Source organism: Clytia hemisphaerica, unplaced genomic scaffold (genome assembly GCF_902728285.1).
Source record: "Clytia hemisphaerica strain Z4C2 unplaced genomic scaffold, Clytia hemisphaerica genome assembly, whole genome shotgun sequence".
Taxonomy (NCBI): Eukaryota; Metazoa; Cnidaria; class Hydrozoa; order Leptothecata; family Clytiidae; genus Clytia; species Clytia hemisphaerica.
Genome location: NW_027103378.1, coordinates 436,688 through 508,776, shown reverse-complemented (window position 1 = coordinate 508,776; position 72,089 = coordinate 436,688). Strand labels below are relative to the sequence as shown.

At 34.7% G+C, this 72,089-nt stretch overlaps 3 protein-coding genes and 1 long non-coding RNA gene across 4 annotated transcripts; 1 reads left to right on the top strand and 3 right to left on the bottom strand.

Moving 5' to 3' along the window:
* The first annotated feature begins 28,061 nt into the window (after positions 1 to 28,061).
* LOC136824738 (uncharacterized) lies at positions 28,062 to 30,545 on the top strand. Its single transcript, XM_067080710.1, has 6 exons — positions 28,062 to 28,142; positions 28,316 to 28,515; positions 28,687 to 28,962; positions 29,087 to 29,288; positions 29,522 to 29,612; positions 29,780 to 30,545. Exons 1-6 carry the CDS (start codon positions 28,109 to 28,111, stop codon positions 30,456 to 30,458), a joined length of 1,482 nt encoding a protein of 493 aa, XP_066936811.1. The 5' UTR covers positions 28,062 to 28,108; the 3' UTR covers positions 30,459 to 30,545.
* Positions 30,546 to 31,024: 479 nt separating this feature from the next.
* On the bottom strand, positions 31,025 to 31,867 carry LOC136824735 (uncharacterized). Its single transcript, XM_067080707.1, has one exon. It carries the CDS (start codon positions 31,865 to 31,867, stop codon positions 31,025 to 31,027), a length of 843 nt encoding a protein of 280 aa, XP_066936808.1.
* A 439-nt stretch (positions 31,868 to 32,306) lies between these two features.
* LOC136824734 (ATP-dependent DNA helicase Q4-like) lies at positions 32,307 to 32,738 on the bottom strand. The gene has a single exon (XM_067080706.1). The coding sequence runs from the start codon at positions 32,736 to 32,738 to the stop codon at positions 32,307 to 32,309; it is 432 nt and encodes a 143-aa protein (XP_066936807.1).
* Positions 32,739 to 33,685: 947 nt separating this feature from the next.
* On the bottom strand, positions 33,686 to 34,584 carry LOC136824737 (uncharacterized). Its single transcript, XR_010849162.1, has 3 exons — positions 34,490 to 34,584; positions 34,138 to 34,257; positions 33,686 to 33,782 (listed from the first exon to the last, which is right to left on the bottom strand). It is a non-coding gene; the product is annotated as an uncharacterized lncRNA (long non-coding RNA).
* Between the last annotated feature and the right edge of the window lie 37,505 nt (positions 34,585 to 72,089).

The window sequence follows — 72,089 nt, the reverse complement described above, 5'->3', positions numbered from 1 at the left end:
TAAAAGATACGTCACCCAGGAGGGATAGAGTCAAACTTTGAAGAGAATTCTTTCCTTAAATTTTGATTTCATCGTGTGTTTGTTTAGCTGTTTTTTTATATATTCTTTAGAATGGTATATGATATGTAATATAAAGATATGACTAGCTGCATGCAAGAGTATCAATCAAAATTTGATGTAGTTGATTCCTCTCAATTCACGCCTCAAACAGGGGTTTGACCTATTCTACAGACCGAAATTAAAAATTGTAGCCAAGCCTCTTTTCAAATCGGCCCAGGCCTGGATTTGCTATGGACCAATCAGATGCGTTTAATTTTCGCGCTACATTCTTGCAAATTTTCTGACGAAGGTAGAGCGGGAATATAATTATTTATCAAACAAACCAAGCAGAAGAGAGCAGAGGTTGGTAGCTATTAACAGATTAATTAAGCCTGTTTAATCTGAATAAGAAGCTATATTTTTTATTTTGAGTGTAATGTATCTTCTGCGGTATGTATTTTCATTGGATTTATATCACTTGATAATATTATACTTTTTCCAATTTGTTTGGCTAGATACGGGATATGATAAGAAAGGAGAACTTTGTTAGGTGGTAAACAAAGAGGGATCCCAAACAAGGAACACAATAGTATTTTTATGATTCAAATAATAAGTCGTATGCCTTACATTCCCAAGAATTTCAACTTAAATGTTATAACTTTAATTTAGTTCAGCAGTGTATATAAGTAAAACTCATTTTTATTCTTCTCTGGCATCTGACTGAGACTAGGGATAGTACTTGCTTGAGCAATATATTCCCCAGTCAGGTTCCCTTAATGGAAAAAAAGTGTGATGTTTGAGATCCAGCAATTCAGGAATAAAGTTTATGACTCTCCGAACGTAGTTATTAAGACTACACGCTATTACGCGTAGGATTATTGGAACCAGCTCGGGAATCGGATGTAACGCTTTATTGTAAATTCTCGATCGACTAAGCGGCCTAGGCATTCTCAGATGTCGAGTCGGCCTGGATCATAATAAGCCACTTGGAACTCAGTCTCTCGAAAAATTAGACTTGGCCATTCTCGATTTCGTATTATCAAATATAAACAAAAACAAAAGTTTTAGAAAAACGATCTTACACGTTCATTTATAAAAAAACGTAGTATCGTTTAGTATGTTACGCATTGAATTTCTGAAAAAAATTGTCTGTAATGTCTCCTCTCCATCGTTGGTGATAAACAAAAACGAAAGTCTCTTCTCTCCTTGGATTTTATTAACGAAGAAAAGCTACTCCGACCGAGAGTCAATAAAACGGGGTTGGTAAAAAGAAAATAATACTGTAAGTTATGAATTATTTATCACTTTCCATTAAAAAGAAAACGAAAGTATTTGTTATCATTACATGTTTTTTTAAAGCATAACGCTTATAAGCAAATGAAGGCTCAGATTTTCAGAATTCCTAAACATAACATAAGCATATATGTCAGCCTGAAATATTTTTCCAGTTGTCATTTTTATCTGTTTAAAAAGGTTTGGTAGAGGTCAAGTAAAAAAAAAAGACTTTCCACGGTTTCCTTTCCACTGCTCCCAAAATCTGAACAAATTTTTACAAAATATAACTGAAAACTTGGTTCGAGGTGAATCATAAGCATATAATAAGCATAACCTATGTCTGGATGCTTTGAACACTTAAGCATACACGAGCCAGACCAAGGGGCATACACTTGCTTATAAAAAAACAACATTTACTATTCACTACATATTTTTTTATAAGCAACCAGTAGCAGCCTTAGGCAAGGCAAGGAGCAGCTGCCGAGAGATGCTAATGAAAAATATTGGTTACAGGAGAGTTTTGTCTTAACTTTGGTGAGTGAAGTGTCAAGTAAGTAATATATCACCTTATTGGCAATGATTATACGGTCAACCTGTACTGTTAGCCCAGAGCGCACTAGGGTTGCGATCTGACAGGGATGTGCCGCCCGACTTTATTAGTACATTTTGTGAATTTTGGGACTAATTTGACCACATTTCAATCTTTCTGGAGGCATCTTTCTATTTTTCCGAACCTTAGTGGGACTGAAATTAAATTTTCTGATTTTTCCAACCTTTAGTGTGTAGTAAGTACCCTTAAGGGCGGCACACTCCATTTACCTAAATACCCCCCATTGGACTTTTACCTTACCTTTTTATTACCTCGACCCATACTGCCCTATTTTTGACCCATCCTAAATAGTAATTATTTCTTAGTCAGGGTGTAAGCGGATACATGTTTTTTTTTATAAGCAAGTGTCTGTCCCTATGTCAGGCTCGCATTATGCTTGTTCTCAAACAATAGAGCCATTGTTTAGGTACCAAAAACTGAGCCTGCATATGCTTATAAACGTTATGCTTATAAAAGAAAAAACATGTATATTCAAAATTATTGAAAACTTAAAATTACGAGGTGACGTTTTTTAATTGCTTAATCTTTAAAATTATTTAATTAAAATACCTCAAAACTTCAATCAGCCCGAAACGCGAACTCTTGGCTACCTCTCTGGTCATCTAAATTCAATGGGTAGCTTGCGCAAATCCGAGCAGCGCGTGGTTTCAAAGCCGTCAGGCTTTCTTGTTTCAGTAGAAATCAGTGTTGGTTGGGTGGTAGACGGAAAACTTACCAAAGACCTCCAGTCTCGAAGTCCACAAAAACCAGTCAAATGTTCAAACTGATGTGGAGAATTTGGTTTACTTTTATTGAGTCTGTTCGATCGAAGTCGAAGAGATATTTACAGGCGTTTTAAAGAGAGAAAAAAATGGGAAGATCTAAACAAGGAGTCGCCACTGAAAACATCAAAATCAAAGACCCAAGTGAAAAAATAGAAAGTTAAAATAATGAAACAAAAGATGAAAATGTGAAAATCAAGGGTGAGATCGTGAAGATCAAAGATGAAAATATAAAAATAACAAAATCTTTAAAGATCACTCAAAAAGAACTTCAAGATGTCAAGAAAAGACTTTTTCATCATTCCAATTATTTGACCTCTGTTTCCAAAAAAACATGCTACTGCTGAAAAAGATGAATCTTTCAATACCAAGCAAAACGAACTTTCTGAAAATGTTGTTCAGGTTTCTGAAAATAAACTTGGTGAAACATTTTTATGCATATCGCGAAGCTACTTTCCTTCAAAGACTGCAAGGGTCAAGGTTTTTCACTTATTTATTCGGAATTTTCAATGACATGTTTGTTATGGAGTACATTTGTTTTTCTGATGGTGCGCTAACTATTTATAAAGCCAAAATTGATAATTTGTTTAACCAAGAATCATGGACAAAGATTTTCTACCAAATGTTTAAGGCACTTGTCTACATTGACTGTAAAGGATTCTTACACAATGACATTAAAAGCAATAATATATTATTACGATCAGATTCTACTCCAGTTATAATAGATTTTGGAAAATCCACCTGCGCTCTCAACCTCAAGAGTATAAACTTACAAGTGAACAGAAAGAGCGTTACGGTGTGAGGTTTTTTTTTCAAAATGTTATTGTAAAAAGTTATTGCAAGGCTTTCCTTATTTTAATTTAATAGCTTTCAAGGTTTCTCTTAGCCTGGATCTCCATGCTAAAATTCCATTTAGGTTACTAAAATTGTTATTAAAAATTGTTTTTTTTAGGAACAGAAAGAGAAGCGCTGCAATATCAAACCTCCATTCTCCCGGACACAGCCCACACCACAATAACTAAACAAGCTCGAAAACATGCCAAACGCAAAATAGACTCAGGCATATACATTTTTGCTAGTAAGGATGAAGGATGTCGGTCTATGAGTCTTGGTCTGCCTTTCACTCTATTATTTTGCTTTCTTTTTTGTGGTCCTTACTTTCAGAATTCGGAACAGACATCGATAACATTGTTTGCGAGAAGTCCAAGAAAAAGGTTGATAAACCAAAATCTAAAAAAGAAGGAAGATATTCTTTTTCTTTCATAGATCATGATCAAGTTTATTATTATGTCTAGGTTTTGATTATGAACAATTCCAATTTTTAAAGAGTGTAATTGATTATTTCAGATTTCTATAATAAGACAAACATTTAAAACAGTTTTTCAATCACTTTCAGTTACAGGCCAAAGCAGCCCAGGAAAAGCTATTGAACGATATTTTAACTGTTGACTCAACAGCTATTTCAGAATTGTAAGAACCAGTGTAATAGCTTATAATTATTTTTAGATCGATTGTAATTCTCTTATCCATACTTTGATATTTTTATAGCTCATTATAGAGCAGATCATTTAGTTATCTAAATAAGTAAAAGTCTGGCAGTATTTTTTAAATTCTTTTTGCTTATTAATTTGTGATGATGTAGCCAGGAAACGCTGTCTAACCTTTTTCTTATTTCCTGCAACATCCAAAAGAGAAAATGGATAACCAGATCCAATTGAGCATTTCAAATTTTTCAACTGTCACTTTCATTTATCACTTCACTGATTTCGAAAATATAATTAGGAGATAATTTGCATTAATTTACATAATCAAAATGGTAGAAATTATAGTGCTTTAACCCCTTATTATAGAAATTTATGGCAAAACACTACTAATGCATTGTAAAAATAGTAAAAATGAAGTGCAAAATATGCGCTTCAATCGTTTTTATAGTCAAAAATATCAATACAACCAACAAAGAATGAAAACCCGACCATGATAACACACCACAAAAAACGACCATAACACAACACTAGCCATTTTCCTTTCCTTTCAGTCTATAGCTTTCGTTTTCCGAAATCAATTTTACATATCCTTGCCCTACTAAACTACATATTGTTGTTTTGAAATTATCAAAACAAAATACTAGAAAGTTTGACCAAGGTTTGATAGATTGAAGCTATGGTAAATAAGCAGGTAAAATCAAATACGATTCTTAATAAAAAGAACTGAGCTTTTTTCAATTAAAATTGAACATATAACTGCAAAAACCCACTAAAAAGTACATAATCTGAATGAATATAATTAAAACTTTATATTTTACAAAGAATAACCTCTTGATAACTTGTGAAATTCTAAATATACTGATAAAAATCAGAAATGAATTGATTACATCACCTTCGCGCTAATCACTTTTCACTTTCGATTTCAAAACCACAACAAAAACCACGTGAAGAGATTATGAGATTATCATCGCGTGTGTAATGGCTTCAAATTACAACGAATTACAAATTGAACGACCAAACAAATTAAAAAATTACTGTAGCTTGTGTTTCCAAGAATACAAAGTGAATAAGAATTCTAAAGAATGTAGGTTCAATTTATTTAAAACAAAACAAAACGGCAACGCTTCTCTCAGTGACAGATTACGTGTAGTTGGCATCATCGTCGAAGATAACCCTGACCTGTCGGAATCGATCTGTAAACCATGCGAATCAAAAGTGAAAAAGATAGAAGAAGTTGAGAGGATAAAGCAAAGTTGGATTGGGATTAAAAGGAAAGCAGAAGAAGTTGACGGTGAGCTGATTATTGGGACGAAGAAACGGTAAATACTAAGTTTACTATCAATATATTAAAATAATACTCGCTTCGTATGGGGAACAAAATACATATTGAGTTAATTTGCTATTTTAGAGACACGTAATTGAGCTTGCTGACCTTGACGACATCTCGAAAGCATGCTACGGCGAAGTACCAAATGCACTTGGCGAGCTTCAAGCAGTGGATATGGATAGCCTTGTAAATTTTAGTGACACTCAATCGTGTAAGAAAGTTGATGCGTTATGTCCTGTATTGTCAAATGTGTCGCTGCAAGCGATTTAGAGCACAATATTTTTCTTCGTATTTCATACACAGCTAATAAAGTAACACCAAAACCGAAAGGAACAATTGGTTGTTTCGACCTTTTAACTAACGACTGCTTAATCTCTCAAAAAGAAACTGTTACTCGCCTTTTCCTTTGCTGATATTCCGATAGTACAGTTATCTTGATAATTTATAATCTTAATTTTTAGCTCATGAAAAATTATTCTCGAACGGTTTTCACTCTACAATCAGTTCTGTAATATTTGGCAGTAAACAGTGATTTTCATGTTTTTTGAAGTCAAACCCCTCCCCCCCAACTTCAATGGTTGGATTGGGCTCTCTGGCGCTTATCAACCATTGAAGTTGGGGGGAGGGGGGCTTAGAGAATTAAAAACATAGCTGAGGGGTTGTTTTTGAGGATTACTGCCAAAATATTACAGACCTGATTGTCTGTATTTTTTAGGACTTAGAATATTTTGACTGTGCTTTTGTTTACTATTTTCAACTCAGTTTTAAGCTAAGTTTTGTAATTTATGACAAGCCTAAGTGTCTTTTGTTGAAAATATATTAGTTTAGAAAACTGGTTTGGGGGGAGCGGTGAATCGGTGAATTTTTTTTGGGTCAAAGGCGTGGCCGAAGCCCATCAAAGCATTAACGTGTTTTTCAGCTGAAACTGGCTGAAAGCTTTATAATGATTAATCGTTTTATCGGAATGCGGTTCTATGTGTGTCAAAGTTATGTGGAAAAGGTTAACGGAGTAAATCAAACCTTAACTTAGGGTTGTCATGGATACCAAATATCCTTTTTTATAAGAAACTTTTTAGAAATTTGGAGCGGCGCAATATCAAAACACGGCCTAAAATTATAATGTTTCTTGTCAGATACTTTTCCACGACATAATGTGAAATGTAACTTTTGCGTAGGTACAGTTCTATTTTGATACAAATGGAGTATTGGTAACCATGAAAACATGTTATTTATAAGAAACAATGATTATAGAGACATTTTTTGTTTGTTTACATAACTCATACTTCTTTTTTATTTTCTTCAGATAAAGAAAGATATACTAAGAAATAATATAACAGAATACAAAATGAATAACGCAAACAATCAGAAGAAGAAAGTCTACAAGAGGTTATCACACCGGGACTCGATTAAACTTGCCGTCTTACACCAAGAACAAGGAATAAGTTGTTATAAACTTGTACATCGTTTTGGAAAAAGCATGCCTGCAAGAACTATTTACCGGCATGCGAAGTGACCGCTGGACCAGCGAATAGAATTAATCGATCGTCGTACAAGAAACCCGGGGAGACCAAAAAAGCTCATCGGAAGGATGGAGCGAGCAATCATCAGGACGCTGAAGAGACTCCGGGAAGATGGTGCCGCCTTTACCGCAGGACGTATCTTGGAAGAGAGCGGCCTCGCCCGATATGGGATAAACACAAAACATGTTCGCGGTTGCCTCAGGAAAAACAAATACCGGTATTTGCAGTCGCGCAAGAAAGGCCTCCTGAATGAAAAAGACAAGAAGCTCAGGGTTGCTTGGGCCAGAGAGTATTTGAAGAAACCATTGTCCTACTGGCAGTCATATGTGGGATTTTATTTAGACGGTGTCGGTTTCGCCCACAAACCCAACCCTGCTGGAGAGGCGAGAGCAGTGACGTCCATGACTTGGCGCAGGCCAGACGAAGGTCTGCAAATAACGACCAAGGGCAGGAAGGAAGGAAGCGGGGGGAAAGTGGCCAGCTTCTTTGTCGCTGTGTCTTACGAGAAAGGCATAGTGATGTGTCATCGCCATGAATGGCGGATAAACGGTGAGAACTTTTCAAATTTGATTCCACGAGAATTCCCAAAAGCATTTCAGAAGTCTAACGCCTCGAAGGATAAACGTACCTTCTTAATGGATGGTTGCCCGAAACAAAATGCAGCTCTTTGCAGAAACACGTGGGAGAGTAAAAACTATGAGCTGCTCAAAATTCCTGTTCGCTCCCCAGACTTAAACATAATAGAAAATCTATTCCATCTTATTCGGAAAAGACTTTGCCGAGACGGAAAAGAACAGAACCTAACGCAAGAAACGTACGATGAGTTTGTGGCACGAATCGAGAAAACCTATGCTGATTTTCCGGTGGCAACGATCAATAATTTGATCAACTCCATCCCGAAACGCTTGAAGATGGTTATCAAAAAGCAAGTCCTTCGTACCAAATATTGAACTCAAAAACAATACGGTATATATTTTATTTACATCTACAAAACATAGGTTTATGAACGTTTCCATGGAAAGCAGGTTTTTCAGGCAAAATATTGTGCGTCACCATGCGTCACCACCTTTTTTTCAAAAGTAATATTATATAATATTACTTTAAAAAAAAAGTGGTGACGCATGGTGACGCACAATATTTGGCTCAAAAAGCCTGTTTATAAGTTGGTGACGCAGTGGTGAAGCATTGGTGACACACTTTAAAAAACACAACTGCAACCAGGTGGCAAGATACTTCCATCAAAAACAAATATTAACGTATGGAGGCTTTGAGTTTTTATGTTCAGTCATTCATGCCACGGGTAACGAGCACACTGCAGCAATGCGGGCACTCCTTTATTTTTCTAAGGGTTTCCTGGGGCATTTCATGGGTGAATTTTATTTGTCGCCAACGCGCATCCATCATCAGGGTGTCCTTATTCTTGTCTTTCTCCTCTTAAGGTTCTTCCCTTGAGAATCCACCCCTGCTGTAGACTAAGGGTAACTTGGTGGTTGCGAAAAATGGGATGGTGTTTGATTTGGGGATGGTCATGTCAGTGGGGTAAACATTTCTGGGACGTGCAAGGTGAACAGTTAGACCTTCGAGTAAGACGAGAAAGTCACTCCACTTTATCAGCTCGGGGCTCCATCTGAGATCTTGTAAAAGGGCCACCTCACAGTCGTCAAGGCCCACCCAGCAGTACTTATCTTCTGTCGGGTTAATAAAAGTTTTATACATGTCCTCGAGGGGGTTTAGGAGGAAGGACTTCCCGCAGTTTCGTGGCCCATGCAATAAGATGTTTGTATATTTAGAGCAACCTACGGTTAGGCACTTGCGTATATGGTCTGTGAATACGGAAACATTAATGTCATTGTTGTGGAGAATTTCTATCGCAGCGTCTATGTGGAATTGCAGCCTTCCACGCAAGGCTTGTGGAGAAAACTAAGAACAACCTCCATACGTGACATCTTTTGGCGCTGTACCAAGGCTTTGAAGTTTGACGGCCTATATAATTATAAACATCCGATAAACCTTCCACTTCCCTGTTTTTTGTGGCGGCTAATAGTTCAAGTTCAGTTCTCAGGTTGTTCCTCCTAATAAATTTCATCACGTGCTCGGGCTTAAGCCTTGGGGAAAATTGGTCATTGTGGTGTACAGCAGCGTTGACAGGGGCAGGAACAGGGGCAGGAACAGGAACGGGAACAGGACGAGGTGGAGGAGGAGGAGGCGCATTATTGGCGCGTTTCTGTTTTGCGTTCTGCGAAGATTTGATGAAGCCCTTTTTAGATTTTGGGGATTTCGCGCTGGTAAGATCAGGGTGGCCGGGGCTGTGAACGACCATCTCAGAAGGTTTGTCTTTGATTACGTATCGATACCCCCGTAGATATCCCTTTTTGGTGTTAGAGAAATTAACATTCATCGCCCAAGTGTCCCGGATACTATTGAATATGGGCCTCCACTTCCGCGTCCCATTGAGTTTTACAAGCATGTGGTAATGTTTTCCACCATCAGCATGCGGCTCCTGACATGCTGCCCACTGTGTGATCTCAACTTTACTGGTGCCCTCATTAAACGCTTCAAGTACAATGTCTGCGAATAGTCTGGTGGAGTTCACTTCCTCTAAGTCTGCTTGACTATAAGTTAATAAATATGTTCTGGCAGTCTTCCTTTCATCACAATCCTCAAAATCCGAATCACTTTCACTGTCTTCACTTCTACGGTCAGCCATTTTGAATCTACTTTTAAAATTCCCGCCAAAAAGTTTGTTTACATTTGCACTAGGTTCAGAAATCGAAAATTCCCGCCAAAAAGTTTGTTTACGTTTTCACTGGATTCGAAAATCGGAAATTCTCATTTCACTGGATGTGTAATTTAGCATTCAAAATGGTAACCGAAAAACGTGGTCGGAAAAAGCCCCTTGCTTCCTGGTTGCAGTATAGAGCATTATAGAGCTTATTTTTCACCTTTTTGTTACTTTATTTGTAGGAAATTCTTTATTAGAAGCTTGTACATTCCCTTTTCAATTTTTTTTCTCAAATACAGCAATCAGTTCTGTAATATTTGGCAGTAAACAGTGATTTTCATGTTTTTTGAAGTCAAACCCCTCCCCCCCAACTTCAATGGTTGGATTGGGCTCTCTGGCGCTTATCAACCATTGAAGTTGGGGGAGGGGGGCTTGGAGAATTAAAAACATAGCTGAGGGGTTGTTTTTGAGGCTTACTGCCAAAATATTACGGACCTGATTGTAGTGAAAATATAAAAATAAAAATACCTTCCTTCTTTTGTGGTACTTTTCCTTTTGCTTTTGTTTTGATTTTAGAGTCAGAGACTTTTCAAAACATTTGAACGTTCTCTGGAGTTCATTCGAACACTTAACAAAAAGATTCGAAAGTTTTTAGGCACTGGAAATTGTAAACAAAAAATACCGTCATACGAAAAAGATTTGCTTGCTTGTTTTCAGACCGGACTTGGCCGAGTTTGGCCGATTTGGACCGGTCTAGATCGGCTTTTGTTTAGAGAAAAGATTAGGAAACATGGTTCAGCCAAGATCGGCCTAGATTGGCCCAGATCGGTCAACATCGGCCAAATTCGGCCAGGAACAGTCCAGACCGGTCCATATCGGCCAAAAGTTCGGCTTTTTAAGGATCGGCCTATTTTCAATGTGCTCTAAATCACTTGCAGGGACACAAATGCGTTGAAAGGGGCTATGGGTGGGAGAGACAGGCAACCTAACGGAGAAACCTCCGCCGATCACGCAACTCGCTCGCTATAGTCAGGCAGCTGAGGTCACATAAAAAAGTGCAGTAGCTACAAAGTTTGCGAGCAAACTTTAAACAGTTGTTTTCAATAGATACGACCTTTCTGAACACAGAATCATCAACCGGACAGTTTGAAAATAATTACCGGACGCGTCCGAAAATATTTTCGTATTTGATGACGTCACAAGCAAAATGAAAATTTTTATGAAAAAAAGCATAGTCATATTATATACCAATCGACGCGTTTTTTGACGTAGATTAAGAAAAAGGTTAGTAACTATGTCTGAAAATTTGATGATAAAAAGTTAAAAGCTTCCGAAGTTTTGATGACGTCATATTTACACTTTCTTTAGGATCGATTTTCTCGAGTTAGGTTGAGAAATCATATATATCCACTTAAAAGTCTTCTATATCGATTTTTGAGAGCTTTCGAATGGCGGTCTTAGATTTCAATTTTGATAAGTTTGAATTTTTGATTTTTTTTTCGTCTCGGACAGGTAAAATTGACGTTACGGACATATGGGAAAAGCGTTCTAACTTTTTATAGAAAAATTTTCAGATATGGTTACTGACCATTTTCTTAATCTACGTTAAAAAACGCTTCGATCGGTATATAATATCTCTATGTTGGTTCTCAAAATTTTTTCAGTTAGCCTAGGGGCACGCATGACGTCATCAGGTACTAAAATATTACCGGACATATTACCGGACACGTCCGGTAAGTAATTTCAACAACTCCGGTTGATGGTTTCTAGATATTTAGGTTGTATATTTTCAATTAAAAGTGGTTTGGGATTGTTCGCACCCCGTCCAATTTTTTTGTGACCTCAGCTGCCTGTCTACTATGTTACGGTGCTATTTTTAAAGCAAGGTAAGTTTTGTTTGTATTTTGAGGGAGGCTAGTTCGTAATTTTTTATCGGTTCTAATGAAAAAATGTTTTAGATAAGTAAGTTTTATTGAAGTATGCGAGTTTTTGTTTTATTTTATTTCTCTCTGTGTCTATTATTAAGATACCCTAAGACTACGACAAACGTCGTTGCCACACGGAATGACCAACTACTGATTTCAGCTGGTGCGAGCAAACGTTCGTTTAGTTGGTTCAACAAAATGGGTCTGTCAAATGGATACAATACTGCTTTGAAACGAAACGGGGATTTTGATGCTGAAGTATTGGGATGGAAAAAGAATATCGAAGACGACCATAAACATATTTTGAAAATACAAAAAGACGGGGGTATCACATTCGAGGAGGCATCGAGGATACGGCGCTTAACGAAACCTCTCCCAGATATATTTAAGGTACTTTGTTTATAATATTATAATATCCTTGTATATTATGTCTCTGAGGAATCGAATTGTAATCTTTTCTACTCTTTGATGGGCTTTTTTTAACGTTCCCAGATTGTCGGAGGTAACTTAGACTTTGAGAAGAGGACACGTCATCAGGGTAAGAACAAACGAAACGTGAGCATCCTCTGGTTTCATTGCATGGCTATTCTTCACTGAGTTCATCCCTCCAAAGGTAATTTTTTTTATATGATAAAGCCTGTCAAACCTTTAATTTGATTTGATTTGACTTGAATTTGTTTTGTATTTTAAGTATGCTTTTTACCCTACTCTTCTGTGCGTAATTGGGGGGGGTCGAATAAGCAGGGGAAGGTGGATGTTCTGAAAAAAATCTAAAAAATGGGGGGAACACCCCCTACAATTTCGCACAGAAGAGTAATATTCATGAAAGACTTTCATTGAAATTCAGCAAACAGAACACTGGAAGAGTACCGGAACATGCCAATTTTTCCTGGTATAAACACACAAGAGGTGCCGTCCAAAACGTATAAGGTGTTAATCGCAAGAAGTATCCTCACGTTTTTGCCTGCCTTCAAATTATTTCGAAAGAACGTCTGCTGGCACATTGCCCACCCATTCACGAAAGAAATGTCTGAAAAATCCCAAGTGGTAGGTATTAAAAAGATCTTTTAGAGCTACTCAGATTAACCTGGCTGTTATGGACAAATAGTTACGAAAAATATATTTGTCTAAGCTTCAATGTATATTTACAGGAAATATGTCACTTAAAAATTGTGTAAATTTTCTAAAAAGACATGTTTTTTTATAAGCATATAATTTACTATATAACATATATATATATAGAATGAAAATATAAATGTTTTCTCCTGTCAGACCTTCAAACAACAAAGAGTGGCCGAATTCTTTTTCCTCTTAGAGAGACGATGTTACAATGAGAAGGTAGCAAATCTTCTCTGGGTCCCTCTGTCTTTATCCTGGCTTGGGACAGGCTGACTGTCATTTAAGACAGTCAGGCGACATTACCCCAGCGGCCTGTACAAGATGACAACAAACTCCAGGTAGACTGACAGGAGAAGAAAACAAAAAATGAATCAACAAAGGTGTAAACACCTTAGACTCCTTTGGAGCCGACTGCACTAGACACCAGGCAGGGGACATCCTCGCACATCCTGATGTACTAGGCAAATATATATAGTATGAAAATATAAATGTTTTCTCCTGTCAGACCTACAAACAACAAAAAGTGGCCGAATTCTTTTTCCTCTTAGAGAGACGATGTTACAATGAGAAGGTAGCAAATCTTCTCTGGGTCCCTCTGTCTTTATCCTGGCTTGGGACAGGCTGACCTTCAACTATTCAAAAAATGTAATAAACAAAAAGAGACAAAACAATACCAACAAGAGGACACAACAACACAACATGCTCAGGATGAATATTCATAAAATGAAACCAGGTATGTGATATCAAATGATGACAAAAGATCTAAACTATTTGTACGTAATTCTGATGGAGCAGAAAAACAGAAATGGGACATTGGTGTATTCTTCGGAAGTGTCTCAAAAGCAAAAATGCACATCATGATCTAAATCGACCAAAAGGAAAGAAGCAACTCAATGTGAAAAAAAGTAAAAGTGACTCAAAGAAAACACAAACTATGTTCTTCAGTTTTCAACCTACATAGGATTTCGGCCATTTTCGAAAATATCCTCCCAAATGATATAAACAGGGTAATGTAGGTTAGCAATGTTGATCAGGCATCACCACAGATGAGGTCGTAAAAATAAATGTATTTCTTTGAATTATTAAAACGCGCGCAAAAGTACAAAAACAAACTCAAACATAAAACCTACGGACCTGCCGATGATACCAAAAACTAGCCAGAGAAGTACTACCCACTGGACAAAGTTGCCACATCTTTGACCCGTTCTGCCACTAACGTTGCAGATAATACATTCGAAGATAAAGAAAAAACAGTTGAAAAAGACTGCCACTATCTATGACAAGGGAGAAGAAGATTGAAAGGATGGAAAAAAACATAAGAATTTTTTGAAAAGTTGGGTGATAGCCCGGTTCGATGCCTCGTATCCCCGTGGCCGCTCACCGCAAAAGCTGGTGAACGACTGCATTTAAACTGAGTTGAAACCTTGAAAATTCAGAACTGTGACGTGTAATGACTCTACGCAGACTAATATTGTGTTTACCAACTGTAGCGCCTTGGGCACGCATTCTTTGAATAAATATGTGAGATTTGTCTCTCAAGTCTTCAAATAAAAGAGTGGATCGAGCTTTTCTCAAAAACTCACCAACAAACGAAGAATAAAAATGGATTCTGGCATATTACTGTCAATGTGATGCATACGAACAATAGAAAAAGGGAAGGCATCGCTATTGTCAAACAACTTGTAAACAAAAACCCCGTCTTTGATGGAAATGTCAAGGTTAAGGAACGAAGCATGAGATCCTGAGTGCTCAACTTTGAGCTCAAGTTCATCTGGATAGATTTCTCTATATACTGATTCGAACATGTTCCCATCGTTTACAGCACAGAGATCATCAATGAATCGTTTGGTTGAATGAAAATGACGAGCCTTCACTTTATCTTGTTCAATCAACTGGGTCATATATCTATGTTCGTATTGATATAAAAATAAGTTAGCCCAAAATGGCACTGGATCGATGCCCATTGGGATACCTATGACCTGACACATGACAACATTGCCAGCTTTGAAAAAACAATTTTTAATCAGATGTTTGACAGCGGTTTTCAAAGAACTTTTTGAAAAGGAAATACTTTAATGGGATAAATTTTCGCGGGGATTAATTTTCGCGGATTTCGCGGATTTGGGTGTCATCCGCGAAAATAAGTTCCATTGGAAATTTGAAAAAGGCCCATCCGCGAAAATTAGTTTCCGCGAAATATTGGAATTTTTTTTGCAATTTGCGAAATTTCTATTTTTATCGTTTTTTATTTTTTTTCTACATGAGGGCACGCAACCCTCGAAAAAGGTCAAATCCTCGATATGCTTGTTAGCAAAAAATCGTTTTCCTCAAAATTTTCTTCACAAATTTACAAACTTGGAAGAGGTATTGGAAAAATTTTATCTAAAGTGATCGCTTATTGTTAAAAGCTTTTCAATGCAAGAGGGTAATCCAACTGGCTTGAAATTAAACATTTAAAAAGGTATGTAAGAAAAGGAGGCATGTCTCCTCGCCCTATTCCAAAACACCCTCTTATTACTTGAAAAAAAAATTCTTAATTTTCCTGGAAAAATTTTATTTCAATGTTTTGACCCTTTTCGAAAATTGTAATTTGTACCCCAATCCGCGAAATTAAATCCCCGCGAAAAATCAGGAAATCCCTCATCCGCAAAAATTAATCCCCGCGAAATGTTAAAATTTCGCGGATGAGCTCAACCGCGAAATTTAATCCCCGCGAAAATTTATCCCATTAAAGTAGACGACCAGTAAGCTTTGTCGTTCTGGGAGATGGCAATATATTTCGAACTACCTGCATCAAAAACAAAGTCAATAACCTCTGCCAATTCTTTAATAATAAGTTTGTCATGAGGGATCTTTGTGTAAAGAGTACTGAAGTCAAAGGTGGAAATAGACTTAGCATTCTTCTTTTTATTGATACGGTTTAAGGACTCCAAAACAGGATTGCAATTTTGAAGCACCCAAAACTTATTGTAATTACTCAAGAATTTTGACTTTGTGAAAATTATATATATTCCTTTTTCGATTCAGGTTCCTCTAGGTTTGTCTTTCCACGCCGAAAACTCTACAACTGAAATAATTCAGATCATTAAAGAGATCCAGGAAAGCTATATTCCAATGACGGAGGATAAAACAAGTGATGGGGAAGTTATAAAAGAAGTCATCAAACCTTTACTGTTCGGAAAGAAAGACTGAAGAAAGGGTGATCAACGCACAACAGGGGTTTGTCGATTGCAGGAACGCATACGAAATGCTTCAAGGTTTAAAACCAGCATACGAGGATTGGCATTTAAAACGCACGCTATACGAGGTAACCTATATCGAGTGCATTACTTACAATAACAAAGTCCAAAACATAAATTCTTCTATATAAATAGAAAACTCTAAAACATAATATAATGTTTAAAGTTCCCAAAAACGTTTTAAAAAATCTGGAAAATAATAATCGAATACAATCAGTAATATTCATTTGAATAGGTTAAAGAGACAATATTTCGCCGACGAGATTCAGGTGCACAGCACGGCACGACAGAATGGTCCATGAATGTAACTCATAACACCAATGCCAAAAAGGGAGTAACAGAAGACTTTAACGCCTTTAAAGAATTCAGTGACATCGAAACCGACACATTAATTGTTATTGCTGCGATGACCCATTTCAAGACAAATAAAATTGATGGATGATTCATGTTATGTTATTAAAACACTCGAGGACTTAAGATTTCAATAGTTTTTTGAAATTGTTCTTTCCTTCTTTAGACGACATCATTCCAGATGACATCAAAAATGGTTCGAACAAAATAAAATATCACTGGTTACAAAGGAACGTGGAAGAAATTTTCAAAAGGTTAGTAAAAAAATATTACACATGTTAGATAAATGTTTCAAACCAAACTTTAGGATAACTATATATTGCATGATTTCCTTTTTTGAGAGTACAGTGAAGACTAGTCCCCGTTTCCATAATTACTAATATTATTTTAATTTTGATTACCAAATCAGATTCACAGTCATGTACGAGATGGAGCTCAAAGCAGACAGAAATGAAAAAGAGGACAACGTAATTATGAAATTAAAATTTTATTTATGTTCAATGTGTGATCGCATTGACTTCAAGAAACTCTAACTTTACAAAACCAAAACTGGCAGAGACAAGCATGAAATTAACAAACACGGTTTCGAGAGGTAAACATTTACCTTATGTATGTCAGAAATTACCTTGGGGAAACAAATATTGAGGTTAGAAATTTTGGTGGATTTGGCCAAAAATCCACCAAGTTAAGTTCCGGCCAAATTTCTCCCCACTTACATTTGTTAGCGTATGTAGAAAAGGGCACCATGACTTTTTATCATAAGATCGATAAGATATATATGGTGAAGATCAGAGATCTGACCTCAAGGAGAGAAAGTGTTGAAAATACTAAATAAAATAAAGATGAAACATAAAAAGGCACTAATATTTTTATAATTATACGTTTTTTTCCATTTTTTTGAATTTTTCTAAATATATAAATCAAACCAATCAAACATCCTGTCAAGAAATGAGAATTTTATGCGAAAAAGAACCAACAAACCAATAGACATAAAGTTTAAAAAGCCAAGCAGAAAAACACAAACACCAAAACCCACTCAAAAACCCAACTAATGCAATCTGGAGTCCCTGACTTGCGACCGGCGCAGCGGCTTTAAACATGTTTGATGGACGTCCAACACTCAGCCTCCCCCAGATTGCATAACCCTGAACCGACCCGCAGTCCAAACAAACTAACAAACATAGAAAAATAAACAAAAACTCCCACACAAATACAAAGAAATAAAAAAGGGTAAACAACAGACAAGAACAAGAACAAGACAAACGACAAAATACAAGTATAAAAAAACACAAATTTTTTAAAAAGTAGGCCCAGAACCCGGTTCGACACCTAAAGTCCGTGCAGCCGTCTGTACGGGAAAGAACGAAAAAGAAAATGACTGAGAAAACTAACATACAATACATAATATTAAAAAAAAAAAATAAAAAATAAAAAATAAAATAAAAAATGTTTCAATTTTTCAAAAATGCAGTTGCGCTAAAAAACCATTTAAAGATTCTCCGAATTTCATAAAAGTCTCTGGAAATCTATCAAAACAAGAAAGATCTTTCAGCTCCCTGATTGAGCATGCGCTTGAAAAGTTCTGAAATTCTGGGCAGAACATCTTCAAAAAGAAGAGTGCATCTAGCAATGCATAGGACCTCAGAATATATAGAACTGTAAAAGATGATTGATGGTAAATTACTATCTTTATGTGGCATTCTCACAATGAAAAAGGGAAAGGCGTCTCTCTTGTCAAACAATTTGTAGCGAAAGATGTTATTTTCCAAATCCAAAAACGTTGCATGTGTTCCATGATGTTCAACTTTCAACTGTTGCTCTTCCGGATATATATCATTATAACTTGAGAAAAAATCATCTCTATCATTAATAGCGCAAAGGTCATCAATAAATGTACCAACTGAATGAAAGCTCTAGGAGAACTAGTAGATATCAAATTTTGTACATATTTAGATTCGTAATAATAATGAAAAAGGTTAGCCCAAAATGGAGCTGGATCTATTCCCATCGGGATACTGTTGTCTGAGTATATGATTACCAACTTTGAAATAGCAATTCTTGATTAAAAATTCAACACACTCTGATAAGGAAATGTTGGTAAAAAATCTGTTATCTTTTCCTTTTGCTGTCCAATAGACTGAATTTGCAGAAAATCCAAGTTTATTGCGACAGGCCCCATCGAACCGAAATTAATGATATCTGTCGAAGTTTTTACAAGTAATTCATGAGGAAGAGTAGACAGGAGAACCGTCGTGTGTTTTTTTATAATTTGATGTACACAAGACGGGTTCGAGCTGTGAGTCCAATATTGGACTCACATTTTTTACAGTCGGAAATTCGAATTTAGCGCTGTCCTCACTTACTAAAATAAAAACCAAATTTCGAAAGTTGCGCTTTCTCTAAGAAAGTGTGACCAGTAAAAGAATAACAAAATTTGATTGGCTATGTTTTCAACCGTTATTAGGATCTGTGAAATTCAAACTCTCAACCCATACCATGCTATACATTTCGACATCAGTTTATCAAAGAAGAAATCATAGCATGGATTCCCAGGCTAGAGGAAGAGTGGTATAAAGTGTAGCAAAATCGAAGGTAGAAATTCTTTGTGCTTTTTTCTTAGCATTTATCCGATTTAGATGTTCAATAACCAGTGAAGAATTTTGAACCACCCAAAATTTGCTAAACCCAGAAAAGAATCTTGATTTTCTGTGAAAACTTTCAACATGTTTGTAAAGAACTTGAAAAACATTTGAAACAACTGCGGTCAACGGTTTGGTGCTACAAGTTTTAGAGGCTACAATAAATCTGAAACCAATAGGATTTTTATGCATTTTTGGCATCCAATACATGATGGGAAGAGTTTTCATTTTTTCTATCAATCCTAAACCAAAGCGCTTACACATTTCCTCATTCGTATTGATGATGGTATTGAAGTCTATGTCACTAGGCAAGTATGTATTATTGCCTGAAACCTCAGCAATGAGTTTGGCGACATAGAACTTCTTACAAATAAAGGCAAAGTTTTTGGAAGCTTTATCTATCGTCACTATGACGTATTTACGATGGAAGGATTCAAGATATTGCTGTACATTTTGATCTTTAAGCACAGAACTAGTTTTGAAAACTTTAGTTTTAGGTTTCCAAATGTTGATTGTATCTCTTACTTTAGACATAATTGCTTCTTTCCATAGTATGAAAATAAAATGTTTTATATATATAGTCAAGAAGTATAAAACCTTCAACTACTTAAAATGGAAACAATAAAGACAAAACTCACAAAACAAAAAGACAATATAAATACAACAAAAATCTAGAATGAACATTCACAGAAAATCAATCAGGTTGGAATTGAAAAGGAAAAAATGATGACATAGACATCCATCAATGCAAAACTAGTGATCTAAAGTGACTACAAGGAAGAAAGCGACTCAATATGAGTTAAGATGGAAAGAATTAACTCAATATGAGTCAAAAAATATTTCAAGAAAACACATTATCTGTTCCTCAGTTTTCGACCTACCGTCTGGAATCTCATAGGTGCAATCTGGAATCGGGCAAGTGATGGCTGGCATCTTTCCGAAATGATCCACAATAAACGTCCAAATTAGTGATGTGCCAAGTTAAAACATGAGCAAAGTGCGATTTCATCAATTTTGAATCAATAAAATGTTTTAACTGAAAGAACAAAGGAAGAACAAAATATAGTAATATATACAAGGTTAACATAAAGTATAGATATCATCACTGAACAAAATCCATAATGGCGGTCAGAGTACTTTTTTCCCTTGATAGCTGATTTTTAATGATTTTCAAATGTCAAAAATAACTAGACAGGGAGATTCCTCTCGATCAGTAGATAAGAAAAATAGGGTCACTTTTGGGTCAACTTAAGATTTACAATCAAGAATTTAGCTCTGATTTTTTTGTTAGAAAGTGTGAAAACCTTGTCTAAGCAGTAGAGGAAAAATTACGATAGAAATATTTTTACCAGAATAATCAGGTGATCTGTTATCTTTATTTTCTTCCCGGCTCCGTTTTTCTTCGAGTTTATCTAAAACAAAAAGAATTGACCTTACGTTATTAACTGCTTGTTTTTTTTTGAAGACGGCTACATCATTTTTTTTCATTGGTCTCAGGCTCTAGACAAGGGGCTTAAGGGCTACTTAGACTAAACAATATATTGGTGAATAATATCCGGCAATATGGTTTGCGAACGTAATATCAGGAGAAAATAACGGATACTCTATTATATACAAGAACTTTCTTGTTGTAATGGCTTAAGGACAAGAGAAATTTTTTTCGCGTTGGTGTAATGCAAAAATTAAGTCGACACTACTCGATGTACACAGGATTTTTGTACTTTTTAACAAGAAAGTTGTTTGAGAAGAGGAGTTCAATTACTGCCTACCTCAAGGGAACTAATTTTCGCGGGAACTAATTTTCGCTTTATTCACAGTTTTTGCCAAAACTGCGAAAATTTGAACCCGCGAAAATATTTGCGAACTCTAAACCGCGAAAATTAATTCCCGTGAAATGTGATTTTTCTGAAAACCCCTAGGAAAATGAAAAAAATTGGTCCAAAAAAAAATCAAAACCGCGAAAAATTCAAAATAGTGCATTTTTTGATATTTTTTTTCGACTGCGAAAATTAGTTCCCTTAAGGTACAAACTATGCAGCTGACGTATCTAGTTCGAATTTCTATTATTCGATAAGCTCCCGTTTTCAATCAAAGTGAAAGTCGCTGTCAAATTCGTCTAAGAAAGCCTTTTAAACAACGCTCTACTATTACTTAAATGCAAATTGAAAACCTCTCTATTTCGATGAATATTTCAAATCCCTCTCTTATTAGATTCTTGGTGTGGAGAAAGGTGTTTAGGATGGAATTATTCAAAATGAAGATTTTTTATTTTTTGTGTTTGAATTACTTTGGGCGTAAAAACTTTCGCGAGTAGAAACCTTCGCAATTTTTGCAAATTTTAGCCTTTTTCGCAGAAGTAAATGTAAATCTGTAATCAATTAGGAAATCAAAATAAAAACTACTGATAAGACCATTTTAAACCCAAAAAGACTCATTAGAGTCAAAGAACATTGGTTTCAATCGAATTCAAGAAGAATTTGTCACCTATTTTGCCTTTCGTACTTTCTAGCTTGATAAAGCTCCACGACACTCACTAAATGTTTTTACCTTTCTTAGCATTCCATCTTCTCGTGGTTTCAAGTAACCAGTCACAATCTGAGTCGGAGTCAGAGTTCGAATCAATAGCAGCGAGTCTCTTTCTTTCGCAAAAATATTCTTGAAGGCCACATAATCGGACTCCTCCTCTGGCCCCGATTCATCCTCATTTTCAACTTCACTGTCTTCGAAATTTTCCGCAAGTTCACTCTTTTTCATGAGGCGGTCAAATAATTCTTTCTTCTTTATTTTGTGAGTCTGTCTCAAGTGATTGTTTAATCTTCTAGGTGTTTTCGAGCCACCTAGTATAGGGCAGGTTCTTCGTTTGTGAATTCGCCTCTTCGATTTACGATCAGCGTCGCTCTTTATGATGCGTTCTTTGTAGAGGTTATATTGGCTTTTCAATGCCAGAGCGTTCTCCTCTGTTAAGCCATGTTTTCTCGTGGCATGACTTTGTTTGTTCCTTGCCACAGAACGTACATTCAGTTGTTAGACACTTCCGCTGAAATTAACATTTTAACTTAATAATGAAGTTATAATAATGAAAAATGAAATTTTTCTTTCTACCGGGACGATTTTTGGCCTATTTTTCAGTGTACAGGGGTCCTACCGGGTCTGTGAGAAAGGCATGTATTTTGCTTTAGGGGAAGGGCACAACAACTACAGGCCAGTTCTCAAACTTTGGTTTTGAAAAGTTCGAGACGACCCCAGGATTTGAAGCCTTTTTTGATCCAAAAGTCATGAAAACCCAAGACTGTAGTTTAACATTTCGTCAAAGGAAATCCTACCCTCTAAAATTGCCATTTCCAAAATGCCTTTTTTTCCAGGAAACTCCACATGGTTCAATTTTCTCTAAGGATTTCCCTGTTTATGAACGAAAAGCTATTATTCGAAAATTACTTACAGTTTTTTTCTTCTTAGCAATTTGCCCATGTTTTTCATTGTCATCAAATTTGTTGTCATTGTCTTCAGTCTATAGAAAAGACGAATAGGATAATGTAAAACATTTTTGGCCCAGCGCGTGCAAAAGAGATGGGCCTTTAAAAAGCCATTGGCCGACAAAAAAATTATCTTTGTCAGGGGCTATGCGCGCAATAAATTAACGAATCCAGTTTGATTCTGAAAATTGTTAATGGGCACTAAAATGCAGCTCTTGTGTAAATTAGGAACAATTTTCATGATGCTACGTGTGAAATTGGTCATTTCTGGACCTGTCATATTTAACCCTATCAATCCTAGGCTTTTAGGGGCGGTTCAGAACTAGGGGGGATGTTCCTGTACACGCTTTTTTTATAAAAGAATATTTTCTATAAGAATATCAGGGTGAAAATTGGAAAAATTGTAAGTATACCCTAAGAATACCCTCTAAGGTGAGGTCACAGAATTTGATAAGAATACAGTCATTTTGTGAAATTAACCTTTGATCTAGTGGGTCTTTTTGGATGAAATTTGGTACACAAAATCCTTGTCATGTAAGGTAACTTTTGACAAAAATATTTTTGATGACGTCACTCATCATGCTCGAAGTGAGCAAAAACCGAAAATCGCCTTTGTTCTTATAAAAAGCTATGATATGCTAAAAAAAGCTTTAGAAAAAAGTTGCCTGAGTTTAAAATGCTTATTTTATCTTTTATATTTTATTTATATTTTATAAATATTCAATAAATTACAGTTTAAACGATATATTTGACATAAAAAATAAATTTGTATTGGAAATGTGGCAATTTTGAAGCTAAAAAAAAAGTTAGGAATTTACAGAAAAATTCATGCCAAAGAAAAACAGAAAAAAGAAACAGACACAGTCCCGCCCCTAGGACGAATATGGTTAACAGCTGGTGGCTTGATTTTTAGAGCTCGACAATTTTTCCAAGTAAACTGATTCTTAAAAAATTGTTAATGGACACTAAAATGCAGCTCATGTGTAAATTTGAATAAGATTGAAACATTTTTCATGATATTATGCGTGAAAATGGTCATTTCTGGATCTGTCACATTTAACGGTCAATCTTGCACTTATTTCTACCATATGTGTAAATATGTAAAAATCGTAAATCTACCATATGTGTAGATATTAGAATCCGTAAATCTACTATATTTATAGTACATAGTAGTTACGGTATAAATACCATCTCAGACAATCTAAAAAGAATGACAAATAACTATCAAAAAGCGGCAAAAAGAACGACAAACCTTAACCGTAACTATCAAAGAACGACATATTTCAAACCCTAAATCTAACTATCAAAGAACGAAATGACATATTTGAAAGCGAAACTAAATTCAAAGAAATGTTTAATTTTTAAGGTCTGAAACGCGTAGTTAAAGGCCGCGAGCAGAATTTCATCCCACGAAATTTTTTCCCTAAAGGTATCAAGCTCAAAAGAATAATCTCTGCAAGAAACATTAAAGATAAAACCTAGTGTAATACTTATAAATTTTCAATCAATTTTCAATACTAAGCTCAAAAGATAAATCTAAATAAAATAAAAAGTTAAATCTAGGCTGACTACTCGTTAATTTCTAATCTATCGTCAATACAATACGAGGCTCGAAAAATAAATTAAAAATGATCCGCAAAAAAACTTTATTGACGCCCTAGTGTGACCACTATTTAAAGTCTGTCTCATTGTGAAAAACAAAGTATTCATTCAGTCAAAAGATATGGAAAAATTTTTTAGTTTATTTTTAAAAAGGCTACTTTTTGCTGTTTTTGATACTTTTTAGCGTCAACCAGCAATAAACTTTGCATTATTATTTGATAATACTCCTCTCACGAATATCTTTTCCACGAGCACAAAAGCACAAAATGTAATTTAAATTCTTTCAAAGGTGACAGCGTCTTTTGTTTCCACTGTCAATTATAACGAGACAGACTTTAATTTCCAATCACATATCAATATGAAGGTCAAAAGAAAGATCTAGATTACCTACAAAATAAATAAGAAGTAAAGCTAAGTTTAGAAGGGAGGGGGTGTAATAACGGTTTTTCTTGGACGAGTGGGGTTGATTCTAAACTTTTTGCGGGTGCTGATTCCGAAAATCATTGTTTTTTTTCAAAAGCCTTGTTTTTTCTGAGAATTAATGTAATATTAAGCCTTAAAATAGACATTTCTACATTGTACTCAGAAATGACTTTTCACGATTCAGGTAATTTTGGAGTCTGGTACTAGTGTGCACCGGGCTGGTCAAAATAGTAAAATTTGATAAAATCAAAATGCACCGTTAATTGCAATTTCTGCTTGATTTTTTAAACCCTTCTCACCCTTCTAATGAAATTGTATCCCTCTTATCTCTCTTAAAGATCACTTCCTGCTTAAAATAAACATATAGGTTAGAGGTGTGCTTTCCTTATATACATCCTCGTTGCATTTTCCAAGCCAACATTGCATTGCAATCTGCAACCATGCATTCCCGAAGTTTTAAAGACTAAAATGATACCAACAAAAGATATTTCATATTGCAAAAAGAAAAAAAATAGCAAAAATAGTGCTAATTTCTATTTTTCTAATTTTAGCAATTATGGCCGACCTGGTTCATATTGGTTCCATTCCTCTATAATTAATCCAATGCCCTTAGTGTCTAGAAGTGTCTTTTTGACATTCAAATTTTATAAACTCGCCTAAAAATCTTTTTAGGGAATCCATCTAAATTTCTAACAAGAATTACACAAAAATCACACTAACTGGACTTACAGTGGTATGAAAGACAGCTCGGTTCGAACTATTTGGTATCTTAGTGCTAGAAGAAAAACAAACTCCATTGATTGATTTGATATTAAGGCTTTAAATAAACCAGCTGCGCTGGAAGGTCAGCCCATAAGGTAGCCAGGAAACCCTCAGCCCTCGCGAGCCAGCGAAGCTGGCGAGGGCCGGGTATCACCCAAATGGACCGAGAATCGTCGAGAGTCTTGAAACGTTTTTTTTCACTTCTCGTGTTTTGAAAATTCGCGGTTGGCTGCATAATTTAACATATTTAGTTGAATAATTAATGTAAATAAAAATGGTAGGCATAGCTATAGAACTAAATGGGCTCAATCATATACAAACTTTTTACAACAGTTCACAAAACATAAATTGAGTTTTTAAATATCAATATATAGCATAAAAATGAACACATTGTATTCCATTCAAAGATATAACTTTCACCTATAAGCAGTGTTGAACTAAATTTTATCTAAATCGAAAATTTCACATGTAAAGCACCAATAAATAACCGAAAAGTAATCTTCATAACAAAATGTTCGTGCTCCCTCTAACAGAAAAGTTCTCTCTATCCCCGCTGCAAGCTCTACCATCTTTCTTGTCTGTGTTTACAACTGCTTGTTCATATCAACGAAGGCAGATCTAAAGACACTCATTGGTTTATTACCCTTTCTTAAGCAAAAATCTCTTGCTTAAGTTTGACCATTGATAGAAATAAGGCTTGCTTTTCACATAGCGAAATATCTGAACTAAACATCCTGCCTTTCTTGAAGAAATCACCAGACATATCTAATATGGCCGTGTGTTTGGGACATAAAAAGAGAGAGTTCTAAAAAGGAATGAAGATAAGTTATTCAAGCATGAAAAAATAACGAAGAGCTAACTCTTTTTATAAGCATTAATGGGTGTTGGCTTTTACCTACTAAACCTTTAAGTGGCTTTGTAAGCAGTTGTCTCATTCTAGACCAAAAAAATGGTGTTGATGATACCCTTTTGATTCCTGATAAGTGCAGGCTGATTATTCTCCTGAAGTTCTGAAGAAAAAAGTCGAAACAAAATAAAACAAAATGACGACGGATGCCTCAGAATGTTCTTAAATATAAAATGATGTTTAAAGAGAAGGCGTCTATTTAAGCTATTTAAGACAAATATTGGCTAATTAGATAAAAAACAAAATGATATATGGCACGCGTACGAAGATTCTAAATTCTTCTTTTGAGATGGCCTGTCGTTTGTGCAAGGAGCCATACAAGGCTCGATCCGACAATCGATGTAATTTGTTTAGCTACCAGAAAAAGCTAGACGGGATTCCTCAACTGTTGTTAAAAGACATTGGTGTTGAAATCACAAAAGAAGGCGGTAAATCAGACAGTATCTGCAGGAACTGTGGTTCTGGGATAAAAAGAATTAAAGCCGCTTTTGAAATTTTGGACAAATGGGACCTGAGTGTTGAGTTGATAAATAAAACTGTACAGCGAAAGCGACAATTAGAAAACGACACTGCCCGAGGAAGTAATAAAAGAGGTGAAGAAATAGAGGAAAAAAGAAAAAGTGGAAGAGTCCAGTGAAGACACTAACAGTATGATACCAAATAAACATGTTGATCCTGATAATACAGTATGTATTTTTACAATTTTTTGTAATACTCGAATTAGTTTGAATCAAAGGTAAGGGCTGAAAAAAAAATTACTTCGAAGTTCAGCAAAAATATCCTTTTTATTCTGAGAAAAAGGGGTATCACACCCCTGTCTCTCAGACCCAATGAAAATTAAATTTACGTAGCAGTAAAATTTTCTTTTTACACAGAGTGCAAAGAGTGCAGGAGACTACAAATACATATCAGATTTTTGCGAAGCAGAAGTCGGATCATTGGAATCAAAATCAAGTATCAATAATACAGATGTGAAATCATTGATTAATTTAGATGACAAGAAGCTATTTCGTGAAATCGAGAAGTGCTGTCCTGTTCTGGTTGCGGCTTTAAAGGGAGCAGTTGGAGAAAAAAAAGCACATTTAATTGGAGCTCTCTTAACAGTAGTTGGAATTTTATACAAGTCAAGATATTCTGGGAGTCGTGCTTGCGTTATAACTCATAGAATGGACCAGCTCCTAGTCGCTGCAGGTATTTCAGTTTTAAAGGTGATAGTAGGAACTAAAGGAATTTTTTGTTGGCACCCTGCTGAGTATACTTTAAACTTTAATATCCTATATCAATGCTACTCATGCCTAAAATTTTACTTAAGAATAAAGTCGGATGGCTACCTTTTCAAATTGCTTATATTTTATGGTGTTCTCGAGGCTCACTCATCATACAAAATTGTTCGAATAAAAATTCATATGCAGTGCAGGACGATTTTTCGGAAACTTTAGTAACATAGGGACCGTTTGTTTGTTCATTCGCAGGTGCAAAAAAGAAAGTTTTCAAATGGCTTAACTGTTTCGCAGTGACAAATTCGTACTCAACAGCAAATCGAAAGCACAAACAAATGGCTAAAAATCATGACGAAAAGGTTTTAAAATGGAAAAAGGAGATCGAAGACGCATGTAAGCAAATAATACAAGAGAAACCTGGCATTACCAAAGAAGAGCTTTTAGCAGAACTTAAGACTCGGAAGGTGCTAGAATTTCAGGTTCGAAATATTTTTTAACGTGTATAAAGATTAGTTGATTTAATGGAAATATTTGAATCCTTTAAAATGTTTATTTATGACTGTGAGTTATTTCGATTATTAAAAATGTTTTCTCTGAATTTAAAAAGGATTATCTTTTTGCAGCTCGTTGGGGACAACTTGGACATTTCACAACATTCAAGACACCAAGACAAGGAAAACAAAAATGACAGTAAACATTGGTTTCATACAATGGCAGTTTTGGAAAGAGTTCACTCTTCTCAAGGTAAAGAAACTATAGTAATTATACTATTTTTACCAATATAAAATATGCCAGGTATTGGCGTGTTACAAACGTTAAATAAAGATGGTAGACATATTAGGATGATTTTCTGAAATAAATTGTGGCTATATTGATATAAATACCCAAAATAATAGGAATTGTTTTACGTATTTTAGATCTTCGTACGGCAGATTACTACAAGCAAATGGACGTGCTCCCAGGTCCAAAAACACAAAAGGCCTTGTTCGATGATTACACGATTCTCTTTGGAAGAATAATCGTGAAATACCTTCCTGCATTTGATATTTTCAAAAAGTGTTTCCAAAAGCACATAGAACACGCTTTTACGAAGGAGATGTCAAAGAAATCTGAAGTTGTAAGTAATACTTGATACTTTAAATTAAGAATACATTTCTTTATCCCCGATTGAAATCTAGACAAGCAAATTAAAAATAAATCTATTAATTACATCTCCTGAAATTAGTTCTACTTGGTCTAAAATGCCGTTTTTTTAAATGTAATCTAATATAATCAACTTTAATTTTAGGAATCACTTGGATTGCTATTCAAATGCGAAACGAAGACATCCGAAATGATCCAGATATTAGAAAATCTGCAAGAAAATTATGTCCCCAAAAGTGAAAAAGACGAGAAAGGCTTATGTGACACGTTTGTTGACATCCCATTTGGAGGCGACCAGTTAACAGAGGAGAGAGCAGTCAACTCTCAGAAAGCACGCCTAGATGGAGAAAATGATTTGGAAAAATTGAAAGGATTGTCCCCTAAGTTTGAAGATTGGCATGCTAAAAAATGTCTTTACGAGGTAAAAAAACTACTCTCTAACATACATACTATCTAAAAAAAATTCTAAAAACAGAAATATTTTAATCAGACATATGATAAATAAGTATTTAAAAATGTCAGAAATTTGTATCTTGTATTACTAGGTGAAGGATGGTGTGTTTCGTGATAAAGGCTCTGGAAATGAAGCTGGTACGACGGCGTGGGCTTTAAACTTTTTACACAAAACGAACGCAAAACCTGGCCCAGACAAAGCATTCAATCACTATAAAGATTTTACTGATGTTGAGTTAGATGCACAAGTGACATCGTGTGCAATGAAATACTTCAATATGACCAAAATTGAAGGTAAACCTTATAAAAATCAAAATTAGTTTCTTTTTAATTGGTCTAGGTTAAATAAAATGAGATACACATCCATTCAGAGTACATGATTAATTTCAAATACTGGTACAAAATGAAAATAATTTCAAACATATTCTCAGGTTTCATAAATAAAAAGACTGTAATTTAAAATATTCCCAGGTTTTATAAATAGAAAGACTAAATTTAAAGTTATAAAAATCATTTTATATTTCTAGATAACCCTATACCTGCTGATATTTCGATTAGTAGCAGCGGTGACGTCAAATCAGAGTGGATTTATGACCAAGTGAGATGCATAATAAGGAGGTTCGATTTATTCAGTTATTTGTGGAAAGAAATTTAATAATCTTTCTTATTTTGTCAATAACATGTAAAGATATAAATAAACATTTATGTGTTCAAGATTCTTTTCCATTCCACCTTAAAAAGTTTTAGTTAAACGAAGAACTGAACAGATATCAATTTTTTTTCAGATTTACTGTAACCTACACTTCACAATATAATGGAAACAAAGACTGCATTCAAAGTTATCATAAAGCACTCCTGACGTACAACATAATGCTACGAAACATAAACGACAGCATAAGAGAGGGCGATGGAGAAAGGTTGCTGAATTGTTACAAATATGCACTTCTATTCTATAAATGTTTTGGGAGAAACAAATATTCCTACTCAATCTTGAAAATGATCTATAGAATGAAATTACAACCAAGCCATGCTTTTAGGTTGATTTGGGGCAGATTTATCAATACAACCGGTATCAAAGGAAGAAATATATCCCTCGATCTTCATCTCGAGCACCTGAATCATTTTCTAAAAGAACTTCTTGGGTCATTAAGAGGAAATCTGAGTGAGAAAAATGCTGATAGGAAATCAAAAGCAGTAAACAATACCAAGTACTTAATCGAAAACCTAGAAAAGAACTATGGGATCGCCTCAATTTACAGATCTGCTCGAAGAGGAGATTTTAGCAAGGATGTTATCAGATTAGCTGTTGAGTATGATAATATCAACATTTGGGGCAATATACCCAAGAGAAGTTATGAATCTTACCCTGAATTTCAGGAAAATTTACTGAACAAAATGGACAAAGGAAACTTTGTATCATGGCTAGCAAAAAAGAAAAGAGAATTTGAGGTTTTATATAATTAATTTCCATAAATGCATAATGTTTAACTGCATCTATCTTACTGTATACAACTTTTATTTTATTTTATTATTTTATTTTCTTGACCTTTTTTATTTGACCTTTTTTAATTTTTATTTCATATTTTGAGGAATTTTTGGAGAATATTAGCTAATAGCAAAATACATCTATTTTAAAGTATAACATGTACCAAAAATTCAGTCTGTTACATAATTTCCGACACCCTTTATTAGAGATGGGAAGAGTAGAAATGTTAGAATCACTGATTGAAAAAACATGTTTTCCTCTCTGACCACTAAAAAAAGAAAAGTTTCAAACATCAATTTATAGCTAAATCTACAGAAACTGTTCAATTCAATTCTTGCAAAATTTTATCTAGTAAATTAAGTACTTAAAGACTGAGTCAAGCTTTATAAAAAAGAACTTCTGGTCTTATTCCCAAACATTAAGAAAATGTACATATTTTGATGAAAATAAAAAAATCTAAGAGGCTATAAAGCAAAAACAAATTAAAAAATGTTAAAAATCTGTAAATACATAGTTAATTGGTAGTGCAAAATTATTAGGACCATTAGTCAGAGTCTGGCTCAATATCACTATTATCAGAGAGCTCATGCTCTGAGTCAGAAAAAGCCATGTTATATTCTAATTCTTCCGACGAATATAAGGCATCTAAAAATTCAAAGTCTTTGAAGAACTCACACAGAAGAGAAATAACTTTTACGCTTAATGAAAAATCGACAACTGTTGTGAGTGATTGGAGAGTATCGATTGAATTGATAAATGCTAGGTTGTCAATAATTTCATCAACTGTTTGATCAGTTAAACCAGAAACAAGTTTAGCTGGTGAAAATGATACAAAATTATCAACAATGCTTTCGTGAAGTAATGAAAGTTTTTCTCTCATATTAACCTCTTGAATTTCCGAGACCTCGCGCACAGCAATCTTCTCTGCTGAAGTACCATTTTCATGACTTTCCTCATACAGGAACAACTCACATGACTTGCACTGGCACAATTTGGCACAATATGAACAACACAAATGCAATTTTGAATGAGGTTTTACTTCAACAGCACTAAAATCACTGTAAAGTCTCACTCTTAGACAAGATGTGCTTTTTAAATATTCTTTCATATCTTCACCTATGTCTGGACGTTGACCACTGTAGTCATACAAAATTGCATGTGCTTGAGGTGGAGGAACTTGATGACTTCTACCAGCTCTTCCTACCTGCTGACAGTAGTCAACAAGACTGTATGCTGGTCCGAAATGAATAACATTTGTCACGTCCTTAGCATCTACACCACATCCCAATGCGCTAGTTGCAACTGTGATTCGAACAGCATCATGGGGATCGATCAGCGAATCCAGAACTCTCTTCTTTTTGTGCGGAAGGGTTTCACTATGGTACATCCCTATTAAGTTTTGCCAATTTGGTACATGTAGTTTTAAAATATTTTTCATTCTTTCGTACATCCAACCTGCTAGCTCAATGGTGCGACAAAAAATTATTGTTTTGGGACAGTTTGACTTTTGATCAATAAGGAGTTGAATCAACCATCGTAAGGGTTCAATTGTTTTGCCTTTAATTTTTATCACAGACTGTTTTAGGTGGCTGACATTATTTTCATCACAGATGAATTTGCGAAATTGCGAGAAAGATTGCAACTTTCTTTGATCATTTCCGTCAAATCAACGTTAACTGTCGCGCTTAGAGCTAACATAGGTGTCCCTGGACGGCAACATGAACGTATCACAGAAATCTCTCCAAAGGCTTTCCTAAAAGGTACTTTGGACTTCTTGTCAGCCCTACCCCATGTGACATTGTGAGCTTCATCCAGAACAAAACAAACTAAATTTTTCCGAAATACTTTGTAGACAAAAGCTCTCTCCACTGTTTCTTCAACCATAACTCTGGACAGCCAAATATCAAATTGTACTTGCTAGATGCAATGTCATTGTAATTTTCATTGCTTAAACAAGTAGCTTTGATTCCAAGCAACGCAAATTTTAAGGCTGATTTAAGATGACTTTCTATGAGGGACTTCAGAGGAACAGCAATGATAACTAAGGGATTTGAGCGATGTCCAAGTTCAGTAAGAAGTGCAGGCAGAATTTGAAAAATTAAACTTTTTCCATAACCACAAGGTAAAACACATAAAGTATCTTTTTCTGCAACAATATTTCGAACAGCTCTTGATTGTTGAAGCTTTAAACAAATATCAATCTTTCCCAAGATTTTCTTAATACTCTTTCCAATGACATCTTCACGTTCATCAGCCATATTTGTTTTGATCTGAATCTGCATATATTAGTACTTGTAATTCTAGACGATGATATAAGGCCGCACTTACTTTAAAAATAAAACTGAACGGTAAAGAGTTAAAAACTTTAGAGAAAAAGAACACGGCTTCGCTCTTTCGTGAAATCCCGATTGTAAAGTGTGTTTTGGTTTGTTATTGTTTCAGTCAAAACTCGGTCTCTATTTCGGCCAATCAGTTTGTGCAGCACTTTTTTGCCTGCAACCGACTTTGGGTGATACCCGGCCCTCGCCAGCTTCGCTGGCTCGCGAGGGCTGAGGGTTTCCTGGCTACCCATAAGGTAAAGACATAAGAAAGAGTAGCTAAAGAGAATGCAATGAAAATATTAACGTCATTAAACGAGGCGGGGGTAGGCAAAATGGGTGGTTATGTAGACCGTCGAAATGATCTCAAAGGGTTACGAAAACAATTGAAATTTCGCAAAAGTAGTCTCTCTGGGATGTTAAGGATCGTAAGAACGTGAAAATTGATTTCAAAATTTTGTAACACAAGGGTCGATTAACGAGCTTTAAAGGGAGATTAATGTGAAACAATTTCAATTCTTAACAAAAGTTCGATCAATGTTATTTTAGACAATGGTCATCTTTAGTAAATAGTAATAAAATTCCCAATAGATGTATAATGAATTTTTGCAAGAAATTAATAATTTAGATCTAGCTGAAATATAAATTTAGTTAATTATTTAATATTTAATTAAATTTAGTCTATCTTTCTTGGCTACTACCAATCTCATTTTAATCCCAACAGCAAAATTTAGAATAGCGAGACAAATTACATTAGTTTAAACATGATAGGTTGGATGGTCGGCAAAACAATATGAGAATAATATGACCTTTCTCCACTAACGAACACGACGAAGCTTCGAAAGATACATCGGTCAATTTAATTGTAAAACGTCTACGATAAAGAATACTTTGCATAACTTTAACGTGGGTAGTACAGTCGACAGCATACTAACGAAACAGCAGCGCCAAAATTTTCCAAATATATTGTCCTGGATAGAATTTCTGTAGAAAAAAAGAGGAAACCACCAGTTTATGGTATTTTTTTTCTCTAATGTATGAAAGAGTTGAATTTATTGCAGTAGACTTTCGACATCGCATTAATCATCAATCAAAAGTTAAATTAATCATTATTTAAACTTTTAATATACACGTTCTTTTAAAAATTTTTGTGAGCCTCATTATGTTTAGCAAAATGCATTTCATGAGCCTCAAATATGCTTAATTTTGCATATTATGCATGCTTTTTTGTAAAATGAGGCTCAACATTAGGCAATGCTTAAGTTTTTCCAAGATTTGAATCTGGATATGCTTATAAATAAAAAAACGTGTAGGTCATTTATATTGAGACTTAAAATACCTTGTTTTGAATTTTGTAGGGTCGACTTTCAAATTATTGACGGTGTTATGTTAGAGGGAAGCAATCTTCGTCGTGTATGGAGAATTCCGATGCTTGGTTACTGATGGATGTGTAGGATATCTGCAACAAAAACAATGTAGAAATTAAAGTCGTTGGTATACAGGTACAGTATATAATAATATGCACAAGATCATTTCGAGTTCTTTGAAACTCATCATCCACACAGTGATTGATGGCAAAGTTTGTAAAAAGATTTCTCTGTAAAAAACTCTATGAATTTAAAATCTGAAAGTTTGAACAACTGTTTTTCATCCTATCTTAATTAATGGATCAAAAATGAACTTTTACTTACCAATTACTCATTGTATTTTCTTTATTGAATGCAGGTGTCCAGAAACGAACCAATGATTTATACGACCAATCCATGATAAATGAAATGAATGAGTATATTTTACTAAAGGAAATTACCAAACAAGAACATGACGGTATACCAAGATCAAACGATACAAAGCCAGAACTTTTCGATATAACAAACACCAACCACTAAAACAACAACCACTAAAACAACAATGAACAATCAATGGGTTACCAACATTAAAAACACCAAATTTATTCGCATATATACATTTTTGTCCATTATTTTTGTTACTAGACATTACATTAGATTTAAATGCTCATTTTTTGAAAAGTTATATAAACTTTCTAAAATTCAATTATTTATAAACAATGCAAAAATATAATAGTAAAAAATAATTCAAATTTCTGTGTCAGGAAATATAAAAATAATTACAAAAAGCTAAATTAATTTCAAAATATAAAAATGTAAAAAAAGGCAATTGAAATTTCTGTGTCAAAAATATAACAAAATAATTACAAAAAAGCTAAATTGCAAAATATAAAAATGTATAAATGATAATTCAAATTTCTGTTAGACAATCGTATTTTGATGACTGACATTCGGAATATTTGCACTCAAAAAATCAAAGAATACCATAAGGGGATTAATTTTGGTGTGGATTTACTTTGACGAATAACCAGAGTACGATTTTTGGCAGAGATTTAATTTGGCGAACTTTGCTTAAAATCGCCAAATTTAGACCCTGCCAAAATTAATCCACTTACGTTAAAGTGATACCTAATGATACTTGACTCAAGTTTTCTAGAAAAAAAGAGTGCCTTGATTTTTCTCAAAACAACTTCTCGCATCAAAAAAACACATTTCTAATAGTCATTTGTAATTGCCCCCCCCCCCTAATGCAACCATGTGTGTGTAACTTTTCAGCATTGAAATAGATTTAATTCTGCAGATTGAAGCTTTCTCTACACATATATTTACATGCACATGGTTGTGTAAGACGGAGGTTCAAATTTCAAAAGCAAGGTACATGCTTAAATATCAGATGATGAATAACAAACAATCAATTAAATTGCTTTAGAGTTTTGAACCCCCTTCTCACCTCTAACCCTCCCATATTCCCATAGAATTGATATTGGTTAAGTAGGCTAAACGAGGTCAAACTAGGTTGATCAAGTAAAATTTTTGAAAAATTAAGAGTCGTTTGATATGGTGAAACAAACTCCATCGTGGTCAGAAAAATATATGTCCTTTACAAAGCATTTGACTTCTTTTTGATATATGAAGCTATTTTTCAAATAAACATGATCAAGAAGACCACCTGCTAGATGAGTTGGTTCTTTTACTAGCATTTCGTATGAAGAAAGTACTTCACCTAGATAGGCATTTGCAGGGTCTAACGCATCAATGTTGAAATCTCCAACAATAATATCTATATCATCATATGTTATAAGCTCAAGCAACTCTTCACGAAAAGTATTTCTTGAATAATCAGGTGGTTTGTACAATAGTAGAAGCTTGACAGGTTTGCTACTAAATGTTTCCTTTACAAACTCAATACATGTGTAGCCTGCTGCTCTAAGACATTCTAAAATTTGAATTGAAGAATTATAACAGCATGCAGTGTTTTGGAAACGATTAATGGAATCATTATTGTATTCAATATTGAAATTGTCCAATGTTTGATCAATATAATTTGTCTCACTTGAAGGTGACAATTGTGTTTCAGTAAGGCATATTAAGTCACTGTTCATTAGAGTTTCACACTTCATCAGATCAGTTACATGTTTCTTCAAGGAGCGGATATTAAGAAGTGAAATATGTAATTGTTTACCCGAATTCAAAGCAGATGGAAATCTTTCAGCTTTATGCAAAGGATTATCTTTTCGTAATCGTTCATATTCGATTCCTGCCTCATTGTTAGCACGGATAGCTTTTTTATCGTATTCACCTATCAAAAATAATCCATTTATGTTCGTCACTCTAGACAAACTTACATACATTTGACCTTCATTGAAATACCTCTGTTTAAACAAATCAAAGCTTACTACTGCTGATTGTAGTGTTAGTCCTTGGACTTTATGGCTTGTGCATGCATAGGATAACACCAGTGGAAATTGAGTCCTTCGAACCATTAAAGGTTTTTCCTTTTTCTTTTTTTCTTTTTTTTTTGTGTTAAAGGTAGCTTCTGCCCTCTCAATCAAAACCCAATCATTCTCTCTACACACATGGTCTAAATTGGATCCTTTTTTGCCTGCTGATACATCATCAAGTTTTACATAGACACCTGAAATGTTACTGGAATCATATTTAAATCTCATGACTGTTCCAACCTGACCATTAACCAGTCGATCAGTAATGTCAATATTTTGGAGATTAAAATGCGGGCACCTACTTTCATTTCAAGTATGCGGGCAAGGCCACCAGTTTCTCTTGCTTTAGCATTTTCAATAAACTTCAGATCTTGGCTTGTCAAGTGCTTTGGAACTTCATCTTGTGCGAAAATCGAATGCTTTTCAGTTGGTAATTCATTGAGCTTGGAAATATTATAGTCGTCGACTGGCTTGTTTTCAGCAAAAATATGAGTAGTATCAGAAGGGTAATCTGGATTGTCTTTAGCAATGAACCTAGATTTTAAAAGCTCCTCCTTTTCTTCATCTAGTTCGCCTAAACGAATTTGATTCAAGAGGTCAATAAAATCTATATCATCGCGTTGCCTCATTATCTCAGTTAATTCAGCAATTTGGAATTTACGCCATAATTCATCAAATCCAACTATACCGCGTACTGTGGAGCAATCTGATTTGTAAATAAGATCTCTAAAAACTGGTGGCAGTTGATATAAATCACCACATAGCAAGACTGACTTTCCACCAAAAGGTTGATCAACATTAAATATTCTGCGCAATCTTTCATCGATGTTTAGGAACAAACGACTAGGCACCATGGAAATCTCATCAATCATAATAGTTTCGACACAAGCAAGTTTCTTTTGTAAATTTTCTTTTGATGAAGCATTTAATGGAAAGAAATCTGTTGTAGGAATGATCAAACCACTGTGTATGGTGGTTCCGTTCACGTTTATTGCCGCTACACCAGTTGGTGCAAGTACTAGAATTCTTTCTTTTGTTGGTTCTCCTCCTCTGTACATTAGCAGTTTTGACAAAGAATGATAGATTGTTGTGAGTAAATGGGATTTTCCCACGCCTCCGCCACCGGTTAAAAATATATGAAATGGCTCGATACATCTAGGCACTTTTGAAGAAAGGTTTTTTACATAATCTCTTCCCCATTTGTGAATAACATCAAAAACTTCTCTTTGTTGCTGGTTTAGAGATCTTATACGTGCATTTACTTCATTATCTGGCAGCAAAATTGATTCCATTGGAATTGATGCTCTGAGATGACCTCTGTCATTGTTATTTTCGTCATCTGATTCATTGTTATTGTTTGTTGTTCTTTGAAGTTCTGCATTTGTTTCATCATTTTCTTGTTGTTCAAAATCGTTCATGTTGAGTATCAAATTAGTTCTGTACCTTTCCAATGCATCATCTACTAAGCCAGCATATGGTTGGATCAAATCTCTGTTCCTCTCAATCCTTTCAATAACACCAGGTTCCAATAGCTTAGCAGTGTAAGTCTTGTGCTCTTGGGACAGCAATTCATTTTCATCATAAAACGGTAAGTACAGCATTAGGAGGTGGTGTGCGTAATCTTCAGGGTGCTTGTTTCTGTTGGGTTGATGAAGACGAAGGACTAGTGGAACTTTGCGGCACTTTAGTTTACCTTTCATTGAACAAAGTTTAACAATCTTTGGGTAGTCATTTGATTGATGATTTGATTCTATCAAGTCATCTTCAAGTTCATTAGGTTGACAATCATTCTCATCGCATTCTTCATAGACAACACTATAGAATCTCAAAAATTCAGCATAACACATTTTGGCAACAGATTTGTTAGGCCCATTTGTATCTGTTGGTCTATCACAATACCTGTCCAACATATTTTTTTGAAAATCGATGTACTATCCTCAGGGAGCTGGCTAATTTCATCTTCACTAAGACACATTCTAAATCTCTTTTCTGGGACATTAGTATTTGCAAAAGTTACACCTGGATAAAGCTTTCGAAGCCATAACTGTGGCATACTCAGATAAACTGCTTCTTGCACTGACACTTCTCGTTTTGAAACATAGGCATGTGCAACAGATTTCATTTGTTCGTATTTTGTCACCGCCACTTTCAAATGCATCTTGAACAGCTTGCGTCATAGCATGAGAAACTTCATCTTCAGTTTTGAAAGATATGCACACATGTAAGTCGCAGCTTTGTAATAATTGAAGACTGGCTGGATATCTAAATTAGCCTGCCAAGCCTTAAGACCTTCTGTAAAGTAATTATTCACGAAGCATGCATTTGTGTTACGTTTTAAGTAAATGTGAAAATCATCATCTTCTGACACTGAGAGAGCATATTCATAATCCTCCTTTGGAATATCTAATTCAGCCAGGACTTCATTTATAGTGGGAACTGGATTATAATTTTCTCCATCAGGGTTGAAAAAGTTTCTTTTATCTGGAGCAAGGTTCTCATTGATGTAAGTCCTTACTTTAGTCAAAACTTCTTTTCGCAGAGCAAGTATTGTTTCTTTTTCCTCATGTGGTAATTCTTGTGGCAAAGGCTCAGAAACTATTGTTTTCTCAGAGAAAAATTTACCAAAATAAAATCTGCAAGGAGTGTTTTTATATTTTCGACAGGTTTTCGAATGACGGTGCAATTGATATGTCTTCACAAGGTTAAATAAATCAGGATCTTCTTCTTCAGATGGTAGATAAACCTTGATTATTTTATCAATAAATTGAATATATTCAACTTTTGTTTCTGAAGTCAATACTGGTGCATTTAAAATCCATAGAAAGGAATGGATGTGAGGGCTACCACGTACTTGAAATTCAACTCGGATAGCATAATAAGTTGTTTTACCAAGCGGACCATTTAAAATAATTGTTTTGAAAAATAATTCAACTCTATATTGAAAATGCCTTGCTACAAGTACAGGGTTACTATTTAACAATTCACATCTTTCGTTGTAAGAAAGATTCTCAATAAATTCATCAGTCACATTTTGACCCTTGAGCTTGTAAATTATGGAGATCAATTCATTCCATCTAAGGTCTGCACAACTTAGAGTGTAAAAGAAAGTTGGTGGTCCTAATTGTTTCACCATTGCTAACACTTCTTGCTGAAATTTTTTCCAATATGCTGGAGTTCCTTTGACTGTGCTCATAAAGGCAAAAGCCTTATCGTTTGCAATAAATTGTCTTACTGTTTCTTTAAAATTCTGACTCAACATACCAGCATTTAAGTTTGAGGAAGCAACTTTTCTCATCGCAATATTTATTTGATTGCTCAAAGAGACTTGTTGAGTTACGAAGTTAGCAAAAAATATGTAGTCAGTTTTGTGTATAGTTCAACAAACGCTGGTTAAAGTACTTGGACGGGCTTAGTTTAATGTCGCGCTCAACTTTGTAACCAAATTTACCTTTGGGAAATAAATGGGGATGAGCAAGCATCTCACAATTTTCATCATTCAAGATTGAAACAGGTTTTTTACCTTGGCCAGGAGCTAATGTTAAAATCTCATTATCAACTTCAGCATCAGTAGGAGTGTTTGACATTAGAGTTGTTTCATTTGCACTTGAACGGTGAGCATCAAGTGGGTTAGCTGTTGTCTCAACTTCATTTGAGCTTGAAGCATTATTTTGTGACCCATTAAATTCATTACTATGCTCGTTAGAAATAGTTTCATCATGCGGGTAATTTCATTAGAATTTCTTCCTCGTTAAGATCTGCACCATTATGTATCATGGTCTCATTATTTGAAATATTACTGAGATTAATTTCTATGTCTTGATAAAGAGGGTTGTTCTCTTTGAGATAATTCAATATGCGCTGAATGAAATCAGGTCTGATTGGCTCAAAAACAACATGTCCTTTTATTCTAATTTCCTTTTGAGTTTAACAATAACTAATCCATTGTCATTTGCTCTTCTTGGTAAAGTATTAGCAATATCTTCAACATCAATAGGTACATTACAAATAGAACCTTTAAGTTTGGGGAACTGACCTTTTGGCATGATTGCAATTTTTTTGAATAAAATTCTGCGAGAAATCAAAATTTTTTCAAGCCTGCGAAGAGTATGAAATTCAGAGGGTAATTCATCAAGGCTTAGTTTATTTTTGACAGATTGGCTTGGCAACTCATTTTTTTTTAGTTTGCTATGGCATGTTTTGCAAATGTATAATTGACCATCAAATGAAACAACTTCAGAATAATAATATTCTTGTGGCATATCATACTTTTCAGGTGAATATTTGACAACTGTTTGTCGATAGAGACATCTGTTGCAACAAACACAGATGTAAAAAGGGCCTTCGTAAATAACTTTCAAAAATTTAGAAACTAGATCGTCATGCTTAACAGTTTTTTTTTCATAGTAAACTTTCTTCCTATCAGCTACCTTACTTTTGTTATTTTGATGATAGACTGTATCTTTTTTATTTATTTTTTCTTTCATTTTGGCATGATAGTTTTTATTAGTATTATTTATTTTTTCTTTGTTTTGTGTGCGGTAATTTTTATCTTTTTCATTTATTTTTTCTTTGTTTTGGGCACGATAGATTTTATTGTTTTCAATTAGTTTTTCTTTGTTCTTTTCATAATAACTTTTGTTGCTTTCCTGGCGTTTCTTTTTACGCTGTGTAATGTCATTTCCATCATTACAATTGTTTTTCCGCTTACGTGTACAATACCTTGAAAATGTTGAAAAGTCTTGTTGCAGAATAATTTTAAGCTCTTCTTTTAGTTCATGGATTTGAATAAATTAGATTTGGAAATACGAACTCTCTTTTTCCATTTCTTCTAGATAAAAATATTGGATATACTTCTCAAGTTCAAAAAAATTTTAACAGACAGGATTTCCCTGCTGGATCAAGTAGCCCTAGTTCATTTCGGCTATGCGAGTCAAAAATGAAAAAGACTTGTCTTCGCTTCATTATCGCTATAGTAAAACCATTAATAATCATTAACGCATTAAATTCTGGAGCTTGATATGCACTGAATGGGATTTGTAGTAGTGGATAGCCATCTATTAATTTAGCCTCACCATCTTCTAAATTTAAAAAATCAATTTGAGTTATAATACCATTTGTCTCAATAAATCGCGGCATGTCGTCAACAGATAAATGAGTATTTGTGTCTAGGAGTTTGTACAGCCTGTCTCCTTCAATTAGAATTTTGTCGAGGTCTGTAACTTTCCAAATTGAAACACGTCGGAAATGGGACCAAAATAAAGCATAGAGACAATTGGCGCTACATTGTGTTCCAGCTGTACGGCCAAATAATTCTTCGTTGGCTTGATTATATGAACCTAAAACAACTTTTGAGACTTGATACGTTGGCATATTTGTTAAATTAATAGCTTGCAGGTTTCTGAGATCAAGTGGTATGTTTTGTAGGTTGAATTGGTTAAGTAGGTTAAGTAAGTTAAGAAGGTTAAGGAAGAGGATGCAAGGAGGAGCTCGCATGCAACCTCAAGGGATGGGAGTATGTAGCTACTTGTCTGATATATAACACAGACAAGCTTATGCTATCTTTTCACTGATAGATGCAAGTGAAGTATTACACTTACTGCTATCTTTTTAACAATAAAACCTATAAAATTTGAAAATCAAAAAAAAACTCTCACCCTGGTGGAAGTAAGGAAAGAGTCGAGTGTCTTCATCAAACCAGCCAGCAAAGTTGTGTCATGAACTTTTGTGCAGCAACTTAGCAAATTATTGAGGAGCTAAAGAAATATCCCGCCGCTTTTTATCAAGGAGCTAAAGAAATCCCGCCGCTTTTATCAAACAGTAGGATGGGATGGATCTTCTCGTCTGTTTGTTTGATTTTTGCAGAGGATTCCCCCACAACTTGTTTTGCTTATTGTAATTCTCTCTTTTGACTTCGAAGTGATTCCCACCGATAATTTTGATCGACACACCGCCCATGTAATAGAGGGCGGCGTTTTGTTGGTTCCCCCTTATGTCCCCCCTCCCCCATATTAGTATATATTAACTATATAAATATATGTATCCCTGCACACCTCAACAAAGCCCGAATTCAGAGAGACTATAATATTATAATAAAGAGTACATATCTTTGTTTCAAACTCAGAGTTTCTGGTGCAAGCACCAATCTTCATGAAATGAAAACGTATAAAATACAATATGTAAAAATATTTATGACGTCAATTTGAACGTCATCATTTCAAAGATATCAAGCTGAAATTTTGTCTGTGTAATTTGAATAATTTGTATTCGTATTCTGCAGGATTTCATCTCGCATAAGACATTTTGATCTATGAATGCTTTATTAACGCCAAGATTCGTTAGGTCTTTGATACGCATACTTCAGATAAAGCTACTTTATATTAAATATTATAAGAAATATCAAAAAAGAAAAAATTTTAAATGTACATGCTTAGCATTTAACATTTATTTTGTTATACCAAATTTTGGTGATTAAAGAGATGACAAAAAAAAAAGAAAAGAAGTAGACCCAGCCAAGTTCTTCATTTTCCTCCATTTGTGTCTCTTGTTTACATTTTCGGGGAATCTCAGTCGATCAGGTTTTATCGTTTATTCTTTTGCTTAAGATTTTCTCTACAGGGAGATTCCCGCAGTTTGGACCGGGCGGAATCTGGGGCGTCACCACCCTCACCTGCAAAAAAAGTAGTGGCGAGTTACTAGGGAGGTAAAATGGCTGATGCAAATTGACCCTTGCCATGGACCCTGAAAAAAGCCGACTCTCGACTCAACAAAACAGGCCGGTTTATAAGGTGGGTGTCTACAGGTTATGTATAGATACATATTTTCACATCATAAATAGCCTTTTGCTTAACCTCGCTATTTCGTAGTTGAATGGCGACGCCGGTGAAAATTTTCCCGACTTTCAGCGTGTTGGAAGAAAACTTTGAAATCCAAGTGCGCGGTATTTTTTTCGATGGATTGAATCTAGCGATTTCTGTGTTTTTAAGTGGTCTGGTGGTATATTTTTCGAAATTTTTGCCCTTGGAAAGTTGACCAACTTTTTGTAAAGACAAGCATAAGTACAGTGTTTTCAGGAACAAGCTTTTTCAGATGTTTCCGATAGGAAAGAATTTTAGGGTTTCGATAACAGAGGAGAGCTATCAGGGAGGTAAAGCTACAGCAACTGATTGAAAGGAAAAAAAACGAGCAAGATGCATACATTTTTGGGCTTAAAAGCCTTATAAAGTTTTCAGAAGTATACATTACTAAAAATTGTAACAAAGTAAAAAAAATATCAAATATCCTAATATATTACTAAAGGCTATTTACATAAAAAGGGGCTTTGGTCCATGCTTATTAAAAAAAACTAAGAAAGGTGGTAAATCTCTTTTTTCCAGTTGACTGTCCTGTTTTCAAGGCTCTGATTATGATTTTAATTATGCAAGAAAAAAAACTTGACAAAACAGAACTAGAAAGTCTTTTTGAAAACATCACAAACAAACAAAAGGTTAAGCAACAAAATCAAAAAACGCTATGTTAAACTAACCAGTAGTATAACAAAGTAAAAAAATATCAAACAACCTAATATATTACTTATGACTTTTTACATAAAAACAGGCAAAGTCTTAGTCATTGGTCTATGCTTATCAAAATAAACAAAAGAAATGGTAAAACAAAGAATTTTAGATAACATGAGTCCTTAGCTGTTATAAATTTTGAGGATTTCTCAAACTACTGCCTTTTGTTAATACGAAATATTTGTCAAAACAAAACCTGAACCAAACAGTGACATAACAGGAAAAAATATCTATCATTTTAGAAAGTTTTTTAAAAAGTAAATAAAAACTCAAAAAAATAAATCATAAATGCTTTTACACATGATCAATCCAAATGTTATTTGGTTGTTGAATCAAATTCATCTGATGACTGCTCGCTGCTTTCAGCTTTCTCTGGTGTTCACTATCAGTATCACCGATCTTTTGGATTGCCAAGACTTCGTTTGACTTTTTCTTCACTTCGACTGCGACTTTTAAATTGATTAATTCACGCAATGATACTTCTGTGTTGTCAATACTGACACTACAAAGAGACTTTAATAGAGTATGATCACATATCAAAGGATAACATTGATTGTTCAAATCTTTCAAGGTAAATTGTACAAGTGACACTGTTAACAGATCTGTCAAGGATTTGGCTTCGTCACATTTCAGACAGGACGCAAACGAGCTCTTCAGTTCTACTCGACTTTGGCAGTTAGGACAAACAGACATTTTCTGTAGCGATGACAACTTGATTCCAGATATGTATCCCTTTAACTTCAGAGTTTGAACAGCTGGTAATTGGATGGAACCGTTTGGTAAATTTGTGACAATGGTTCTATCTGATCCTTTCAGAATTCTTCGGTTATCAAACATACTTACTGTGATGTATGTGAATTTGTAACATTTCTTTGGTGAAAATTTACCAACTAAATCATCATATACGGTTAATCGATGTGTATCACCGCCATTAAGTGAATCATCTGTAACTAGTAATACTTGAAATGGCAAAAGTTCTTTCGACATGCCGGGTGGTTCCATCCCAACAACAGCAACTTTAACATTTACTCTACTATATAACGGCAATTCTTCAATAGCAGTTTTAATCAATGTGATGTTATTTTCAATGTTTTTGTGTATTCATAGGGTGGAGTTGTCATAATAACTTTTGTGTCTTTGGAAAACAAAAGATCATTGGCATTGGAAGACGATTTTTTCAGCTGAGTCAGCGTAACTCCTTTCGATAGCGCATCTTTGAGTGGTTCATGCTTATCAAGGTAGAAAACCACTATTCTGGTTTCTTTTGTTTCATCACATAAATAAACCTCAAAATAACTGGTCTTTCGCGGGCCAACATAATTTACATATCCAGTGATTTCGATGTCGCCTGTAAGAAAATAAAATATATGTAATGTAAATAGGACGAAACAGTGAGAAAGAAATCGGTCCCAAAACTATAAAACAAAATTTCAATTGGCTACTCCCAGTTTAGGCCACCATCGAAAAATAGTTCTGTTCGCGTCGCAGGAGGACTTAAAAATAGATGCGGGCGGGCGGAAAAAACCCTCTCCCCAAAAGAAAAAGTAACACATTTGAAGAACTAAGCTGTTTCTTCTGGATTTTTCCTAGATTTTTTCCGCATCTTCGCACTGGAAAATCAGTAAAAAATATGATGCGGGCAGGAGACACGAACAGAACAATTTTTCAATGGCCGCCTTATTGTTTGATCCACGTCATTGACATAAAAACATGGATTAGTTTGCAGAGTACAGTTTGGGAAATATCATAATTTCAGTGCTGCAAAATGGGCGTGATTTTTTGGCACTTTTTGGAAAAATTTTGAACAGTAAAAATTTATAAGTATGACAAAAAGTGATTCTTTTTTATCTGGAATGACCTAATGTACGTTTTGCAACACTTTAGGACCTGGTTTTTGACGCTGCAACATTTTAGGGCCTTTTTTTTCAAAGTAAGAGGGTTTTGGGGTCTCAATCTGCTCTTGGTCTTGGAAATCAAACTTTAGCTACTTTGTTAGTCATTTTAGGCATATTATTTTTATTTTAATATTTAAGTTTTGTAAATTATTGATAATGGATCCTAGGATCTTTTGATACTAAAATATAGATAGAAGAATAATCATGCTTTTTTCTTTTCAAAATGCCTTCTCTGCAGACCGAAAGACAAGATTGGGGCTTACCAGGGTTATCAGCCATTTTGGACTTTTTCCTTGGAGTGTAGAAAGATGCCATTTCAGATTACGTGTCCTTTCGATGATGCAATATTCGGAAAGGACATGATGACCATGATGAAATCATCTCTCAGAAACAACGAAGGTTATCTTACGAGAATTTATATTACGATCAGAAACGCTGTTCCTAAATAATAAAATCGAACGCCACGATGGGGTGATGATGAATCATCTATCACGTTATGCATATCATGACGCAACCCACCTATGTCTCTCGCATTGGAAAATCACAAGGTGCACGACCAATCAAAGTCATATTTACAGACGCTCATGAAAAATACAAATTTGTAAAGAGGTTGACCGAATTAAAAAATCATCAAAAATACTCCAAGATTAGCATTACGGACGATATGACAAAAATGGAAAGAAACCTAGTAAAAGAATGGAAGAAGAAAGCAGACGAAAGAAATCAAACAGAGTCGCATAATGACTATGTGTGGAGAGTACGAGGAAGTCCACGGGACGGACTTTACCTAAAAAAGATTTTTAAGCCAAAGTTATTGTAAAACAAGATCAGCGAGAGGCCCTTGTGTGCCTATACCTGTAATTCTTTATAATAATAAAATAAAAATTTACCTGAGGTTGTTATCTTACGAGAATTTATATTACGATCAGAAGCGATGTTCCTAAATAGTAAAATCAAACGCCATGATGAAATACTATTTTCTCATAACATTAAAATAAAAATTTACCTGAGATTATAAATTTGTTCTCGCCAACCACGCTACGGCTTCTAAATGGGTGAGCGTAACAAACTTGAAATTTCGCGTGGTAGATACAGCGGAATTTAATCTGGCAACATGTTAGCGACAAAACGAAAGTGAAAAGAATTTTTCTTGTTATCTTAAGCGTCGGATGGAAAACGCCGAAATGAATGTTCAGCTGGGGCTGACCAATTAATTAACCCAAAAAGCTCAGTTCAACAACACTCATAAATTGAATAAATCAGTTAAAAAGCGATAAATTCCGGTAAGTAGTTAATCCAAAAACAGTCAGGTCCAGCAACAGTCAAAGATCGGTTAATGAAGCGATAAATTCCAGTAAGTAGTTAATCCAAAACAGTTAGGTCCAGCAACAGTGAAAAATCGGTTAATGAAGCAATAAATTCCGGTAAGTAGTTAATCCAAAAACAGTCAGGTCCAGCAACAGTCAAAAATCGTTTCAATTACAAAATAAATTTAACAAGAGATGCGATGCGAATGAAGGAAATAAATAAAATGATGAATAATCAAAATATTTTACAAGCCACGTTGAAAAACTAGATAAGTGTAAAATGCAGAACGAAAAATGAAACAAAACAATTATGCTTCACAACTTTTCCGTAAATTATACAGCTTAACTCAAATTAGATGGTGTAAAAAAGAGGACAAAGTCGAAACAGAAAAATGCAACTGTATCATTTCCAATCGATTTGCAGGTGTATATGTATCATTGAAATTATTGAAAATATTGGTCAGCGGTCAAACGATTCGATCCTCTCATTTTCCACTTTTTTTCAACACTCTTTGCGAAATCGAACTCGCTATCAAATCATAAATATAGAAAATCGCAATACCCAAACAAAATAGATTTAACTCGGTGACTTTAATAATTTTAAAAATAATTATTATTGTTTTCTTATCATTAATCAACCGCTGACAGGTAAAAGTTTACAGATATTATGAGATTACATATATGTGTGAAAAACAATGTTGTTATTGAAATTTAGCACAATATGTAATTACTTACAATAATTAACTTTGTTAAACATCGTGTTGTCTACAGTCATCTGTCTTTGTGGACACAAATAATTGGTCTTTTTCTAATTTTAATCCTATTATTATCAGGATTTTTTATGCTTCTTATTCTCAGGAGAGGGAATTCTACCATTCTTGATTATTTTTGATCTAGTAATGCTTATGAAATTTAGCAGAAATATTTCCTAACATGATACGAACTTGCTAAAAAATTTTCAATGTGGTGCAAAACACCCCCTCCTGATATTAGGGTTAAATCTCGTGGCCACCAAAAAATATAAATTCCTTCCCTAAAATGAAGTTGCAGATAAGAAATCATAGGCTTCTGAGGGGCTTCTGAAACGCTTATTGTTAAAAATAAGCGCAATTATGCTAAAAAATACTTATGTACACATCCTTTACAAATCTTTTGAAAGGTTGCTAAAATCCTTTGATTATTATTTTGGCATAGCACGCTCCTTCTCGCAGACCCGGTGAGAACCCTGCCTTCCAACTGGAAAAATTACTGCGAAGTTTCTGCCTGCTTTAAGTATGATAGGGCCAGTATTTTTAATCAAATAAAAAGTATAAGAACATATAAGGCTTGGTGTAGAAAACCAGGAACTATTAGAGATTTAAAACGCAAATGCTCTTAGAAATTACAATAACCAGCGAAATTGGACCTATTTTTAGCCTTTTTTGGTCTAAATTTGAATTTAAAGCGCTTATTTCCAATAACTTAATAAGAATACCAAAAAACTTCCAAAAAGGTTTGTATTCTTACTAAGAACGTGTAACTGAGTCGTTTTTAAACACTTCTCGAACTCTGTCATCTTCTGCCTATTTCCTAGCTTGAAGAATAATTTAAAACCAGAAAAAGTAGTTAAAAGTTATGAGTCATTATAAAAAATATTTTACGTCATTTATTGTTCACTTTGTAAGAACCATTTACCGACAATCAATTTGCCCTAAAACGAGAGTTAAAGATTTGTTTCTTATAAAAAATTCTTATAAGAAAAATAAATTGCCCATTTTTTGCATCGTTACTTGTTTACTTTGTAAGAACCATATACCGACAGTAAATTTGCCCTAAAACGAGAGTTATAGATTTGTTTCTTATAAAAAAAATTCTTTATCAGAAAAATAAATTTGCCCATCTTTTGCATCGTTACTTGTTTACTTTGTAAGAACCATAAACCGACAGCCAATTCACCCTAAAACGAGAGTTATAGATTTGTTTCCTATAAAAAAATCCTTATAAGAAAAACAAATTTGCCCATCTTTTGCATCGTTACTTGTTTACTTTGTAAGAACCATATACCGACAGTAAATTTGCCCTAAAACGAGAGTTATAGATTTAATTCTTATAAAGAAATTCAAATTTTTTTCGAAAAATTTCTAAGTCTTTTTGTTGAAGTTAATTTCTTCGAAGAATAGAATATGATATTTGAAAGGAGAACGAATTCCAAATTACATTTCTGCGCAGACAAGTATTACATTTCTGCGCAGCTCGAGTATTACAAATTTGCGCAGGTATTACATTTCTGCGCAGGTATTACATTTCTGCGCAAGTATTACATTTCTGCGCACAACACCTCCCCATCCGTAAACATGTATTTTTGTGTGGCAGGATCCGTTTTAAGATTGGTGTGATGGTCACCTGTCATTATAATTGCTCCTTTCAATGTAAAAGATGTGATTGTATCATCATTGCTGATTATTTGATTCGAGCTTGCTCTTTTCAGCTTTCTACATCGGGGCCTGATTTGAAAAAAAGAATATTGTAAATGTTGGAATGTAGGTATGTTAGCTCAGTTTCAGATTCCCAGTCTCATTGTAGATCATAAAATACCATCAATCTATCAAGTAATGGCATAATATAGAGTAAAAAGTTATCATCATCTTTTTTTTAGAAAAAGAGTTTCTATTTATACTCAAATGTTTTTCTAAAATCTGGGTTGTATAGGTTTCAGGAACTCATCTTGTATGACCTACTCCACATCTTCTTTTGGACATTGGACAACAATAAAAAAGGAAAGTAGAAAAAAGATATACCATATCATTTTTTAATTCAAAGCAATCAGCAGTTTCCTAAAGATCAGACTTTTTAGAACGTAGTTACTTACGGCATCTCGAGTTCCGGTGGTTCAACTGATGGTTCATCCAAACTGAAAAGGAAGAGGACTCCATTAATCAAGCAGGAACTTTTGAGAGAAAAATTTTAACTTCAATACCATTTAAGGTCACTCAAATTGGAGTTAAAATTTATGACGAAACGATTTTGAGATCGTGGAAAATGAAGGGTACAAATTTGTAAGAGACCCTTCTGGAGAAGATTTAGTTGCAAGATCTTTTTATTACTTTTACAGAAAGCAAAATCATGTTTATAAAACATCGGGAACTAAAATATTTTTTCCGCAACCTTAACAGAACAGGCAAAAGAAAAATCTCAGCGATCATATTTCAATCCAATTTTTGAAGGAACTCAACATGCACATTCATCTTACATGAAGATCTTTCGAAAGAAAATGAAGCCTCTCAAAAGCATAGATTTCTTTATTGTTATCTGGTCTTATATCAGACTGGGATACAAATAAAATATTTTCTATTTTAATTAGGGTTATTTGTTCAGTCGAAACATTTTAAAACGCGGCGAGAATAAATTCAAGAAAAATCAACCTTATTTATCTCCTAAGGTCTTTACATGAGTATTTGTTCTAAAGGTCATAAGATTAAGGTCATTGTGATTATAAGACTATATGATTATATAATTATGGGTCACCTCTAGAGAATTTGAGGGGTTGAAGTAAACCAAATTGCAGGAATAAACCCATTACATACCTTTCCAAACATCATAAAATAATGTGGAATTAACTGATGCGGAACTAATTAATGAGGAATCAATTAATGCAAATTTCCTCTAAAACTTTTCCAAAATCATATAACAACAATCATATGACCAATGAATTTTAACAACCCGAAATCCTAAAAGACAAAAGACAAAACAAACCAAATTTCACTAGAGACACATTACAAGAACAACAAAAAACTAATTTAGTGAATAGGAACCCAATATTTAAAATGAAAAGAAATCTAAACTGAAAGAAAATGGAAAAAGAAGAAGACATATGAAGACCGAAGTCTGAGATCAGGTGCAGTACCTAGAGTAAGCATCCCCTGCCATCCGCGAGTCGCAAACAAATATATTTTTTCCGCAACCCTAACAGAACAGGAAAAAGAAAAAATCTTATAGATGATATTTCAACCCAATTTTCGAAGGAATTCAACATTCATATTCATCTCACATGAAGATTTTTCCAAAGAAAATGAGGCATCTCAAAAGCTTAGAGTTCTTTGTTGTTGCTTGGTCTTATATCAGACTAGAATACAAATATAAATATTTTCATCAGGGTCATTTGTTCAATGGAAATATTTTAAGGTTTGGCGAGAATAAATTTAAAAAAATCAACCTTATTTATCTCCTAGGGTATTCACATAAGCATTTGTTCTAAAATCTTCGAATTTGAATTCCACGACTGAAAGATAAATCAAATCGTTAAGAGAACATCAAAGAAATATTATTAGAGAACCCTATCTTTCTGCTTTCAAGAAAAACTATTCACAGGTCAATTTTGTGAAAAACGTTTCCGATAACAACCCAGGTTTTGAGTTTAAGTAACTGTAAAGAAGATATTTTTTGAATAATTTATGAACTTGCGTACTGTCAATTTAAGGACCTTTATTGAAGTTCTTTTAATAAGCTTAAGCAAAACTGCTTAAAGAGCGGGAATCCTCAACTAATTGATTTGTCCTTTTACCTTGATTTCGATAATGCTTGATTAAAATTGGTTCCTGATGTCGATGGTAAACTAAATGAAGACAAATACCAGTAGTGTAATCAGATATACAATGGCATTAACCAGATCAAATTATATAACAATTAATCAAATTCTTTCCCGAATTTATTGCCGGATATTATCGACCGCTGCGGGTGGTTTCCTTCTTAAGCCATCTTCCGATCTCTTTTTGCTTTGGCTCACTAATTTTAAAGGATTCATGTAAATAAGGATATAATAGCTTAAGTTGGATATAATATTCCACTTAGGATAATATTTATATTCTAGCTAGAATAACAGAAAATAATTTGAATCATCAACTTATGGATTTGCCCTTACCTTGATTTAGATAATGGTTCATTAAAACGGGTTGTTGCTGATGTGGCTGATGATGTTAATGGTAAGCTAAACGAGTAAGGAAGCAGCTCAAACATTTTATTTCCTATCCTCTAACGTTCATTCGATACATTGACCTCGGGTAAGATTTCTGAGTACAGCGGGAACAGGTATTTCAAAATCAACGAAATTTAATGGCTTAGGTAGTTTGAAATATGATAGAACAACATTAAGAAGGAAGTGATAACAACAGTAATAATCATTTCAAATTAAATTCTTACCTCAAATGTTTTTTGTTTTTTTTGTTTTTTTTTTATTTATAAGTAATGACACGAACATAGAATACAAACACTAAAAGGTTCCAGCCCTCCCGCAAAAAACCAGGAGAGAGGAACCTTATAAAAAGAAAAAAAAAGAATAAAAAACTTAGGCAAAATTAAACAAAAAACAAACTAAATTAGCATTGTGAACAATCAAAACAACGGACCCTCGAATCGACCGGTATCTTGGATAAATTTTACGGTTATACTTATTATATCATGATTTAGGTTGTTACTAAAATTCGAATCCCCAAAGAAAAGTATTCTGGAAAGTATTCTTGGGTTTAATGGTAGCGAGCATATGTCAAGTTGAAGAAGGCTGTCAAACATTACATGTCTATCATCGGAGAAATCAGAGCAATGCATCAGAAAATGCTGTGTAGTTTCGATAAAGTTATTTCGACAGTTGCAAAAAGGATCAACTGTGTCTGCAAAATTGTGTTTGAATTTATGTTCCCGAAGATGACTGAAGTCGACCCTTAAACGGTTAAGTAGAACCACACCTCTATTGTTATCAAGTCTGAAAACCGAATTGGCATTGGGTTTTAAGAATCTGAGTATCGCGGTTTTGAAAAGAGAGATTGAAGGGAGATTTCGTATGTTCTCGTCCAGGTTATTCCACTCACTGATACAAAAAGGAAAAAAGGAAGCACGATATCGTTCGGTTCGACAAAAGGGTGGCACAAAAGGAGGTCTAATCCTACGTCTTCCACCAGCATCCTCATCTTCATCTTCATCAACCTCCTCCCCCCTCTGGGGAGGAAGGATATTAGAAAGATAAGTTGGTTCAAATGTTTCATATCAGGGTGCGAATTCCTAGTCTCATGAAAGCGTTTTGTAAGCTTCTCTGATTCCAACATTTTTTGACCGATTTCTGCACCTGTTAGCCGATGAATTTTTCCTTTGAAGTGGGAGTCTATACGGTCGATAAAAACTTCACAATCCGGGCACAGTTTAGGCTTCAACGATTCGTAAGGGTAAAATCGCGTCAAAAAATTAAACATTCTGTTCCGGTAGGGCTTCTCCATTAAAGCAGTCCTTGCCGGCAAATGATGGTACTTTCCTTGATGGAGGTGTACATTTAGTTCTCTGCCACGAAAACGGGTGGGACAGGATCTAAAGGGGCAAGTTGTTATCAGCTTCTGCTGCTTTGTATTTGCTTTGAAGGTTACTGTATCCACCTCTCCAAATTCCCGTTGTAGTCTTTTGACGACATCAGATTTCAATGTTTCGAGATTTGGTACAAGAGAAGTTTCCAATTTTCTAGAGAAGGAATCCGTCGATGGATAATAATGCACCATAGACAGATCTTGCTTCTGCGAAGTGGTCTGTTAAAAAGATGACATCAACAGTTAAAGAAATAAATCAATGTACTCGTTTTAGAGGAAATGTGTTAAAGAACCCATTTTGATCCTAATCAGTGCTTAATTTATCGGAGGATGACTTTCGATTCATATGGAGTGTCATATGTACCAGAGATTGTTTTATTGATGATAAATGCTACACTTCGCGGTTGACTAAACTTAATAAAGTTTGACCCAATCTGCAAAATGATCAGACTAATTAACTCGATAATTTGGCGAGGTAAATTAATTGACACGACTTTTTTTATAAACAGACCAAACTAATCTTTTTTTTTTTTCAAAATTTAAAATTTTAATTGCTGATCAACCAACATCACAGACTCGCCGTTTTTAGACTGATTTTATATACCCAATAAAATTACAAAGATATTCAAAACATTAGCTTTATATAATGTGTTCATATGACAAAAATATGGTTAACTTCTTATAATGTAAATCTCTAAATAAAGAAAAGTAAGAAACCTGAATAAAGACTGACATTGATGCATATCAAAGAAAGATTTTGTCACTTCAAAGAGTTAATGAATGATTTAAATTTTCCGACCATAAAGTACGAAGGTGTACTGTAAAGTTATATAATTTGTAATCTAGGGCTTGTCACCAAACAGCCATTACAAGAAGAATTATAATAGAAGTACAACCTTCTCTTGGCCCACCCTCCAAATGCTCTTAAAAAGAAAGTGAACATAGCTTTGAAATTGTACCTAAACCATTTTATGAACTGAATGCAAGTATAAAAAAAGTTGAAGTATTTTTTACACTGCGGACCGATATCTTTATAGTTTTGTCTTATCGAAAAAAAAATTGATATCCTTAAGTTTTGCCTGTTATCTGCTGGCTTTGGGCCCAAACTTCAAACTTCAAATGCTGTTATTACATATTAAAATGAAGTTGCAAGTAAAGTTTCATGAACTGAATGCAAGTATAACTAAAGTTACGGGTTAGCGAAAAAATTTTTTTCGATAAGACAAAAATTATAAAGTTATCGGTCAGCAGTTAGTCTGGAGACCATACTCTGTTACAAAAATATTTCTATCCTGTCAAAATCCCAACAACTTCACTGAAATACAGAGTATGGAATTATTGACTCAATTCAAATCACTTCAAATCACAAAAGAAAAAACCGTTATCTTTTCAAAACAATTCAAAAGCTCGCGCCACTTCTTGAAACAATAGAGCTGTTTGACGTCATACTTTTGTTTATCAAATCATAACAATAAAATATTAGCCAATCAAATTCTGCGATTGATTCTTGCATCTTGTAAAATTCCCGGCTACTATGCTGTGTCTATACTTTGATTTTGTTTGGGTTAGGTCGTTTTATGTCCTTCTTTTTAAGACGACCTAAACCGCATATTTGACATTCAGGTCCAAAAAACTTTGGTTTTGACAACGAAGCAGGATCTGCGTCTGGATTTGATGTTCGACGTCGTTTCCTTGGCGGTAAACGTTCGGGTTCATCGGTGTTTTCAGTAAATTTCTTGTTACCAAGGATGTTTGTAAATCTATAAGATTCAAATAAAAGAAAGAACCACTCACAATCAATGAATATCCAAATTCAAATATTATCAAGACATTAAACCGAGATCAAGGATTTTAGACAAAATATTTTGTTTAAACTAGCCTTAAAACTAGGCTTTATAATAGTTTCAAAAGTAACTCCTTCAAAGTTATTAATCAGTTAAATCGTCCTTGTAATGAGGACGTTGTCATTTCATCTTTACCTTTTATAGCAAGGTTCAAGATGGATTCCATGTAATTCTTCATTTCATCGGGAATCTGTTTAATTTGATCTCTGTGCTCGTTCTTCCCGCCAACATCGATCCTTTTTTCTTTAGCTTCAAGTATCTGTGAGACGTTCGTAGGAGAGAGCTTCTTGATGGCGGAATATTTAGATTGATTCTCATAATGTATTATACAATTCATTTTATTACTAATATTTTGAAACGAAAATAGGCATTTGAAATTATTTATTCTGGTCTTTAAAATACATCATTTCGATACTGCTCAGAGTATTTATCACTTTTTAAAGTTGTTTGCTATCAACATACCAATACAAGCTAAACAAAAAACAATACAAACTACTGCAAGCGCTACCAAATCGGACAAAGAACGATTGCGAAATCTAAGAAGGAAAAAATATAACCGAAAAGTGCTAGTTTCTGGTCTGTAAAATACACGGTTTTATGATCAAATCTGTTCAAAATATTTTCTAAGAATGTTTTTAAACTCATTACTATCTCTGCTCTAAATGTAAGCACCAAACCACATTAAATTTAGAAGTTATTAAGCAAAGTACAGCTAAGACCCATATGGTAGAACTTGAAATATGAATTCCGGAGAGATTCTGGTCCAAATTCTTAGGTCTGTAAAATTCCAAGTTGGTATAGTCAAGCAAAAAAAATTTCCAAGATGTCTTAGTATATGTAAAGGTTACAGAAAAAATCATTTTTGGCTACCAAATCGATGTTTAAGTGGGTGTCAAAAAAAAACTTGTTCAGATTTTTGGAAAAACTTCAATTTTTTTGACAATTATGAATATTCTGGTCTGTAAAATACACAATTTTTATCCAAATGACCCAAAGTTTTGTAGGAATGTTATTTAGTATATTTTTAACCTGTGTGCAAAATTTTAGAGCTTTATCATTTAAACTTTTTGAAATATAACGGAAATCAGTGACCTACCCCAGGCAAAAAAGTTGTTCCACATTTTCTCTACCACCCCCCACTTAGGGCCCTACCCAACATTCTTGCCCCATAGTCAGCCTGAAAACCATCGTGATTCTCAAAATATAGGTATGTTGGAACCCAAAAATACTCGAAGACCTTGGTCACCGGCAAGGTGGGGGTAAGTGCCCCATATTGCCTGGACTATGAGTGAAAATGTACTTTAAAAGTCAAAAACATTAGTTTTGACTACAACCACATTGACATTTAGCCAGGTTCTGTTAGTACAAAGCAACCTGGGGGCTACTCTAAGACAGCATTACTGTATTACCGTAGAGGTAATAAAAATATAGATGGAGATTCCACTCCTACTATTCTATTGTATTGTATCATTGATAGCAAACTGTTGCTTTGGGAGAAAGCCATATAAATTTTGCTTTCGCTTATAGGAATACTTAATCGAAGAGAATTTGAATAAAATCGTGCTACATTTTTAATTTATTCATTGTGTGATGACAGTTTTTATTGATAAAATTTAAGAAAACCTTTCAAGAATAATCACAGAACATCGAATTTGAAATGTTCACTGCTCAGAGAATCCTCGGCAAATTTTATTAATTTTTACATATTTACTAATCTTTCAACTATATTCTATCAAAATTTTGAGGCAGCTGCTATTTTAGATCTAAAGATATTTATAGCAAAGAAACTTCCACAAACAACAAAGAATTCGCAAAATTTGAAAGAAATTGCTAAAATTTCTAAAGAGTTTTATAACTTCTTTGGCTATTACAGAAAAGTTGTTACTTCATCTAACTTTTATTACCTCTATTGTAATACACGGGGGCTGTTTCTAATTTTTCATTTGCGCTCCCATAACCAAGGAAATTTGTTTAAAGAATATGAAATTTTCTTTTTTATTCTCTTTAAAGGCAATGTCAGTTCTCTCACGTTTTGGACTAACAGTTCATGGTCGTAGTCTTAGGAGAAAGCTAGAAGAAATGGGAAAAGATTTTGACAAGAAAGTTATCCAATGGAAGATTGAACGGGACCGTTTTCTTACAGGCAGAAAAGTTTTGAAGTTCCTAACCAAGTTCTTTACCAAGAATACTCCAATTGAAACAAGTCAAGCCGTGCTGCTCATCAAACTTCTATGTGGGAAGGTTCAAATCGATGACATTAATGATGAGTTGACATCTAGATTCCTTCCTGCATTTGACGAGACACTGATGGTAGTGGGTTCGCACTTCATTATGCAGATGAAGTCCCTAAAGATCACACTGTCAAAACTTGAGGAGTTTTGCTCCGAATACATCGACGAACGTAGTTCTACCGTCGCCTTCCATGAATCGCTGAAGAAAATCAAGATCAAACCCTGTCCATCTTTCAGTCTGGGTGGTGACAATTGTGATATGAACGTCAACACCAGACAAAAGAGTCTCTCCAACCCAAATAAATCGGTCCATTGGTTTCATTCTTTTGCCATTTTGGATCCAGTGTCTGGAGACCATCTGCCTGATGTGCACACCGCTAGGCTGAAGGATGTCCCTATCAGAGATTTTTTACCATCCTCTCATGATCATTCAATGATGAAAAGAGATATGATCCTTATTTGCACAAAGATACTGGTGAAACACCTTCCAAGTCTACAAGAATTTAACGATTGCGTTTTTTGGCAAATTCCCCACAAATATTCAAAGGAACTTTCTGCCAAAGCTGTAGAGGTATAATTCGAGAACGGTTGTTTCACAGTGACGTAATCTCAAACAAATTTTGAATTCTCAAATATTATACAACATTATTCTACAGACCGTTAAAAATTCTTCATTTATTTTAGGTTCCTTTGGGTATAATTCCTCGCAACGAAAACTCAACCGAAGGCATGATAGAAATCATCGAGGAGCTCAGCAAAAACTATGGCTTCGAGGATGAAGACGAATTTATTTTCATTGGTGAAGATCAGGTATGTATGTTTCACGGTGCGTTATACCAGGTGTGCCAAAAAAATAGACGTAACTTTTTTCAGTTAGAATAGAAACTTGAAATTTTACATGCGTCTTAAGCAACCTATTTCAAAGCTTTCCTGAAAGTTTCATTCTTATAGCTTTAGTAGTTTTAAAGATATGGAGATTTTCCTAAAGGATGTGAAAATGTGCTTGTTTATAGATTTGACGTCAGTTTTTTTCTGAAGATAAATTCACTTTTTACAATGCAGTACTTTTGATGATAAAACTAAAGACAAAAAATATAATGAGTAAATCCGAGATTTGAGTTCACGAATAATGCATCTTAATTGAGGAACCATTACATTCACCGACAGTGCGAACACGACAAACAAATTGCACAATAGATTTTCTGATTTCAGGTAGGTTTCTGGCGCATTCCTTCCAAACAGATCTTAAAAATGATTTCCTCCTCTGTTTCAAAAGGCTTCTTCAATCTTCAAGCTGTATACTCTTTCTCGATATAATGTCTGATAATCACCTTGTCTTCGTCAGAAAGAGGTGCCATTCCTCAATTTGTCTTGTGGCGATTTTTCTTCAGTAATGGTTAGAAATGCCTGTTGTCTTGAACGTTAGTAAGTGAAACCATTTTGCAATAGAATGTCATCTTTTAAAATAACACTGCAATGGCATCTTTCTGATTCCAAAACAAAAACTGAAATAAACAAACGCAACTCCGGTTGGGATACTAAACGCTAGGGAACTGTGGTTGAAAATTTTTTTGTTTTGACGTCAAGTCTATAAACAAACACATTTTCACATCCTTTAGGAAAATCTCCATATCTTTAAAACTACTAAAGCTGTACAAATGAAACTTTGAGGAAAGCTTTGAAATAGGTTGCTAAAAACGCATGTAAAATTTCAAGTTTCTATTCTAACTGAAAAAAGTTACGTCAAAGTTTCAATTTTAAGCCTATTTTTTGGCACACCCGGTATGCCATTTTAGGTCGTTTAATTCGAATTTCCACATTTTCCTATAAGAATTTAAAGAAGTTTTTTTGAATTTTTGTTTCGAAAATTTCAGGTGACTGAAGACCGGGCAAGGCACTGCCAATCAGCGAGGTGCGAAGAAGAATCTCTCGAAGACCGCCTCGAAAAATTCTGGTTTAAAAACGAAGACTGGCACTTTGAAAGAATTGCATACAAGGTAGACATAATTTTCTAATTTATTTTCTCGATAAACTAAGTTCTTTATTGCATATGCTGTTGAATATTATGGTTTATTTTAATATGAAATAATCATCTTTTCATTGCGTGTTGGACAAGCTTTCGAGCAGCAGATATGCGGGTGACTCTGGTACTTTTTACAGTAATGCTGTTAAGTTAGGAAACAGTAACGCAACCACTGACGTTATGGGAAGCCACTACAACAAAATAAAAAAATTCTTTCAAGTACATGTAGGTTGTTTTCTTCATGATAATCGGATATCTGTTTTTATTACTGGATGGCTACTACTACTTTACTTTAACAATTACGCCAGAGACACATTCTCAAAATTCCTGACATTTAATACTTATACAATTCACAACATTTGAAATATTTTCCTTTTCACAGACATCTGCTATGGTCTCGTTGTTGCCTTCACTGAACATCTCGGAAAGAAGTCGGTGAACGACAAAATCGAAGTTCCTGAAAGACTTAGCTCTGTCGCTGAACGTAGATGCTGGATGTTCGGTTTGATGCTTGAAAAGTTCGTGCTTCCAGAAATTGACGAATTGACAAAAATTGAGGAAAGATTGTTTCAAAAGGTTGCGTGTCAGCAGCCTGGGTGTTCATCCCTATTTACAACGTTAGTTGGACTGAAGGCTCACGAAAAGAATGTTCATAAAATCGACCACACCGAAAAGGCAGAACCCAAATTGGATGTAGGAGAGGATCCGGTTTTCAACTATGGATGTGTGAGCTTATCATATGGCCTCCTTCTGAAGAATTTTGGGGACGCAATTAAGGAAGGTTTTCGAAAGCTACAGAAAAGTAACGATGAACATCTGTTAGAAGCCAAAGTTAAAGCAGATCCAAACTTGAAGCGGCTAATCGCTTCAATAAATTATTTTGTTTTAAACAATAGAAGTTATTTACACGCACATGAAGAGAGAAATTATTATGAAAGATCAAATAACGATTCAGGGGGTAATGTATAAAAAGGATGTATTTACTTTCGAGTTAACAGTATTTTTTTCTTTTATTGAAGGAAGACATTCGCAAAGATTTTATAACAGATAAAATTTGATATTCTTCATTAAATCTTTGCTCGTTGAAATGAATGAACATTTCCTGGAAGCAATTTGCAGTGATCTTTTGCCTGCTTTAATTTTGGTTCGGATGTATAAAATGGTCGAGCCAAAATTAAAGCAGCTCTAAATGAGATTCTGCAAGATGTTTTGATGGAAAATTTACGATAAAAAGTACTTTAAAATGAAATTGAAAAGAATAATTAATTCCTGGGAGCAATTTGCAACGGTATTTTGCCATGCTTTAATTTTGGTTCGGCTGTATGTATTGTCGAACCAAAATTAAAGCAGCTCTAAATGGGACTCGGCAAGATGTTTTGATGGAAAATTTACAATAAAAAGTACTTTAAAATGAAATTGAAAAGAATAATTAATTCCTGGGAGCAATTTGCAACGATATTTTGCCTTGCTTTAATTTTGGTTCGGCTGTTTGTAATGGTCGAACCAAAATTAAAGCAGCTCTAAATGGGACTCGGCAAGATGTTTTGATGGAAAATTTACGATAAAAAGTACTTTAAAATGAAATTGAAAAGAATAATTAATTCCTGGGAGCAATTTGCAACGATATTTTGCCTTGCTTTAATTTTGGTTCGGCTGTATGTAATGGTCGAACCAAAATTAAAGCAGCTCTAAATGGGACTCGGCAAGATGTTTTGATGGAAAATTTACGATAAAGAGTACTTTAAAATAAAATTGAAAAGAATAATTAATTCCTGGAAGCAATTTGCAACGATATTTTGCCTTGCTTTAATTTTGGTTCGGCTGTATGTAATGGTCGAACCAAAATTAAAGCAGCTCTAAAATGGGACTCGGCAAGATGTTTTGATGGAAAATTTACGATAAAAAGTACTTTAAAATGAAATTGAAAAGAATAATTAATTCCTGGGAGCAATTTCCAACGATATTTTGCCTTGCTTTAATTTTGGTTCGGCTGTATGTAATGGTCGAACCAAAATTAAAGCAGCCCTAAATGAGTACCTGCAAGATGTTTTGATGGTAAATTTTGGTTTAGGTATATATTATAGTCGAGACAAATCTGAAGCAGATCACAACCAGGCTCTGGAAAATGGCTTTTCAAGAAAGAAATAGAATATGGAGGGGGGGTGGAGGATATAACATTTTTTAGAATATACCCTCTGGACAGCAGGTCTGACCCCCTGGATAAGCATCAGTTTACCCCCTGTACATTTAAAATAACCCTCAACCGATCCGAATTACCCCCACTGGAAGAGCCCAATCTAGCATGCAATACATACCGTGCATGGAAGCTTTTAGTATTGCTGGAGAATAATTGGTAATCCTCTAAAACTGTAGCATTCTTAGGTTCAGTTGCCAAATTCCATGATGCAGGTATTCTTAAGTAAAAAAAAAACTCAACTCAAGCCACTCATTGGTCCAAGAAATTTACGCCATGCTTACGGCTGGTGAAAGTATCGAGAAATTAAAAAATGAAACGTTCATTTTATTTGAAATGATAGTGATTTTATGCGCAATATAAACTCTTCTAAACCTAATGAAGTAACACAATAAACACGTGAGTATAAACTAAGACAAACATCTTGATTATATATTATGGAGAGAAAGCTAGCCTTCCCGATTAAAATCTACGAAAAAGAAAGTATGTTTGGAGGTAGCCTGTATGTAGCTGACGATAGGATATAAACTAAAAATATATAAAATCTAATAAACTAAAAAATATCTATAACCAAAACCCCTTAAGTGCCACGGTCTTTTTTTTTTCTCTAATTTTTTTTAACAAAATCGTTAGTTCAAACTTTAAAAGGCTTATCTCCGGATCTCGAAGGAGCTAAAAGCTCGTTCATAGCTCGTTGGATAGCTTAGAGTCTGCGCAGACTTGACTGAATGATGGAAAGGTGCCCAGTGGTAAAACTTTAAATCAATTTGCTAAATGACAGAATAAAGTTAAACAGGGCCAAGTTTGGAGGTTCTTGGATCACTGGGTCAAAATCTCACAAAAGTGGATTTTCGTCAAATTTTTACATTTTTTTTACTATTTTGGCTTAAAATCTTGGTAAAAAGACTCACTTTTGAAATTTTTTTTTGCTTGACCATAAATCGAATTTCTAACTCAAACTAGGGCTTCGCTCTCCTATATAGCCCAAATATACTCAACATTGGCACTTAAAGGGCTAAACAGAAAGGAAATCTTTAAAAAACTACCAAAAAGGTGATATCCAGACTAACATTTGAGAAATTTTGAGTAGTCATATATGTCTGAGATTTCAGTGCCGACCCCCTGTCTCTATAAGCCTTTTAGTCTCTAGCCTCCAGGTTAAAGTCGGATTAAGATTATGGAAATTTCTTTGTAGAAAGCAGAAGGCCTTGGAGAAATCGAACTAAAGAAAAATGAAACATATACAAAATGAATTGAATGAGCACGCCTGTAACAAATAAAACATAAAATCGATACTGTAAAAATGGAAGTAATGAAAAGGTATGTCCTAATAAAAATAGGACATACTAAAAATAAGATCTGGTATATGAAAATAAAATCCAGTATATAAAAAGCTAATTAAACTATAAGTGCACTTTAAACTTCACTCTCGTCTTCACTGTCAGAAGATGGCAATGGTTGTAGGGATTTTGCTTCAAACCCCATGTTTCCCGGTAATGGGTAGTCGGGGAAGCTTGCGACATTCTCTTGAGGGACGTTGGGCATTTATATATCTGTGTCTGGGCGGATAAAAAAGTACGTGCAGCGAACAGGAACCCATTCGACAGCCAAATCCTTCAATGCAGCCATACGATGGTTACCATCGTGCAAGTACGCTCTTCCGGTCTTTTTCATACGGACAAGTGAATGGGCCGCTTCAATCCATTCTCACTTATGTCGATCTTCAGTTCGTTGAGGTAACGTTTCCCTTTTCCTGGAAGTTGCATTACATGCCTGTCGAATTCAATATAATCGTCCAGTATTCTTCTGCGAATAAGCTGAACGTACTCGCGCTCTGTGAGACCTTTTTCGACCTCTACTGGTTTTGAAGCAATGGTGCGTTTCGAAGGGCTGTTTTGAGTTGATTTTTTTGCTCGTTTTCTTTTTGTTTGGCTGATTGAAATAATTGATCGCAGTAGGCTGAAGCATACATATATAACTAATGAGATATCTTGTTCCGTATCGTTTGGCAAAGTATAAAAATTTCTGATAGGATTTCCGGATAAAAGCTCATCGAAGAATGTCCAGTGTGTTTCCCCGTGCTTCATGAAGGAACTGTAATGAAGTCTTTATTTCGTATTACTTTTAAGAGTAACAAGTTGAAGACTGTATTCGAGAAGTTTGTCAGTGTGTTTCAAGAGATAGTATCAGGAAAAACTTTCAAAGAGTTACCATCACCAAAAACCATTAAAAACGGCGAGGCAACTGTCAATTTGTTTTCTGCATCGAAATGACCGGCGCAAGATGCACAACTCTCTCTTTCAAGTATAGGAAAATTCTTAAGTCCATTTATTGAAGTTATATCCAGTTCTTTATCTGCACTTTCGGGAAGACTCCATAAACAATTCGAGGTACTACATCAACCATATGAAGTGCGAAAATAGAAAGAATTAAAACCGTTGATCTTGAGAAAAGGCCGAAAACAAGTAACGTTTGGTACATTATGTGCGTTAATGATCGATGTTGACAAGGGGTATTTTTTACCTCTTAAAAGTTCTAGCCATGTCCTTTTCGCATCAGCAGATTTTCCTGCACGAAATTGTTTAAAGCTTTTGATTACATTTCCAGCTATAGAGATTTTAGAATCCTTAATCTTTTGACAAAAATCGGAATTATTCTTTAAGAAGTTGAAGAGCCATGTAAGGCTAACATCTACAGCTGACGTGTTCTGCAGGCCAATTCCATCGCTTGTTATTCCACCATAAGATATAGTTTTAGGTTGTCTGCTATTTGTTGTCGCGACGTAATGCTCATTCATAACCTGCCCAAGGAAAATAGTTTCAGTATAGTCATCGGGTGTGAATGTTGCAATATGGTCCATAGCTGAACTTACTACATGAATTTCCACCTTCATTGCTTTGGCAGTTGCCCGAATGATTGCCATATCTGCCCATGCTCCGTTCTTTTCCATTCTGTTTATGTAACAATTAAAGGACTCGTTATTTTCAATGAATTCAACGTAGTCCTCTGGATAGTCATTCATCTTTTCTATAGCTTGTTTACGGATCAATAAATGCTGCTCTTCATCTGCATACATCATTCTTGACACTGCCTGGAAGAAGCAATTTCCATCTCCAGAGATCTCGACGGGCTGCATATCAAATAAAGCAAGTCGTGCCTCCATAGCTTCCCGGTAGCGTACTTCCTCAGTATCTTCCTTGTTCTCATCATTGGCTTTTACGGTGATCTGTGGGCTGTGACGAGCATTACGAGTGCGGCGTGTATTTCGAGTTGATACACTTTCTGAAGACATAGGATTACTGCGCAACCTTTTATTATCCTCATCTCTTGTTAAACTGGTAATGTTGGCAATGGCGAACAAATCACTGCCTTTAGACCAGCGTCCGAGATTCAAAAAAGGCCTTTAAAATGGTTTTCGTAGGGCACCCCTTAGATCAGGGCAAATTTTTGATATTATGCTCCTAATAGGGTGTAGAATTAACAAAAAAAATTTGCCCTTCGAATCTCCTGCAGTTTTCGAGTGAATCGATTTTTAGTTAATCGATAGAACTTATCAAGGATCCCCCCCTTTACTAATGGTTTTTTCGATGTCTGAAAATCAAATATTTGAGAATACCAACGGATTCAGCGTGAAAAGTAGATAAAGAAAATGGGGTTATTTGTTAAGTTTCGACCACCTGGTGCTGAGAAATGGCATTTTTAAGGCGAAAAAATCGATGTTTTTTGGCGTTTTCCGATGACGTCAGCATTTTCCTATGAGCATTTTCAGAAAAAATCATTCCCACAGCTGGATAGCCCTGAATTAGTAGTATCCAAAAATGGTATGGTTTGTCAACTTTCAATGTATAGATCTCGAGATAATTCATTTTTAAGGTGGATAAATATGCTGAAAAACTGCTGACTCAGCAAAAAATATCGATAATTTTCAATATTTAAACTAAAATATCTCGAGATCTAGACATCGAAAGTTAACAAACCATACCATTTTTGGTATAACCGAATAAACTTTTGAACTATGTTTAGCCGCATGACGCTCGACCATTTTGCGATTGTAGTTTGTTTGATGATTTATACTTGACTGACGCATTTCCTCCACTTTGGCAAAATGTTTGTCGTATTCTTGTGCATCGAAATCATCGCTATCGTCTGGAGAATAAGAAAAGTGATCATTAAACAGACCCGTTGATACAATGGAAAATCAGCCAAAAATCATTAGTGTGATAGAATAAAACAAAATTTTATGTCCATTGGAAAGGTAAATTTATTTCGCAACCCTCAGGAAAAAGCAAACAAAGTTTGGTTATCCTCAATATTGGGTATCACAACTTTTCATCCCCTAACAAATTATCACCGTTGTCACTGGGACAGACAGTGGTGTAGACATAAAGACTGATGTCACGGCAGAACCCTGAGGAAACTCAAAAACAGCTGTTTGTAAAACAGCGTTGATACGGTCACGGAAGGTTATTTTTAATCTACCGTGTATTTAACCGTTCTATATAGCTGATGATATATCAACGGAAGGTTGTAAATTTCCCTGGAAAAATTCACAATCTACCGTGTACTTTAACCAAATTACACGGTAGATTAAAAAATGGAAACCAATCTACCATGAGTTTAACCAGATGCCTATATACAGCTAAAGTCACGGTAGATTGAAAAATGACCAATCTGCCGTGAATCTAAGTCTACTGTGAACGTAACAAATCTACCGTGAACCTAACAACAGCTATATAGAAAAGCTAAAGTCACGGTAGATTAAGAAATTACCAATCTGCCGTGAATCTAAGCCTACCGTGACCATAATGCACTTAGAAAATGACTTGCAGTCAATCTACCGTGAACCTAACAACTATAGCTATATAGAAAAGCTAAAGTCACGGTAGATTAAGAAATGCCGATTTTAGCAACATACATGAGAAGTTTGCGCGTTCTTATTCCCTCTCTAACCATAAACTCAGACACTTCAAGCGGTTTCAACTTTGCCGGTAGAAACTCCCGAGGCTCTTCTTCCTCTCCGTCCGACTCCGACTTTTCATCTGGCTCCATCACGGTCACTTCATTCTCTCCATCACTACTACTGTCACTTGTCACTGAATTAAGTCTCCTTCACGTTGACTTTCTTTCGTTCTTTTTAACTGCCGACGACTTCTGGCTGAAAGTTTTCATGGCTTTTAAAGTTTGGGGGGTTTTGATGCGGGACAACGGAGAGTGGCCTTCACTGTGTAGAACTTCTTCTATCGGTTTTTCCTTGCAAATATACTTGTAGGCGACGGCATAGCCGTAACTCTTTATTTTGAAATGTATGGATACCCCAAAGTTTTCCAAAAACAACTTCTTAACAGGGTTAAACTGAAGAGAAGAAGTGAAACTTACGGCCATGTGGAAATGTTTTCCCCCCATCGGCATGGTCCTCCATACAACAAGCCCACTCTATAATCTTTTTCTCGCCAAACGCTTTAACAATTTCTTCGGAAAATTTCTGAGTCGACGGGAAAATACTTAAATCTGCCTGACTATACGTTATGAGAAACACTCGCCTTTGTTGTGGTAAAGTCTTAAATCTTTTAATCTCTGATACTTTGTCGTTAGATCTCTGGTGACTTCTTTTGACTTTGGACATTCTTAATCTCTTGTGTTTTATTTTTATATATTGTAACTAAAAATATGAAAACAAATATACCTTTTCTAAGCTGTGTATGTATGTGCATGTGGAATGTAAATAGCTTCTATTTGTATATACTTTAGAGATGTTTATATGCTTAGAACAGACTCTTTTTTCCTTCCTGTCTTCAGAAAAATCCTCCAGGGACCTCTTATTAACCTTCTTCAGGTCCCTCTTGCAAAAAAAGCGGGAAAATCGGGAAATCGGGAAAATCGGGTTCGAATCCCGCACAAATTGCATTCTGGGATATTTTGAATTCGCACATGGCCGCATGGAAACAACATGGCTCTTCAAAAAAATTTTTTTGCTCTTGCATGGGGGGACCTCTGTTCAAACTTTTAATTTTTTTTGAGACAATCCTGGACAGAACTGTTTGTCCACCCCCCTCCCCCCAATATCAGTGTTGATGTTGAGTCTTGTGAAGGTGCAAAAATTCAACTCCAACATTGATTTTGGGGGGAGAGGGGGGACTTGTCGGTAGAAATAAGTTATTGGACATCAGTTTTGACCACGATTGTATGTCCGCAGTAATGATATTATTGTTCACTCTCCTTCCCTCATTAAATGATTTTTCGAAGCATTTTTATTGCATTTCTTATCGAAAATCACTCATCCAATTCCCAAAAGAGACTTAAAACTTTCCTGTGAGAGTTAGATTTTTCCACTTAATTGCTAATTATAAGTCGTTATGACGTTTCAAGCTGTGAGAAAGATGCAAAAGACGTGTTGTGTATAAGAAATTTAATGTTGACACCGGAAATTTTCAAACTTCAACCTCAAAAAAACCACTTTGCCACCACGTGCCTCCAAAGGATTTTCATACCACAGTGGATCCAAGACATTCAAGTCTTATGTATGTTAATTTAGTCTCTTCTGGGGACAGTCTTGGAAAGTTATTCCAATTGAAAATTTCGTGTGACTATAAGCATTTTGCGTTAATTTCTTGTCTGATGATGTTTTTCTCACATTACATTTCACAAATGTATCCAGCTCGGAATGCTAGCCTTACTTTCAAACTTTTTTTCTGCAAATGTACAAAAAGAAAGAGCTAGAGAACTTTTTAAAAATAAGACTTATAAACATTTTTGAAAATTAGACATCTTCGAGCCGCCATGACAGTTGTCCTTTGCGGACAAAGCTAGGACATCAATTGTTTTCCGAAACAATGAAAATACAATGATCGCTCTCCATCGTTTTATGAGTCGTTTATCCAGTGTATAATAAATCTTTGCTTCAATAATGATACGGATAATGAAGTTGAGGTTCCGTTCTGCTCAATGCAAGTCATAGACACAAAAGGGGAAATAAAATAATATCTTTTCTTTTAGTTTTTGGACTTTAAGCTTCACGTCTGAGTAATTTGTTTTGATTTTCTGAAAATTAATAATTGTTTTTATTTCAAGGAAAAGCCCAAAACTGTTCGGAAGCTCTCGAAAACATCATAACCTTTGTTCATCACACTAATTAAATTGACTGTCTTATAATTTCCTTCAGCGATCGAAGAATATAATTGTCAGGAACCAAACGTTAACCCGTTATCAAATTGTTTTAAGCAACAAACTTTACTGATATGGTTAAGGCTGAAAGTATTCTTAATAAATATCTGAACTGTCATAATGGTAATGTTCTCACCTTTTTAGGTGTTTCATCATCGCTTGAGTTTTGATCATCAGATTCATTTTCACTGGAACTGGAAAACCCGGTGACAAAATCGTCGTCCGTGTTTGTGTCCTCATCTGAATTCTCCATGTCTGAATCCACCTGATGGAAAAGAATTATTACAAGAATAACTTCACAAGAGCATAAAATCTATAATCAACAGGGAAACTAATTTAGCTAGAACTAAACTTTTCCAGCAGCAAAAAACCTGAAAGTTTCTAATTTTGACGAGAACTTATTTTGGCCAACTTATTTTGACCGGGCAAATTTTCTCATATTTGCCTTATTTTGTGCATTTTAGACAAAGAGTTTGTATTTTGAAAAATGACCATAAAGTTTGATTCTTTTGGCGATCGAGTAGTTTTGAACATTTTTGTTTAAATTCACGAAAATTAAATCTTTTAAGACCAAAATTTTAAAATAAAGAACTTAGCTATAAACTTATATCATCATTAGATCCTTACATCTTAAGATAACAAAACAAATAGCCGAGTAAAGAATGTTTTCAACCCCTTTCCCCCCCTGCTTATTCCAAGCCCCCCGTCTATTAGGTACCCTAGAGTACACTTATCGGGGAAAAAAGTGGGGATTTATTTTAGTCGGGGAATTCCGATGTTTTCAAATTATAAGAGTTAAAAGAAATACCACCAGAAGAGCTTTCTTTATTTTCAATGAAGTGTCTCTGCTTGCCTGAAATAGATAAAAAAAATGGTATTTTGCAAAGTGTCCAAGAATTGAAACATTCGTTAATTATGATAGAGAAAGATTTCTGAATGAAAAAAATTCCAGACAGGCTTAATCCTCCCAATCTACAATCACAGGATAGTATTTGGCACAATAGGGGTATTCCCAGCAAAAGTTTAACACCACAAGCAGCTTGAAAGTGTGTTAACTTAGGGTCGGATGGTAGAATTTTAACTCTCAGTTTTTGAGGCAATTTTTGTTCGAAAATTGTCATTTTTATCCAACGATTCGCGAAAGTTTATGCTCGCGAAAAACATTTTTTCCTCAAATTCGTGAAAGTAAATGTTGCATATTTTACAATTTTTCAACCTTGCGAAAGTTTCTGCTCGGAAAAGTTTGTACGCCTGAAGTAGTTCATCAATATTCCTGATTTTGAGCATCAAAAGCCATATTTCACGATGACTTATTTCTAGGTTCAAGCTATAAAATAAAGGTTACGAGACTTCTGGAAGCCAAAAAGCTGAGAAAAAATAAGACTCATTGAAAAACCAGAAAGAATTTTGTTCTTTCACGGACAACAAAGTTTTTCCTGTGTTAAAGAAAATAATGATGATTATTGAAATCTTTATATCAGGCACAAAATCACTATTCAATTCAAATATAAAAAAGTACAGCCCTTTTTCTCTCACCTGCAAACTATTTTGCAATAGACTTCAGTGAATCATTTTAATTGTTAGTACATTAAAGGAAGAAATTTTGGTTGGAATTTAATTTGGCAGATGGCCAAAAAAGCTTTTTCAGAGGTAATTTTGGCAGTTCACTTGAAAAATTAAATTTGGCGGATGAAGGACATTTTTGTCCAAAAAACGCCATTAAAAAAGGAAAGCCTGTTTTAAAGCCTGAAATAGCGTACATTTTGGGAAATAGATAGAGCAACTTAAGTTTGGAGGGAATCAAATTTGACAGATGACAAAAAAAAATTAAATTTGGCTGATTGTGACAAAATCCGCCATATTTTCTTTCCACCAAAATTTCTTCCTTTACTGTAATCTGTCATTAAGAATTTTATTTACAACTCTTAGTTTTGATGCAACAAACTTCAAAGATCGTCTTGGAAGGTAAAGCTTGACTATTTGAGATTTTGAAGCAGTAGACACCCCACACCCTAATTTGGTATCGATACCAACTTCCACATCCCCTTTTTCCAAAACCAAAGGGAACTCTCCCCCAACATTAGTATCCAAACCAAACATGAAAATCCTGATTTTTGGAAAAAAGGAAGACCCATCCCCCTTTCGACACCAAGCATGAAAATTCTGCTTTTCTGATACTTTAATCGAATTTTAACTTTCGCAAGATTAAATTTCACGATTTGTCAAATCTTTTCCCTTTTCTCAAAATTGAAACTTGTGAAAGTGGGTGAGAATGCTAACTCGCGAAATAATCCACAGCAAAATTTTTGAAATCACATTTTCAGTAGAGAAACTTGTTACAATTTTCCATTTGAGGCAGAAAATATTAGTTATATACAGTCAATTTCTACTTTTTATTAAGGAAGCAATAAATAATTGTAACATTTTATTATTTAGATGTTAATATTTTCTTTATTTTTTTTAAAGATATACAAACGACAGTCCAGAACCAAATGCAATTCTGAAGTGTGTACTGGTTAATTCCATTCTGACTCCTTGTTTGTTTGCGATAAAAGATATTAAACCCATGGAGGAGATAGTGTATGATTACAATGCTGATAACTTGTGGTGGAGAGAAAAGGTAATCTTTACAGAAAGTATCATTACTTTTTGCCTTACTTGGATATAAAGTCTAGGTAGACTTGGTTTGATTCAATGATTATCCTTTAATTTTTCCTTAGCACTTGAGAATTTGAAGTTACCTTTTCTATAAAAAGGAGGCTTTCAATCATATGCAATCCATAAAACAAAAATTCTTTTAGCTTAAGCTTAAGCACATAAATAACAAGGTGATGATTTTTCTAAATTAATTATCTAACTAAGACTTTTTCATGATAATTCAATTCAAATTCAGGTAGAACTGACAAGTCTAAGGCTCTTGCAATTGGCAGATTACTTATTTTTTCTATAGAACCAGATGGCTGTTGAATCTAA

Excerpts from the sequence above, each read along its gene's own strand:
- LOC136824735 (XM_067080707.1), bottom strand. The coding sequence starts at position 31,867 with ATGTACCATAGTGAAACCCTTCCGCACAAAAAGAAGAGAGTTCTGGAT.
- LOC136824734 (XM_067080706.1), bottom strand. The coding sequence starts at position 32,738 with ATGGCTGATGAACGTGAAGATGTCATTGGAAAGAGTATTAAGAAAATC.
- LOC136824738 (XM_067080710.1), top strand. The coding sequence starts at position 28,109 with ATGGCAGTTTTGGAAAGAGTTCACTCTTCTCAAG. Across the intron at positions 28,516-28,686 it reads TGTCAAAGAAATCTGAAGTT|GAATCACTTGGATTGCTATT; the intron begins GTAAGTAATACT and ends CTTTAATTTTAG. Across the intron at positions 29,613-29,779 it reads GTGAGATGCATAATAAGGAG|ATTTACTGTAACCTACACTT; the intron begins GTTCGATTTATT and ends ATTTTTTTTCAG.